The 71,318-nt window shown below is 42.8% G+C and overlaps 4 protein-coding genes across 5 annotated transcripts in view; 1 reads left to right on the forward strand and 3 right to left on the reverse strand.

Moving 5' to 3' along the window:
* Positions 1–2,666: 2,666 nt before the first annotated feature.
* Positions 2,667–24,515, reverse strand: mfn2 (mitofusin 2). Its single transcript, XM_034695834.1, has 18 exons — positions 24,175–24,515; positions 16,634–16,815; positions 16,096–16,231; positions 15,727–15,889; positions 15,515–15,639; positions 13,915–14,023; positions 13,633–13,740; positions 12,786–12,939; positions 11,508–11,575; positions 11,215–11,336; positions 11,002–11,128; positions 10,786–10,890; positions 7,458–7,560; positions 7,001–7,221; positions 4,303–4,458; positions 3,828–4,024; positions 3,518–3,652; positions 2,667–2,989 (listed from the first exon to the last, which is right to left on the reverse strand). The coding sequence occupies exons 2-18, from the start codon at positions 16,809–16,811 to the stop codon at positions 2,920–2,922; spliced, it is 2,277 nt and encodes a 758-aa protein (XP_034551725.1). The 5' UTR covers positions 16,812–16,815; positions 24,175–24,515; the 3' UTR covers positions 2,667–2,919.
* Positions 24,516–27,584: 3,069 nt separating this feature from the next.
* Positions 27,585–49,822, reverse strand: LOC117821552 (zinc finger protein PLAGL2-like). Its single transcript, XM_034695925.1, has 3 exons — positions 49,806–49,822; positions 42,069–42,278; positions 27,585–34,755 (listed from the first exon to the last, which is right to left on the reverse strand). The coding sequence occupies exon 3, from the start codon at positions 34,306–34,308 to the stop codon at positions 33,013–33,015; it is 1,296 nt and encodes a 431-aa protein (XP_034551816.1). The 5' UTR covers positions 34,309–34,755; positions 42,069–42,278; positions 49,806–49,822; the 3' UTR covers positions 27,585–33,012.
* asxl1 (ASXL transcriptional regulator 1) lies at positions 47,411–59,927 on the forward strand. The gene is made up of 11 exons (XM_034695924.1): positions 47,411–47,785; positions 50,176–50,259; positions 52,709–52,828; positions 53,018–53,213; positions 53,483–53,652; positions 53,774–53,858; positions 53,936–54,102; positions 55,354–55,450; positions 55,544–55,649; positions 55,749–56,793; positions 56,882–59,927. Exons 1-11 carry the CDS (start codon positions 47,729–47,731, stop codon positions 59,486–59,488), a joined length of 4,734 nt encoding a protein of 1,577 aa, XP_034551815.1. The 5' UTR covers positions 47,411–47,728; the 3' UTR covers positions 59,489–59,927.
* Positions 59,928–63,192: 3,265 nt separating this feature from the next.
* The window catches only part of myt1a (myelin transcription factor 1a), a 24,031-nt gene continuing 15,905 nt past the window's right edge, over positions 63,193–71,318 (reverse strand). Inside the window, exons 16-23 of one of the 2 annotated variants that reach the window (XM_034696097.1) lie at positions 68,039–68,107; positions 67,727–67,789; positions 67,560–67,643; positions 66,353–66,574; positions 66,150–66,241; positions 65,888–65,991; positions 65,634–65,777; positions 63,193–64,312 (exon numbers count right to left, since the gene is read on the reverse strand). In XM_034696097.1, coding sequence (XP_034551988.1) covers positions 64,169–64,312; positions 65,634–65,777; positions 65,888–65,991; positions 66,150–66,241; positions 66,353–66,574; positions 67,560–67,643; positions 67,727–67,789; positions 68,039–68,107 — 922 coding nt within the window. In that variant the 3' untranslated portion in view covers positions 63,193–64,168. The remainder of the gene's footprint in view (positions 64,313–65,633; positions 65,778–65,887; positions 65,992–66,149; positions 66,242–66,352; positions 66,575–67,559; positions 67,644–67,726; positions 67,790–68,038; positions 68,108–71,318) is intronic. The other variant, XM_034696098.1, reaches the window with a different exon arrangement.

Raw genomic sequence — 71,318 nt, forward strand, 5'->3', positions numbered from 1 at the left:
TACATACATACATATGTTTCAAAATGTCTACAGGACAATAAACTACAACAGCCACTGCATGCAGGTACTTTCACCTTCCTGAAGCCTAACACAGCTCCTCTGTCGATTAACATGTTAGGGGGAAAAAACACCCTCAATCAATGAAAAAAATAACAACAATCAAAAAGAAAGCAGCAAATTGATAAAGTGCAAGTCTCCACTCTGAAAGAAGTGTTGTACGGCAGCCGTCCTGCTCACTTGGCAACACACAGTGTATGGCTCTAATTTACAACATGGCCGAATCAACCACAGCATTCTCATACAGGTATAAACCCAGGCACGTCCGCTCAGTGTGGTTTCATCTCCTTTCTTATGGTTTCCAATCCAAAGGCAAATTATTAAATTACATTATGTACACATTTTAGAAACCAAATGTACAACGTCGTTTGAAATCAGGGCTCTTACCTGGAGTTTGCCCCCCCGTCACATGCCCAGTAACAGATTATAATCCAGATTCCTACTTTGGAAGTCAAAGCGAGCAGGTACAACGCTCTGCAGTAACAGAGCTCAGCGTACAGACTGTACGCATTCAGTGCAAGACAAAAGTGTGAAACTCATTAAGATACGCTAGAGGGCGCTATCGATAGTGCTGACGTCTCAAGTTAAAAACGTTCTCTAAAATCTGTTCTGCAGATATGTTTAGAAGACTTTTAAAGCAATCTGAAGAAACTGTGAGGATTTGATAACGCAAAAAGTCTGGAGCTGAATTCAAGAACAACAACACCCTTATCTCGTTTAGTATTGAAAAAACGATTTCATACATCTGATTAAAAAAGATGCCACATCAGTTTGTGTTCACGTGAATACTTCACATTAACAAATGAGAAGAGTCCCTTCTTTATTCATATTTCTCTATATTTGTTAAATTTGGTTATTATTAGTGCCAAGATAAATGCTCAGTTTAACATTTTAGGGCGTAAACATAAACGTTAGTGCTCTCTTGTGGTAGAGACTGCTTATAAATTCATTCAATCCTCTCTTTGGCATTCCTCTGATTTTAAAAGTTAACATTAAGTTTGCTTCAAGGGACGCTTTGAATGCTACTGCAAAACTTTCAGGGTGTCATTGAAGTTTGAAGTCATGAACAATGGTCAAAATATAGTGCTTGAATAAAGTCTGCATCATGAAAACATTTGCATATGGTCCTGATCCTCCGCACATCTGAATAAAATAACGTAGTAAGTTAAAACTCACCCTCGTGATAATCCACGTGATTCATTTTGTCAACAAATCTAAAGTGCAGATCCAAACCAACAGTGAGTGTATCTACTAAAGAGATCATCTGCATCTCAGCCTGATATATCTTGTTCCTCTGAAGCAGTGAGCCCTACTGGAAGCTCTCTCTCCTCCTGTTCAAAGTTACGTTTTGAAAACTACATCACCCACATTGTGAGCCCGGTGTTCCCCATACATGTTAACTTTTTCACTGCAGGCCGCCCAGTGAAATTATCTCTGGTGACCCTTTCAGTCTGAGAGAAAAGATCTCTCCTGGCTCTACCTGTCTGCCTCATGACGGTCTACTCACATTCCTTAACGCTCTGCAGAGAAAAACACACACAGAGAGATACAGTGATTAAGGTGTGATCTAATTTAGACTCTCTGAGGTCCTATTTTTGTAAAGCTTGGAAGTGTGAGCCTTTAACACACACAGCTCAACTCCTATGTGAAAAAAAGTGTTTGAATGTTGAATTGTGTCTTTTTGGGCAGCTAAACAAACTGCAAATCAAAAGAAGGTCCATAGAGTAATCATATGAAGGTAGAGGAACACAAAACCAGAGAAGTGGAGCAAACTAGAGCAAGTTTTGAACATCCTTGCATAAGTTTGACAAAGTGGTGATTTAAGAAAGAGCGTGATAAAAAATTGAGGATCAAATATTTTCAACCTACAAACACACCCCCAGTAACAACAAAGGCACATGACTATTTCTTCCTCCGTGAGAAATAAAACTGCTGGTTTGGCTTTGCAAGATGGACTTTGTTGACCAACATAAATGTGGACTAACACAAGCCACGCTCGAATCTTTGATAATCAAACATCTTCTGCTGCACGGTTCGGTAATGCACAAACTGATTCAGTTACTTCACTGTCCTGCAAAAATAAGAATGCATGTTTGCTCTCAGAGGGAACAACACAGGAAAAGCACTCAACAGATGAAGACTTCAGGCTTACGTACGCACAGGTGCACAGGTAATAGTTTAGATACTTCAAACAGGACTCGCGTTTCAGCTTTCCTCAATGCTTCATTTTCAGACAGAACACTACCTCTACTGAATATTCTTCAACAAAAAGAGGAATACATCCTTTTTGCATTTCTTCAGTTTTCCTCCATAATAAGTCACTTTCTTCAGTTCCCTCATGCTGACTGCCTTTCATTAAAGCATGGCACATGTCCAGTGTTCAAAGTGTATGTACAAAATAAAACTTACACAAGGTCAGAGTGGCAGAGTGAACTGGAATATAAAGTTTCCCACAGAAGCTTGTAGAAGTCACACAGTGTTTGTAAGAAGGAGAGCTCGGGCTGTGTTTCTGTCCTGGAGTCAGATCAGCCGTCTACAGAGTTCACGTTCATGCTCACTTATGTATCATCAAAACTGCACATGAAGGTGCTTAATAGAGGAATAACTTATCAGGAAATCAGCGCTACAGTCTTTTTTTTTTTTTTTTTACAATTTGGCATCTATTTAGTTTCCGTTTTCGTGCAGCAGGTCATTCGCAGACCTCAGGACTCTGTTCCTGACTCGGGTGCACTTCGCCAAATAAAAAAACCAAGCATTCAAATTTGATAACCTAACTACTCTATGTCCCTTCTCTTGGTGACTTTGGGTACCACATGTCCTTCTGGAGGTGTTCAGTCTCTCAGTGGATTCTCTCACTCAGGTTTACTTGCTGTGATGAAGGTACTGCTGTGTGAACATGTTGAGCTCACTGTCCAGCCAGCCTGCCTTGTTCCTAAAGAGCACAAAAAACACATTCATGTTAATGTCATCTCATTTTAAAACATCAATATGTTACAGGGTTTTCCACACCTGACTTAGAAATATCTACTACTCACCAAGAGTTAGGGATATTTGGCTTTTGGATTAAACATCATAGTGCATCTAAAATAATTTGACCTTCTCTAAACGTTTGAATGCACATGTCCAACTGTTCAATATTTCAGTACTTATTGATTAACATGCTGTTCTCTAACACAGGGGTTCCAAAAGTGTGGGTCGGAACCACTGAGGCAACCCAGAGACAGAGCACATCAACACAACTCTGCTGGTTTAGAAAAGGAAACAACAGTTTACCTCTTTCAAGAACTAAGGCTGTTCTTTCTGTTGAATTCAAATCATGACAGTAACATTTATGTTTGTCTTTGCGTCTTCCTGCAGGACTAATCCTCAGACGTTTATCACACGATCTAAAGTAACATGTTCTTAACACACCCGTCCGTCTGTCTGTTTGTTTGTGTCCTGACTGTTGTAAGGTTCTTACCGCAGCAGCTTAGCTTTGCTCTGCAGGCTGTCCAGCAGTTCGATCTTGCTGTTCATGTCAGTGATCTCATCCTCCAGGTTCTGACGGGTGACGTCTACCTGCTGGCAGAGCTGAGCGAACACACCGGCCAACTCCCTGTGCACGAGAGACAGCAGGACAGAGAGAGGGTGAGGACGCGTTAGAAAAGCAACACTCTGACTGGTTTGTAATGTTTAATCAAAAGGTCTAACGACGTGCGTCATTCACTGTCTCAACTCTGAGTTGAACAATAACGACAGAGTGACAGTGTGGCTGTATGTGGTCTGCTTACTGCTGGACTTGGTGGCTGCAGTTTGACCCGGTGTAGCTGACGATGAGCTGCAGCTTCTCACTGGCGTAGTCCACAAACTGCCTCTTGAAGGCTCTCTCTTTGGCCTTGGTGGTCCAGGTGAGCCTCTCGTAGATGTAGAGGAGTCCGTACAGACCCACCGACAGGGCGATCAGACGCCAGCCCACTGCCTTCCAGACCTGCACACACAGACAGACAGACGTGGCTTTAGATCTGACTGAATCCTGCTATCCCCTGATGCCTGATTACAATCTGGCGCAGACTGTGATGCAGAATTATGAGGATGCAGATTTGTGATGATGACTATCTGATAGTAAAGTCGTGAAATCTACAATGCATGAAATATTTATATAGTTTGCAAAGCATGAAATAAAATGAAAGCTGTTCTTCTTCCTCATTGTTATTTCATCCTTATTTGAATGTGTGTGTTTGTGTGTCATAGTGTGCGTTTCCTCACCACACCACCAACCACGAGGACGCCCATGGAGGTACGAGAGGTAAGGGAGGCGAGGCCTGTCACCATTGAGACCATCAGTTCTTCCTGGGTCATGGAGCTCTGTGGGAATGGAGGCATGCTGGTGCTGACCGGAGTCAGAGCCATGGGCCGAGGGACCTGCAGGGAGCACAGAGACCAGCTCAGCGGGCTTCAGAGAGTCCTGATGATGCTAACAGGACATCAAGGTGGAGCTAGTCCACTATGTGTTTGAGGTGCAAGACAACAGCTGCTAATGAGAAATGCATCAAGTGAGTGTTTCACTGGATGATGAGAGCACAACTGAAGTTTGCAAACATATGAATAGAAGCTAAAGGAGTGGGAGCTTCAGGCTAATATTTTTGAAACTGAAAGTCTGACACCCTTTCGCATCTAAAGAAACTTCAGACACAGACTAATACTGTATATCTGCAGAGGCTGGGTCATCCTATAGGACTATAACAAGTATTTACCTGCTGGTATTGATTCACATCTTGACCCTGTTGGGGATGTACAGGAAGGCTGTCACTTTTTAATCTTTGCTTCCTTGTTTTGTTCAACTTCAACTGCTTCAGTGGCAGTGTACAGCTGCCACACTCACAGAGAGCAAACCTCTGAGTATCTGCTAAGATTAAGTTAAAACACGGTGACAGCAGCCCCCTTCACAGTCCCCACTATGGACTGTGTAAAAAGAGTGATGGCAAGTCAAGTGGCCCAAAGTGAAGCCAATCTTTTGGAGCTCCCCTCACGGACTCACTGCAGTAAAGGCGACAAAGTCAGCCTCCACCATGTTAACAGATGGGACATGGGTCAAACTAGAAAATCTAAATTGAAGCTGATGTCAAAGTGTTTAATTTTCTAAGAAGTTAATAATAAGGAGTTAAAGAAAACATAACAAACACTGACACAAGAGTAACTAAACTTGCATTACCGAGACTGTCTGCTTCAAATCTACACAATAATTTGTTCTGCTTTCAACTTGGTCCACTTGAAGAACTCTGAACTGTCTGAAAGTTAAATGTGTGTTTCGATCTGGTGACAGGGATATGTCATCAATTATTTGGCCCCACCAGCCAGGTCATTTCTGCACACATCTGCTCCTAATGTGAACGACAATGTTCATTTTTCTAAATCTGCTTTTTGTTCGAGTCAAGGCTTCATAAAGGTTTGTGCAGGAACACAATGAAACAAACAACAAACATCTTATTTTTTGTAGGGTCGTTAAAAGATGAATATAGAGTAATAATATCAGAAGGGAATAAACAAAGCTGTAAAAACTAATTCTAAAGATTCAAGACAATGTTTTCTTTTTTAAAGTTGTGTTTTTGCGCTTTTACACCTTTAAGATAGGAGAGGGACTAGAGCCCAAAAACTGTGAGAGAGAGTGGGGGAATGACATGTGGAAAAAAGGCCACAGGCTGGAATCCAACCCAGGCCACACGCTATCTGGGCGTGCGACTTAACCACTAGGATAAATCCACGCCTCAAGACAATATTTCTAAGGAAACAATAAATAGATTTTAAAATCCTGGATTAGGGATGTAAACAATTAATCGAGTATCGATTCATGGATTAAGAACTTACTCGAAACATGCTTTTTTGTTTTCAGTTTCCCATCACGTGGAACAAACATCATGTGCCAACAACGACACAGACACAAAAGTTGACAACTTTAAACAGGACATTTCCCCACCTTTGGATACAAAGCCAACAGACTGGTTGGAATTGCTAGTCAGTATGTTTGCAGACCAGCAACATCAGAGCCGTCTGAGCGTGTCTCTGCTGCTGGACTGATTATGACCCGGTTGCGCTCCCAGCTGACACCTGACCACATACACATGCTCATTTTTCTCAATAAGAACGAGTAGACAGAAAACTGAACACTGTGATTCTGAAATTATTGACTGTTCAGTTCTCTTGTTGCAGCAAATCCACAATTAGCGAACGAGTCTTCACTTTAAAAGACTATTTCACTGAGAATATTTTTGAGCTTAATCGTTCATATTCAGTATTAACACATGTAGCTGTATTCAATACCTTCAGTTAGATACATTTTGTTGCTCTGGAAAATTTGATTCATGGGAAAAACAACATATCTGGCATTGTTTTTGACGTGACAAATCTCAATGTTTTTTATTGATTAATTGATAATTGATCGTTAACGTTTCCCAATATTGATCACGGAAAATACTTAAAATGTACATCCCTATCCTGGATATTCAACATCAGCATGTATAGTTTCAATGCTCCATTACTAAAATAATCCATTAATAAATGTACTTATTTATTTCATTTTTGAGTGTTTTACTTGACAAACTGACTTTAAACTATTTTAAAGCAAAATGTAAAAGGTCAGGAGTAGAGTCCCCTAAAATGTTTCATCCTTCTCCAGAGGAAGAGAAGTGACTTCAGGAAGGTAAACTTCACAGGTTATAACTTCTAGTGGACGGACTCTTGAGTGCACACATTGGGGATTTATTGTCTTCCAGTGATCAGCAGGTGGCAGTAATGTGCCAAGAAAGAAAGGGAAGAAGAGGAGTGACTGCTGGTATACATGACTGTAAATGAGGTGAGCTTTAAACTTCAGCGAAAGAACAAGATCTGCTTAAATAGAACAAATAAAACAACATGAATCAGAATAACGTTCATGAAAGATTGACACAGTTATGATGATAGTTTTTACCTGGTCGTTGTAGCCCATGAGGGCCCGCTTGGTGTTCTTGGGCCCCAGGAAGCGGTTGACCAGCATGGTCCAGCCCAGAGAGAAGTGGAAGCTGATGTCCTCCTGGAAATCACTGCAGAGCTTATCGCAGGCCAGGTCGTAGCTGAGGCTGAAGCACTGACGAGGGACCAGCTTGTCCACCTGCTCTCTAACTGGGCTCGGCAGCAGAGGCTTTAGACCCTCTATATATACACACACACACACACACACACACACACACACACACACACACACACACACACACACACACACACACACACACACACACACACACACACACACACACACACACACACACACACACACACACACACACACACACACACACACACAGGAAGCTGGTCAGTAAGTGTGTCTGGACCAAGATTTTAAAGTCAGTCATAGTAAACCTCATATGTATAAACAAGGGAAGTGTTACCTATCATGTCAGTCTGTGTTCCCTGTAGGGCGCCAGTGATGGATGTGGAGCACCTCTCAGACATGTTCTTACCCAGACCCTCCTCGATGTATCGGTGCAGCTCCTAGAATCAAAAGAGGGGGAAAAACAACAACAGTTTCCTGACATGTCCATCCACAGCTGAAGTGACTGATTATAAAAACATCTCCTCATGGGATCAAAAAGAGCAGAAGCTGTTTGGCCGGCCTGGAGAAATGTACATAAAGTGTGAAGCCAGGCTACCGCTAACGGCCAAATTCCACCAGATCAGTGTCCAGTCCGCCTCCGATCTGTCACAGCACCGTAGTTGATAGGTTTCTATTCTAGTCAGTTTGTTAACTTCCACTGGATCCACTTCATTGCTTTCCGGCTGTGTCTCTGATCCGGCAGGTCAGAGAACTCCGGATCAGAGACACAAGACTTCAATTTTTGCCAGATGCCAGAGCCCGATGTACCAATCTCAACAGAGCGGGACAGGAAGTCAGGCACCAAAACAAAATTGAAACACCCAGTTATTTTCAGAATAAAACACTCTGTGTTATCACCAGATCGTTCTTCACGTAACTACAACAACAAACAAACTGTCATTATGAGCGGAGCCAGGTCTGGAGGCAACAGGTCAGAGGTTTTCAGAGGATGATAAAGACAACATGGATGAGGAGAGGAGGAGGATAATCCTTGATTAAGTCATTACTGCAGGAAACCTCGGTCACATGACTCCAGCTGTCTGGCGATCCTGCTCTGTGCTGCTTTCCAAAAACACAACCGGTAGGTGTTGACGGAGGAGAGAGAACGGAGCTGGACCGCAGCGGATCGGAAAGGGACCGGACATGGATCTGGTGGATGTCCCGTGTTACAGCACTTCTGCATCCTGAACCCAGTCTTAGCCCTTCTTAACTTGTAGGCATGAATCTCTCTAGATGTGGTGCTCTGCAGGGTTAAATTTTTTGGGCTTTTCATAGAGAAAGGAGCGATGTGTCCTGGCCGGTGCTTACACTCCTCACAGATGTGAATAGAAAGGATTAAGCAGGAGCAGCATTTCTGGCCTCAGTGCTCATCCAGTGAGGTTGAGGTTGAACGAGTACAACATTGCTCAGTCTGCATTGCTCTTACATAACACAGATTATGGGAGCTTTATACAGGTTCAGTGAGCCAGCAGGAGGCCGAGGATGAGCTCGCTGCACGTAGGAACCGACTCACTGACATGTAGGAAGCTTGGATGTGCTTCTGTTGGGAGCAGGAATATTTAAGGGACACACTCACAGCTTCTTGTTCACAGTCGGTCGGTGTTATACTTATGTCCCGCTTTATCTCAGAAAGCATCGTAGTTTATCTCAGAAGGTAATCAGAAAAATAAAAAAAAAGGAACTATCATGAGCGACACGGAGCCTATGTGGAGGATCGTCCTCGATATTTAGTGACAGATTAGTGTAAGCGCTCAGAGATGAGCCTGTGTGTTAGTGTTAGTGAAAGCTTTTTGTGATGCAAGACCAAATACAACAACTACTGCTGACACAGACCAGCTGATCACCAACAACAGCTGACTGCTGACATTCAAACATGATCTGCTCCTGTATGAGAGGGGAGTTTTAAGTGCTCCTTGTAATCTCTACTAACAGAGAAAGGAGCTCACAGAAACAGTTACAGGTATGATCCCCAAGAACACCAGGACCAAAGTTTGATTTTCCTTTTTGTTTGGGCCCTAAGACGCACATGATGCATGTCATTTTCATTGTGCACAGAGCTCTTATCTCCATGTCTTGTATGAAAGGTCCTGCACAAATAAGACCATGCAATATTTCGTCATACAGACTGTGACTGTACACCTTTGACACAAAGCCAAAAATGAGCAACGCCCAGATCTGCAGAATGCTGAAACACCCAGAATGCTTTGAGCTGGAACTGGTCCACAAGGCAATTTGTCAAGAGAACAGTACGAACAGTAACAGAGGCGGCTGTGTGCACACGTGTGAAAACAAAACATGTATGGACAGAAGGAGACTGCCCTGTGGAGCTCACAATGAGGACAAAGACTTCTATTCATGGGTTTCACGTGACCTAACAAGGCACTCACAGCGCCATCTTTAGGACCGACCCGGGACTCAACGCCAAAAAGTGCTACCCTTTTTTCCATGTATGACAAAGTATTAGCACCACCTAATAGGAAATTAACAGGACTTCAAGATTGAAGTTGTAAAATGAGGATAAAAATGTGTAAACTTGTGAGTGATAAAGTCAAATTTTACGTTCAGCCTGTGTTTTATCAAAGCAGCAACCTCAGGCTGCGAAAATTGAAGCCAATGCGGAGTTGCAGTTTCTCGAGTGTCCACTAGAGGCTGGCTCCAGAAGTACTGGAAACCACGTACACACAACTAATAAAAGGCAGATTTTTACAGCAAAAATGAACATGTTTTTTGGAGTGCCGTTGGCCTAGCGGTCTAAGTTTGCGCCCCATATACAGAGGCTATAGCCCTTGTCGCAGAGGTCGCAGGTTTGTTTCCAGCCTCGACCATTTACTGCATGTCGTCCCCCACTCTCTACTCCCCACATTTCCTCTCTCTCTTCAGCTGTCCTATAGATTAAAGGCAAAATGCCCAAAATATAGCTTCAACATAAATAAACATGTTTACAGCCTGGTACAAAAAACCATGTTCAGTCTGAATAGCTCATTTCTCGATCGGCACACACTGTACGGGGGGCGAATTTTTTTCTCAACGCAGCAATTTTGAAGATATTACGAATGCGAGTTTTCAATTATGAGGCAGCGCTGACTTGACTGACAGGCGGGAACACTGTAGCTGTTAGCGAGGAGGGTCAAAGCCTGCCTCTTTACCTAACACTAAGTTAGGTTGAGTTCAGCATTTCCAATATGGCTCCCGCCAACGATTGGCTTCAAAACAGCGCTTCAGAAACAGATGTGTGACATCACGGATACTACGTCCATTATTTATACTGTCTATGGTTTTGGAGCGTCATGTGATACGTTTCAGAAACAAGTGAATGCCCAATCTTTCAGCTCATCAGCACCGCGTTGTCATGAGTATCAGGATTCGAATTGGTGATCATTGTTCATTAGCCCACATAGATTAACCATGGTATGTAATTACGGCTTCTTTCATATTACAATTTCATGTATGACTTTATTCTCGGAACTTTACACGTTTATAATTGTGAATTTATGGTGTTTTTTGTGTATCCTTACTGTGACCGATTTGGCATTGATTTAAAAGAGCTGGTGGCGCTACGGTTCCAAAGATGGGGGTGACAACAAAAAAGTCACGTGACTGAAACCCATGAACTGAATACTTACGTTCTTATAGACCTTCAGCACCACTGCTGACGGATGGAAATCCATGCGGAAGTCGTCTACCAGCACATGGAGCTTCCTGATCTCCTCTGCCATGGCATTAGACACCTGAACATGAGCAGAGAGCAGCACTGTCAATCAGACACTTCAACACGAATCACTGCAGAGACTCAGGGAGACATTAAGCTGTTTGAATGAAATGACACCATGTGGGTTTACCTGTCTCTCCACCTCCTCTGTGATCTTCTTTATCTTGGTCTTACAGTCCAAGGTCAGCAAGTCCAACTGCTTGTCAATGAACTCCAACCTGTCCTGACGGTCCTCTTTGGTCTCCAGGCAGTAGACCCTATCCAACAAACACACAAAAGCACATTACTCACAAAGTTCTCTCCATCTCCAATCCCGCAGTCCTCCTTACAACACCCGACTCACCTCTGCTCCTGTGCAGCAATGTGAACTGAGTCCATGATGCGGCGCAGGGCCTCAGAGATCTGTTTGGCTCTCACTGTGTGCTGCTCAAACTTGGTCTTCACTGCTGACTGTGAGATGCACTCCTACAAAAAGAAGCAAAGATCAGCAATACAGACTTCACTGAGTACTAGGTGGACTACACCTGAGCCTGCCCAGGCAAAGTCTAGGTGATAAAATGATGGATATACAATCAAATCAGGACATTACAATAACTGTCACCCATTCACTTTTTGTTATATTTATATAAAACTCACCTCAAACCGCCTCTCAAAGTTCTGAAACTCAAACATCCTGGCTTGAAAACCTTCAGCGAGAGCTCCGCCTGCAAACAGGACAACAAAATGTAAGACTGCTGAAACCTGATGACTGTGATGGTCAACCAACGTGATTCAACACCTGTCACTAACAGCATCATTTATTGAACAGGATCACTTTTCACTAGGGATGGGACAAAATATGGACATGGCAATATATTGTCGTCCTGACCTGTGTGATAACGTATCAATATGAGGGGCTGAATATCGCTACTTTGATTGGATAAATACTGCGCTTGATTTCCCTGTGAATTTGACTCACAGTGTCACTACTTAATGACTCCATGCGTTGGCGCTAATAGCATGAATGAGGGGAACGTGAACAGCAGTTTAATGACCGCGGAAGAAGTTGACAGCAGCGAAACACCAGAAGAAGACAGCAGTGAAAAGGAGCTAGAAATGCACTAACCACTCTTAAAACAGAAAAGAGAACAAGCTGTTTCCACTCTGAGACCAGCTGAGACGAGAGGAAAGATGGAGGACGCACTCAAGTATGCAGAGAGATTCACTCACCTGCGATGGCGGACTTAACCTGGCACGGAGTCCTACGTGATAGTTACTGCTTGTTTACTGAAAACGCGTGGAAATGCTCCTATGTGTTATAAACAAGCAAGATGTATGAGAATTACAGCGGTGCTCACATGGCAGAAGTTTTACTGAAGACTTCAGAGGAATAGATGCTGACTGAAAAGATCCAGCTGTAGTTATTGACGTCACGGTGAATATGACTTCCTGTTACAGGTACAGTCACACAGGTTCACATTGAAACAGATCATTTAAAGTTTGAACATGTGAACACTTTACAGACACCAGCTGGTTGTGCTTGTTCATCAAAATGTATTCCATCTATAGATGTGACATTTTTAAAAATGTGTCATTTTTACACCAAAAGTTGCTTTAAAGCTGTGTGAATTTAATTTAAAGACTAAAAAAAGAACATTGTTTCATCTCAGAGAATAAATCCATTTATATTACACTGTGCTTTTAATGAGCAGTTTTTATTCTTCTCTTATTCTGGCTAATTGGATATCGTGATGTACCTTTACATCATTCTTTTGCAATATATCGATCATCGCAGTATCGCTTTATTGTGATATTATTGTTATCGCGGGCCATGTATTGCGTATCTTGAGTCACCCAACTATTCCCACCCTTAGTTTCACGTTCCAAAACTTCACCAGGACTGAACAACATAATGCATCTGGTCAGATTTCATACCTGCTTCAGGCATTCCTTGAGCCTTCTGCACACGAGCCTGGAGCACTTCTTTGGCAGAGACGAAAAAGATGCGGTCGCTGGCCTGGCCCCGGTCCACCACACCCAGCTCGTCCACCAGGAAGTTGGTGCAGCGGTCCATGTGCTGCCTGCGGACCTGGTGTAGCAGAAAGACCCTTTGTTGAGCATGAAGGTGGTGCGATGAGAATACAGATTCTCTTGACGACTATTACCTTAATGGTCAAAAACTCAGCAAAGTCTAAACTTGTAAACAATGGGGCACACAACTTTCTCTGTGAGACATTTGAAGTTAAAAATCTGATTTAGTGTAGTTCATGTGTTTCTATTAGCTTATAAAATCAACAACCTGTGAATGTCCCAACCACAGACATTTCATAACCTGAACAAATAAAATGTCACAGCATTATCAGCACAGCTCGATAACACTGAGGCTAACTGAGGAGACTTTGAAACAGGTTACATCAGTCAGGGAGTGGAGAGGCCTGTGAAGCAGGAGGTGATCCTCAGGTCACACCCAGCAGACTGGATTAAAGGAGGGTGGTGGTAATACAGCGTAAGCCATCACCAGCCTAATCTAAGGCCACCGCTGAGTCAGCAGCAGGTTAAAACTGTACTGAGCCTGAGGTCACACACACATGAGATGTCACTGTGCCAGTACTTTCCTTTATCAGGGAGTTTGGAGCGATTAGGCAGAGTACTTTGAACGGTAACACAGGCTTTACTGAGAGGGAATATACAGCTCTACGTGTGAGGATACAGAGGAATCAAGTAAGGACAAAACAAAAGATCATGTAGATATTTCCAGGAAATGAAAGCGACTCTGACAAACCTCCTCCATGTACTCCGGCTCCGAGGCTGACGCATCCCAGCGGTTGTTTAAGATGAAGATGTTTGGACTTGAGAGCCGCTCGTTGACTTTGTGGAAGAAGGACTTTTCCTGAGAGAAAACATTTAGAAGTTTAAAATGACATCACTGCAGCAAATATTTTAAACATCGACATTAACTACAACAGGCCTGCAGTTGTTGCCTCATTAATCAATCATGATGAACAACTGTAGCTGAATGACAGCTACACCACAGATATTTCATGGTATAACTGTCACATCTTACCGTCTGCATCAGCGTGGACTCAGAGTTCGCCACCAGAACAAACACATCAGCGTCCAGGCAAAACTTGTCGATCCAGCTGTCGAGCTCTGTGGTGACATCGATACCCGGGCTGGAGAAGAAACAGGGAGAGGGATGAAAAAGCTGCAAGTAAACAAGGCAACTCTTACTTCTTTCTACTATCAATAGATTCAGGGTCCACACTTATAAGAATCAATACGCCTCTGTCTCTTATGGGCAAGGTAGTAAGTAACCTCAGAGATCCAAACCAGATTAAAAACCAGATCTTAAGAAGATTACATTCAATGTATTTGTGAACTGAATTAACGGGAGGTTCATCAACATAAAAATATCTTACCTGCACAAATTTAGAGAAATGGTTAGAAGACAAACAAGATTTGTTTTGATTTTCAGCTGCTGAGAAGCTCGAATTTACAGTCATTTCAAAAAGGGAGGGTGAGCAGATTAAAGAAATAATAATAATAAAAAAGAAATGATAATAATGATCATTTAAAAATAATGTTAAAACAATTACATTTAAAGAATACAAATAATAATTAAAAATATTTTTAAAATAAAATAAAAAAAGCAGAATGATTAAAACATATACAATTAAAAATCATTAAATAGTTATAATTAAATAAAAATAAAATAAAAAAATAATAATGTTAGGAAATATATAAAATAATACAACGGCAAAAAAATATAACAAAAAGCGGAATGAATAAAAAATATACATAAATGTTTTTTAAAAAAAATACATATTAATAATAATAAAACATTAAAATTAAGAAATAAAAATACATTTTATTAAGAAATATATAAAATAATAAAATAACAAAAAGCAGAATGGATGTTAAGGATTTAAACATTATTGGGCATCAATTTGCTGGTCCACCATGATTGATTTCTTGAGCATAAGTTAAGTTTCTACTGAATCAGATTTCCTTCATTGGACATAGATTTAGAGTCAAAATTTGATCAGGTTAAAAGTACATCCTTGATACACAATGTGTTAAAACAGAAAATTCTACAGACATTTCTGTGTCAGATGGATCATGTTTGACGTGTCTTGCTTAAAATATATAAAACTGGGACGGGGGTTTGGACCAGGGGATGGTCATGCGACCTATATACGAAGGCTACAGGCCTAAGGAGGGCAGCCCCTTTCCTGCATGTCATTCCCCCCTCTCTCCCCCTGATTCCTGCTCTATCCACAGTCCTATGCTCTCTAAATAAAAGGCCTAAAAGCCTGAAAACATAACTTTAAAAAATAAATAAATAAATAAAAATGTAGATGCACTGACATACACTGACACTGATAATTGGTAAATGAATGTTAAAATTAGCAGCAAGTGATAGCCTTGATTCCATGCTGGTTTTACCCAGGCGTCACCCTGTCCTTAAACCAGACTGAGTGTATGCAGTGATTAAGAGTGTCTTCTGCTGTGTGTTGTACGTGTGTAAGGCCGAGTTCGGACACTGTCAGAGTTCATACGTGTAAACAGATTAAGAGTGTAAGAATACCACACAAACAACAGCTTAGTGATTACCAGGAGTGGGAATAAATTTGTTGATTTAATACAGTTAACTTGTGTCTGACCTGTCCACCAACACCAGATCATCCCGGAGGAGAGCACACTTGGCTTTAGGCCACATGACACACACCAAACTGCCGGCGTCCAGGTCCTCGTCCTGGTGGAGAGCGTGGGCCAGCTGGTTCACTGTCTGCAAACGGACGAAACATCAGAGCGAGCTGTGTTTACAGACCCCACACTTCTGGGTTTGTAGATATTAGAGACATGCTCTGCTGACCTTTATGCTCTTCCTCTCTTCAGATCCTTCAGTGAGGAGGAAGGACTCGTTGCCATCCGTGCCCTCCACCCTGAGGAAGCAGTTGGTGGTGTGTCCGATCCCGGAGGGTAGCACCTTGTCGCAGAGCATGGCATTGATCACGGAGCTCTTTCCGTTACTCGTCCTGCAGAACAGACAAGATGCATGTGAGGAACATTTTTATCCTTTAAGTCTCTGCAGCTTCACTTTGGGTTGATGTTTAATCCTCTAGTTTGTGACATGTATCATCAACAGCTACACAGAATAGCATTTAAGCTAGTTGCATTGATTTAATATAGACTTCACATCAATCCACAGATTCAATAACGTAAGAGGGAAAAATATAGATACCTTCCAAAGAAGACCACCTTCATGTGCCTGCGGGCCAGCACCTCTCCGATCCCTGCCACCTTGTTGAGGTAGCCTCGGACCTCCTGGACCTGCTCCTCCGTGGTGACCGGGTCCAGCTCATCATTTTTGTAGGTATCTACCAAGAGGAGATCAACAGAGAGAGGTCAATTAATCAGGCTGGCAGTAAAAATATCTTAGTATTTCTCATGTATTTCTTATATTTGTTAATGTCTGATGGATACTAACATCTCTAATCATTATAAAACTTTGAAATATATGAAGAAATGAGGATTTAGATCATGAATTTGTAGCAGTGTTGTCTGCAGGTGAAATAATCTGTGTGTACGTGCCCTCTCTTTGCTGCGTTGGAAGTGAAACTGAAATATAATAACTCTGACCTACTGAGTCTGCCACCATGACTTGTGCAAAGTGACCTTCAAAGTCCACATTTAGAGACCTGCATGTTGAGCTGCACAATAAACGTGTGGTGTGCATATCTCACAGTCAAGAGGGCAGGAGGAGACAGGTTGTACAATACCTTCCAGAAATAAAGCGCTCTCCTTGATGTAGGCCCCCAACTGTTCGAAGATCCCGTTGATCTTCTTCTTTGCTGTGACAAAGTGCTTGAGCGGTGACGCGTTCACTTCCGCCATCAGTCTCTTATCCTTCTTGCCGTGGACTGCGTTGGTGTTGGGTCGGGTGAAAACCAGAGACATGGCACTGAAAGGAAACAAAAGAACAACTGTGTGATCATCTACGGGTGTCTCTGGAAGTCACCAAAATAAAGCATCACACCAACCTGTGCAGAACAGGCAGGGTGAATACAGTGTACAAAAATGAAGATGACCTAGCGCTGGGTGACAATGAAAATGATGTTATCACGATGAAATATTTCATGTCAGTCGATATGGATAATTATCATGATAAATATCAAATCCTTTTTTCATTTAAATTTAAAGGCAGATTTTTGCTCCTGAGTGAAAGTTGAAGACGGATTGTTAGTTTGTATCTGGGTTTAGTTTCTGATAAGCTTCTTGAATCAATCATTTCTGACAGTACTAACAGGAAGCAGGTGTTTAATGTAAGATGAGATTTTTGTGAAGTTTCAGTTTATATATTCTTATTTTTCTCAGGTTGAGCTTATTTGCATAATTTGATTACATTTACAACAAAGATATCTTAAAGTGTATTCTGTGTATCAGTTTAGTAGAGTATTGTAGCGTCCGTCCCAGACGCTGTAGAAAATCCTGAACCAATTCGTAGTCACTCCTTTTAAACCCTGGTCACTGTCAGCCGTGACCACGCCAGTTACAACAGTTACAACAAGCAACAAAACAACCAACTCTCAATCCATGAAAAAACTCCCAACTCTTTTCTCCCGCTCGCACACTCACTCTCCTCATTCCGCCCCCTTCACTAACTTCACACTGTAGGAATTCACAGCATCTACACTGAACACAACACTAACAGTAGAGCTGTTACAGTATTGTTTGAGTTGTGCACTTCCATTTAAGGTTACTAAGGGTTACGGGCGGAGTGATGTTGTTTCCCACAGTGCAGTGAATGCATCACGGTTATTCAGTGTTCAATTGTCCAACGGTCGCGTTGGACATTTAATGTGTTAGAAATGTATAGCAGAAGTTGCTTCTTTCTCTTCTTTTACCTACATCCTGAACGTTTATTAAATGAAGTGTTTCAAGTTAATAGTGTCGAGTCATCACAGTGTCAGACTAACCACTCTGCTTTGAGTTTGTAGGTAATGAGTTTTCTTCAGTGTCGCTGTCGCTCGTTTCAGCTGTGTTTACATTCTGCTCCGAACATCTTTAAGCCCCGCCTACCTCTAACCCTGCGACATCATTGGCTGTTCGATGCAGTCTTCTTCGTCTGTCTAATCTTGGCTGGCAACTAGCGTTCAAGGCACGTTAGCACCCACCTCCATTCCAGTGTGTGGAGGGTGTAATTACAGGTATATTTTGTAAGAAATTATATCACGATAATTATCGTTATCGAATTATCGCCCAGCCCTGAGACGACCCAAGACTTATTGTAAATGTCAGATTAGATTTGGCCCCTGGCTCAAATGTATTGACTTAATCTTCATGTTAAACTAACACAGGATTACAGGAAGCGAAACCTGTTGTAATGTTAATATGTGACCCTGAGCTGCCGTGAGACACACTTCAGGCCTTTAGCCAGCTGACGTTTCCAGCTCTAACGCCAAAAATGAATGCAGAATAAAGAGAATCCAGCACTAACATGTGAGCTAGCTCAGCCTTTGACAATAAAGCATTTATTTCCCTGTTGTTTAAGTTTTTTAATAAGTGGGTTTTTTAAAGATAATAACAGCCACTAGATTTTGATCTACCTGGAAATCTGAATCAGAATCAGAATCAGAATCAGAATCAGCTTTATTCGCCAAGTATGCTTGAACACACAAGGAATTTGACTTTGGTAAACTGTGCTCTCTTTGTACAAGGCATAAGAATAGGAATAAGAATAAGAACTACAATAAAAAATAAAATGAAAATATAATAACAATAACCTTAGCTATAAATACAAAGAAACAACAAATAGCTTGACTAATATGTACAGGCTAAAATAATATGATAAAGTGCAGTGGTGAGTTGCAGAGGTAGTTTTACATTATAAAATAGAAGTTAAATAATACAAAAAATAGAAATATGGAATTCTGCTTGAGAATTGTTGCATTGTATATCTACATGTATATTTACAGAGAGTATTTATCTGACAGGTATGACACTGTTATGGTTTAGTGTTCATCAGAGTGACAGCCTGGGGGAAGAAACTGTTCTTATGGCGGGTTGTTTTGGCGCACAGTGATCTGTAGCGCCTGCCGGAGGGGAGGAGTTTGAAGAATTTGTGTCCAGGGTGTGAGGGGTCAGCGGTAATGCTCCCTGCCCGTTTCCTGGCCCGGGACCGGTACAAGTCCTGGATGGGGGGCAGGTCGACACCGATGATTTTCTCTGCAGTCCTTATAGTCCGCTGCAGTCTGTGTTTGTCTAGTTTGGTTGCAGAGCCAAACCAGACAGTGATGGAGGTACACAGAACAGACTGGATGATGGAGGTGTAGAACATGATCAGCAGCTCCTGGGGCAGGTTGAACTTCCTGAGCTGACGCAGGAAGTACATCCTCTGCTGGGCCTTTTTTCTGATTGTGTCTATGTGGGAGGTCCACCTCAGGTCCCGGGAAATAGTGGATCCCAGGAACCTGAAAGAGTCCACAGTAGACACAGTGCTGTTCAGGATGGTGAGGGGGGGGAGTGGGGGGGGGCTTCTCCTGAAGTCCACTGTCATCTCTACCGTCTTGAGCGGGTTCAGCTCCAGATGGTTCTGACTACACCAGAGGGCCAGCTGTTCCACCTCCTGTCTGTAAGCAGACTCGTCTCCGTCCTGGATGAGACCGATGACGGTGGTGTCATCTGCAAACTTCAGGAGTTTCACCGAGGGGTCTCCTGAGGTGCAGTCATTGGTGTAGAGGGAGAAGAGCAGTGGGGAGAGAACACATCCCTGTGGGGCGCCAGTGCTGATGGTCCGGGTGCTGGATTTGATGCTCCCCAGCCTCACCTGCTGTCTCCTGTCCGTCAGGAAGTTGGTGATCCACTGACAGATGGAGGCCGGCACTGTGAGCTGGGTGAGTTTCTGGTGCAGGATGTCTGGTATGATGGTATTGAACGCAGAGCTGAAGTCCACAAACAGGATCCTAGCGTAGGTCCTGGGGGAGTCCAGGTGATGCAGGATGTAGTTCAGACCCATATTGACTGCATCCTCCACCGACCTGTTTGCCCGATAGGCAAACTGCAGGGGGTCCAGCAGGGGGCCTGTGATGTCTTTCAGGTGGCTCAACACTAGTCTCTCGAAGGACTTCATGACCACAGACGTCAGGGCGACGGGCCTGTAGTCATTGAGTCCTGTGATGGTGGGTTTCTTTGGGACTGGGATGATGGTGGAGCTTTTGAAGCATGAGGGCACTTCACACAGCTCCAGCGATGTGTTGAAGATCTTTGTGAAGATGGGGGCCAGCTGCTCAGCACAGACTCTCAGGCAGGAGGGGGACACGCCGTCTGGTCCTGGAGCCTTCTTGGTCTTTTGTCTCTGGAAGAGCTGGATTACCTCATCTTCACAGATCGTCAGCGCAGGTGGGGGGTCAGAGGGGGGTGGGGAGGGGCTTGTGGGGGGGCCAGGTAAATCAGAGTGTTCGGGTGTGGGGTGTGAAAACCTGCAGTAGAAGCTGTTCAGGTCGTCAGCTAGTCTTTTGTTACCTTCAGGGTGGGGGGAGGGTCTCCTGTAGCTTGTAACTTCACGCAGGCCTCTCCAAACTTCTGAGGGGTCGTTGGCAGAGAAGCTCTGTTTTAACTTCTCAGTGTAGCTCCTCTTAGCTACCTTGATCCCCCTCGTCAGTTTGTTTCTGGCCTGCTTGAACAGGTCCCGGTCCCCACTCCTGTAGGCCTCTTCTTTGGCCTGACGCAGCTTCCTCAGTTGAGGTGTGAACCAGGGCTTATTGTTGTTGTATGTGCAGAAGGTCCTGGTCTGCACACACATGTCCTCACAGAAGTTGATGTATGAAGTCACAGTGTCAGTGAGTTCATTGAGGTTTCCTGATGCAGCTTCAAAAACACTCCAATCAGTGCAATCAAAGCAGGCTTGTAACTCCTGCTTTGACTCCTCCGTCCACTTCTTCACAGTCCTAACTACAGGCTTAGCTGTTTTTAACTTCTGCCTGTAGGTCGGGATGAGATGAATCAGACAGTGATCAGATAGTCCTAAAGCTGCACGGGGGACAGAGCGATATGAGTCCTTTATTACTGTGTAGCAGTGGTCCAGAGTGTTAGACTCCCTGGTGGGACACTTAATATGTTGTCTGTATTTAGGTAGTTCGTGGGTTAAATTTGCTCTGTTAAAATCCCCGAGAATGATGAGCAGAGAGTCAGGATGTTTTTTCTCCACGTCTGTAATCTGGTCAGCCAGGTGCTGTAACGCCTCCGTTACGCAGGCCTGAGGTGGGATGTAGACGCCGACCAGAATAAAGGAGGAGAACTCCCGCGGCGAATAGAAGGGTTTGCAGTTTATGAAAAGAGTCTCCAGATTTGGACTGCATGACTTCTTCAACACTGTGGTATCTGTACACCAACCTTCGTTTATGTAGAAACAGATTCCGCCTCCTCTCGCCTTCCCAGAGAGTTCCTTTACGCGGTCCGCTCTGTGGAGCTGAAAGTCCGGTAAGTGCAGCGAGCTGTCTGGGATGTGTTCACTGAGCCAGGTTTCAGTGAAACACAGGGCGGCGGATCTGCAAAAGTCCGAGTTTCTTGAGTTGAGGAGCAGCAGTTCATCCATCTTGTTTGCCAGGGAGCGGACATTCGCCAGGTGAATGGACGGGAGCGCACTGCGTAACCCCCGCTGTCTCAGTCTGACGAGCACGCCTGCTCGCTTGCCCCGGCGCCGGCGTCTCCGGCAAAGACCATAGAGAGCTGCGGCTCCACCAGCAAGAATCTCTGTGTAACTTAAAGGTTCAATGAAGACCGGTGTAAAAAGTTCGGCAGAGGACTGTCCAATGTTAACAAGTTCTTCTCTGGTAAAAGAAACCAGAGAAGCGGAGCATAAAGATACAAGAAAAGAGAAAAACGCAACAAGTACGAGAGAGCGCAGTACCAGGGCGACCGTCCGTGGCGCCATCTTGGATGGATGAACCAAAGTGCTGGAAGCTTGGAGGGAGAACACTTCCTAAACATTTCTCTGGAGACAAAGTATGAGACTGTGCTCGTATTTATGATAATAATTTTGCTGGCTTTGAGAGGTTTGTCAGTTTTTCACCTTCACTGTAAATGTCTTAAAGTCAATGAAAAGCTCTCTGAGTTCTTAAAAAGCAGCTCCCATTGTCAAGAGTTTAAATCCAAGGGAAGCCCATTGATGCTAAAAGGATGCTCAGATTATTAGTCTTTACACATGTGTTTATGACATAACAGAGAGTAGTGTCTTCACTCCTGCTTATACCTGACCTGACTTAAAACTCTTAGCCTGACTGATCCCACCCGGGGTGAAACGTCCTGCTGAGTGAATTAAGCAGAGATAAATGTGTCTTCACTACTGTTTCAAGAAAGGGCTTACACATTCTTGGAAAGTCTCATCAAGTAAAAGGCTCATGACCCGGGCTTTACACTATTTCTCCCTGTCTGGCCTCATCAAAAGTTTGTCCCCCCTGGGCTATAATGTTTTATAAAAGCAAGGTACAGATACAAGTGATCAGTGAGAAACCTGCAAGAAATGGACCATACTTTCACTCTCAAAGGCGGAGGCGGACTGCGTGGCTTTTGTCACCATGCTTGCCAGGCGCTTACTGTTACTGAGATGGAAAGATGCACACCCACCGCCCTTTGCACACTGGATACGGGAAAGTCTCTATTTTTTGAAATTAGAGAAAATGAAGTATTCCATGAGAGGCTCCAAAAAGACTTTTCATAAAATATGGAATCCCTTTCTGAATTACATTAAAGAAAAAATTTACCTGCCTGCAGTTTCAAGTGATTAACTTCTTCTCTCTTAATTCAGAAATACTGTAACTTTACAGTATTGTACTGTAAACTGTAACTCACTCCTCACAGGACTCCAGGCACCTAAAATAACATTGAAATAAATTCAGGCTGAGGGCGCAGAAAACACAAAACCCTATTCTCAATTTCTGTTCAGGATTTTGGGACAGAGAGCATAAAAAGCCCTGAGAGTGGAATAAGCACTTTTCAGTGTGATAAAAACACAGAGATACTAGTGTATCAGACTATGGGTTGTCAGATAAATGGCCATCCAACCCGGGAGTACAACTCACAACGGTTTTGGTAATGAACCTCAAGGATTCATGGTGAGCTGTATCAATCATATAAAGACACTGAGCAGAGACATGCATGTACAAGAGATCACCCTAATCCAGAACAGTTGTGTATTTTGAGGCGGCAGTAGGTCAGTCCATGGGGACTTTGCTTGGGAACCGGAGAATCACTGGTTCAAGTCCCAGTATGAACAAAGCAGCAAGTGGACTGGTGGCTGGAGAAGTGCTGGTCACTGCTGAGGTGCCCTGCTCCTAAACTGCTCCGGCGGCCTCCTCATTTTGACATCTCTCCTAAGTGCATGTCCATGGCATGTTTGTGCACCATTGTACATATCAAACTATGTGTTTAGCACGATCAAAAAAGAACACGAGTGACAAAACTGAATAAATGAAGTACGGTAAAGCCTAATGCACAAAACCTCTCAGTCTGAATGACTCCAAGAGGAAAGTAATCACTCCCCTCAAAGCTCAGTCACTTCAGGTCTGGTTTGGACCCCATTATCTATATTAAGGAAGAGGACCTTGGAGGGATCCAGGTCTTAAATCAGGTGTTGAAAGTTGTGCAGTCTTGTTTGCATCAGCTTACACTGATCTCTAATCGCACATCATCCAAGTATAGTGTGCAATAAAGCATAAACGCATGGCCCAATGCTAACAGCATAACTGCAGCAGCATTATTATGATGTAATGCAAACTTTCTTATCACAGTGTCGACATTACTATAAACATAAAGGCTGATTAGTGTCCACAGCAAGAGTGTACATGTAAAACTGCACAGGTATGGATCAGACTGGTTGAGGATGAGCCATTACTCAGCTGTGACCTTTCACACAGTTTGAAGGTAACACAGTAGGCATGGTTTAAATATCTGATCCTACTCTTCTACATATTAATGAATCCAAGAAAGTGACACAGAGCCAACCTCAAAGAGCTCACGGACACACCCGAATGTAATATGTTGAGTTATATTAGCTCACAACAACAACACAAGCTAGCCTTTGTTAATCAAGCTGTCAAACGCGACTCCGATTCCTCACATTAACCAGTCAATGTCAGCCAGATTATCTTCTTTTGCTGCTCTACAGTTATTAACATTAGCTGTCACTGTCATTACAACACACTATCCGAGCTAACTTAGGAGCTAATGATCAACACACTGAGTATGTGGTTAGCAGGCTGAGTTAGCTTAGCAGGACCAGTGGCCTGCTGAGTGACAGATGGTCAGCTGGTTCGGGACTTACCGTGGATGGGGGTCGTTCCTCAAAAATAATCCTCTCGCATCCTGGCCACTCGGCTTTTCTAAATGTCTTCAAAGCTCACTAATGTCACTAATGTTACTAATGACTGTCAGTAATCAGCGTTAGCTCGCTATGCTAAGTAAAGGGGGCGTAACTATGTGTTGAGAGTGTACGCAGACGTTACATTAAGCTCGTTTTCCCTGTTAAGTTCTGATCAAAATCCACATAAACGCCCTTAAATGTGGTCCAGGCTTTCGTTTCAGCGCTGTTGTGTTCCCCGCTGCGCCCGAGAGAGACGTCTCGACCTTTCAAAGTAAAAGTATCGCGGCAACACTGCTGCTGCTGCTATTGCGCCTGCGTACTGCCTTACCTCACACGCCAGGAGCCACGTGATGGTGTGGTTACGTCCGGTTACGTCACGCTTGTCATGTACTTTTTAATTCCCCGTGCTAAATGAAAGGGCTTAATGCTGCCACCTACCGGCGAACACGAGTACACACATCCGGATGTTTCCAAGCCAATCATAGACTGAAAATCTACTTTATCTATATAGCACATTTTTAAAAAACAATCAAGTTTAGCAAAGTGCTGCACAGTGAGGTAAAAACAATTAAAACACACAGAACGCTGTCAGAAAATAAAATATAATTAAAAAGAAGAATGATAATAAAAACACATAAAACACTTTATAAAAATAGGTTAAAAACACAAAAAATAAAATAAATAATAAAGAAAAACCCTGTAAGAACAAAAAAAAAAAAATCAAATTAAGGAACAGAAAGAGACAGAGACCACACAACTCAAATGCTGGGTTAAAAGCCAAAGTAATGAGAAATAGGTACTATGGGTTGTTTAGGTCATTTTGTTGTGTGTCTGATGTACCTTTCATGTTGTTGTGTTTTTAAGTTGTGCTGTACCACAAATTGCCTCTTAGAGGACATTAACGTTTTTTAATCTAATCTAATGTAATGAAAGAGTAAAATTATGTTTTACGGTGGGATTTAAAGGTTGTTAATGTTTGGGAAAATCTAATATGGGGGGGCAGCTTTTATTTTAAGGTTTTATCTTTTATTTGTTTGTCATGTATTGTAATGTTTCTTTTATATGCTCGACGTCATTGTAAATGAGGGTTTCATTCTCAATGATTTTCGAGTTTAAATAAAGATAATTATATAATTATAGCTCGTTCCACAGTTTGGGGGCCACTGCCGAGAAGGAATGGCCACCCCTGGTTTTCAGCCTGGTCTTAGGGACCATAAGAAGCTGCTGACCAGTAGACCTCAAAGACCTTGTGCGAGTGTAGCTTTGCAGGAGATTGGATATGTACTGTGTTGCTACTCCATTTAAAGATTTAAAAACAAGCAATAAAATCTTAAAATGAATCCTAAACTGAACAAGGAGCCAGCGGAGGGAGCTCACTTTATTTGCCTGTTTCTGACTTTATTTGCCTGTTTCTGAGGCGTGAAGATAAGGAATTTTAAAGCAGTAGTTATAACATTATTTATTTATCATTAAATTTCCAATAATATTTATACCATTTTGTAATATTCGTACATACCTCGATTCTGTATTTTTGTTGAATGTAATTCATCTATTTTATTTTATTCTTTATTTATACTCTTTTTTTTTTTTTTTTACTCGTTGTCTTGCTGTACTAGTATGCCACAACAATAACATTTCCCACCAGGGATCAATAAAGTATACCTTATCTTATATAATATGATATATTCTGATGCAGTAGGGCCTACTGAGTAGGCTATAATTTGATATTTAAAAAAATCACACATAACACAGCCTTATAAATGTGCATACATAAAGATGTAAGGTGAGTGCAGATGATGCTCAGTCTGCAGGTTATGCATGTGCAGATTTATTATAAAGTCTCACTAAGGCAGGTAAGAGAGACCTCCTGAATCCTTCTTCTGAATTTCAGATTATTTCTTAACTTGGTCTTAAAAATATGACCCATCAACTCCCCTAACTTTGTTGTCCTTGGTAGTATACCAAACGCAGATCTAACAGTGCTGATTTATAGAGAATAATCATATTTGCACATCAAACATTTATACTCTGGTTTATTATAGAGCACGAGAGCTTATTTTACAGTTCTTATGGTCTTAGTTCTCCAATGTCTCAGCCATCATCGGGTGTGTGTCTGAGGTGGACGAACTGGAGTAAAAGGAGGTCATCATGGACTTTGTTGACTAGTGTGAGCTAAACCACCTTCAGCTCAACACCAGCGAGACCAAGGAGATGGTGATCAACTTCCGAAGAAAGGCTCCCCAGACTGCACCGGTGAACAACCAGGGATTGGACATGGAGAGGGTGGGGACCAACAGATACCTGGGTGTTCACTTCAACAACAAACTGGACTGGTCACACAACACAGACATCCTGTACAAGAAGGGTCAAAGTCGTCTGCACCTGCTGAGAAGACTGAGGTCCTTCGGAGTGTGCAGGACTCTGTAAAGGACAGTTCATCATGAACTGTCCTGTGGTAGTGTCTGCACTTTTCTATGCAGTGGTCTGCTGGGGAGCAGGGAGCACAGAGAGGGACAGAAAACGACTGAGCAGACTGGTCAGGAGGGCCAGTTCTGTCCTGGGCTGTCCTTTGGACTCCATAGAGGAGGTGGGTGAGAGGAGGATGTTAGCCAAGCTGACATCCATCATGGACCAATTATCTATCCATCATCCCTCTCACCCCCTGCATGAAACCATGGGGTCCCTGAGCAGCTCCTTCAGCAGCGGACTGATAATAATTTTTAATTTTGTGTATTTTTGTGTTATTTTATTTTAGTATCAACTGTTGTCTTTATGTGTGTCAATTTAGTATTTTTAAATTATTTTTTTATTCAAGAACAGAATTTGGGTGGAGGCTTCAAATAAGCTATAGTTTTCTGCCTCTTCCTGAACTGTATATTATTTAGCTTTGCTCTTTTTGGTGTGTATTTTTTTAATTGTGCAAATAAATAAACATAAACACAAACTGAGACACCCACCCTGCAAGGAGCGCTACCGCAGGTCCTTCATCCCATCTGAAATCAGAATGTTTAACAGCAGCACTCTGTTATAACAAGTTTATAACTGTGAAGACACCTGATGCCATATGTTAATAATTACTATGCATTAATGCCGTACTGTTATCTATGCATGTTTTATTTTCACCTTTAATATAACACTAAGTGTATTGTCAATTCCAGTCAATTATTGTAAGCTGCTGTAACAGAAGAATTTCCCCCAATGGGAGAGCAATAAGGTGTCTTATCTTATTGTTTGTCCCATATCTGAAACAGGCCTCTTTGTGTTTTAAACTATGCACACATGTTCAAATTCATCATCTGGCCTTGAGTTTTACTTTCCCCACAATCACCTGACACCAAACTTCACATTTCAAGTAAAACACAGACGCACAGTAAATCTAAAGATTTCTTTATTTTGTATTACTTTATGTTCAGACAATCAGAAAATGACAACTCCTTTTCTTTCAACTGTCTTCTAACCTATTAAGTGATAATACAAACACCTAATGCAAACTTATCTAAATTAAAAGGTGGCGAAGCCTGCATCGTAGTGGTTCTCAGAGCCGACCCTAATGCAGGCAACACAGTACTGACCGATTATTTAGTGAAATGAATCCTGATATCGTCTGTGCCTCTGCGTTCAGCCGGGAATGCTTCGAGATATGTTTAGTAATGAGCAAACTGCCCCACTCTCAACAACGCTCACTGAATCCTCGGCCTGGATACAACCTAAGAAGGGGGTCAATCACTGGGTTTGTCGAAAGCTGAGCGAATACACTTTTCTCTTCACTTAAATGAGATTTATCTCGTCAAGAACTGCAATCAACTCCACACAAACAGCAGAAAAGAGATTCAGATTACTGATTTGAGATTGGCCATCATTTAGGTTTGGGTTGAACTTTCATCGAGTGCGCCAAACCTGACATGTCATAGCTGCACCTGGTCTTATCATGCATGTCTATGTGAACATTTGCAGAGCGGTGAGTGTTGCCAAAACACTTCTATCCACTCCCCTTTACTTTTAAAACATCAACAGGAGGTATGAATTTACACAAATCGAAAGAAAAAGTATGGATAGCGAGGGTATAGAAACGTTGTCACTGCAAAACTGAACAACCTAAGGAAGCCAAAGAAAGAGGAGGACATTTAGGAGGTGTGGAACCAAAAGTGTCGTGACATATCATAATCATTGTAGTATTCCTGCAGATTCTCCGGAAGTTCATCTAATTCGCCTCAAACCTGAGAGCAATCAGACAGAGGGGCTTCAAAACGAGAAAGTATTCACCTCACAGTCTTGAGAAGTGTCCTATCACAGATTATTCTCAGATCCTGATGATGTTTCAGGAATCATCCTGAAAAGATTCATTTTTAAGTTTTGTGATTGTCACCTTTCCTGTTTGAATATCCTCAAATAGGCTGACCAATCTCAATTTACAAACTCTCACCTGCTCTGTTCTAAGCTTCTAAGTGTAGCTCAAACAGGGCTCAGCTCTAAGGTCGTAGCTCTATAACATCACACCTAAGGGTCCGCCCAGCTGGTGCACTCAGCCCCAGGTTAATATCGAAGTGTCGTCTCCACATTCCTGCACACAACTGGGGAATTCTTCCCGAGAGAGAGGCCCAGATTCATAAACAGTTAGCATTCCAGACTGAAGAGGCAGAGGCACAGTATTACAACATAACAAATGCAGTGTAACTGGTACTTGTTGCGCTAGACACATCATCCTGCCATGAGCTAATCTCAGTAAAAAACTATGGAGCTACAAAGTACATGTGCTTCCTCTGACAAAAATAAAACTCTACACAGACATTTTCTCTGCAGTTAGACGGACAGTCGCCTGTCACTTCTCTGAGGTAGTAAATAAGTAGAAATATCATTAAAGGCAAGTATAGAGAACAATGTTTGACTCTGGAATACACCACCGAGACTCGTGTGTACCCGGTCCCTTCACAAGTTGAATGTTGGAACACATCCCCGTGTTCAAGCGTGGTGAAACTGCCGATTGTTACAGGTTAAATCTATCTTAATGATTTTGCAGAAAGATATATGACAAGGTAGAGGTAGAAAGTTTGACTGAATTATAATGTCAATGTCTGCTGCTAGATAAAGAGTTTAGATTCATAAAATCTACCTTTTATAGTTTCAATCTAATGGCACAAGTAGGAGCCAAAAAAACTAAAAGCAAAAACAAATAAAAAGGGAAACCCACAGTTCTGTGTGTTTGAGGTACAGATCATCCTTTTCTAGAAAATGTTATAAGTGCTTAAACCCAGTCAGGAGTTAGACACTCTTAGAGAGGCACAACAGTAGCATTTTAAGACATTGGTGCAACACTTGGAGGCTACCCTAGTGAGAGAAGTCCTTCAACAAACAGTTCATGGAATTAAGGCAGAAGAGAGAGAATCATCGGACTCTCGTTTTCTAGATATCTCCTTTCCAATATCAAATCAATCACTCGCATTATCCAGCTGTAGGGCTCCTCCATCTCCACTTCACGTGACCAATTTCTTAAGTGGAGTGTCCGTTAATCAAAGGCTGCTGGGTAAGATCCAATTCTCATTTCATGCTGCAGAGTGACTCTGTTGAAGGAACCTTGATCCAACAGGTCCTCAACGTCTTCTCGTCGCTGGCTTTGAACAGAGGAGGCCAGGAGGAGAGGGAAGGGAGGTGAAAAGGGGGAAGGGGGCTGGGTCGGGGGGTCACTTATTTTTTTTTTAGTCCTAATTACATCAGAAACTCTTGACATCCAACACCACCAGAGCCTTAAAGGGATGGTGTCAATACCAACAGCGGCATTAAAAGATAAGAAAGCGGGGAGAAGTGCTCTGCAAGGCCTTTGGAGAATTTACGGTGCTTTCTATTTAGTAGGAAGAAGAAAAAAAAAATCAGATATTCACAGCAAGCAGGTCACAGTTAGAAAATGCTCAGATATAGCAGTCCAGTTTGAGGAGAACAAAAACAGTAACAGGGAGAAATGATCTGTAAGCCGAAATCAAGATCCTGAAGGGGCTCCAGGTCACAACATGCAGCTCGGGTTGCCACCTGATGTCATGAAGATGTGGAGATAAAGGGGACAGGGGGTGACCTCTGTTGCACATGCAGATACAAATATGTCCACTCCACACAGAGCGGGTGAACAGCTTGTATTTGATTTATCTCACAAGAGGAGAGAACGGTTCGAGGTGAGTCTGCTCTCATCGCTAGAGATCATATACAGATGCAGAAGCTGTACGAGTTACTTTGTTTACTTCTTGAGACATCAGAATCATGCAGCAAGTGCAAACCGAGAAGAGCGACATGTATCAGGATTATCATTATCATATTGAACCTGTGACATTTTGCAGAGTGCATGCACAAAAACAGCGTTAGTTACGCGCATGAATTTAGTTATCTCACATGAGAATTTCAGCCCCGGTTTAGCACTGAGAAGCAAGGCCAATTTCTGGACCTCCACAGATGATCCCACCTGTGTTTTTTAAGTGAACAGGACTAGGTAGCCTAGGTTGTGAATATGCAAAACCAAGCAGGGAGGAAAGGGTTGGAATCCTTACCTTGTTAAAGAGACACTTGATTTTTCTTAAATGCCTGTTATGATCAAATTAAGTGTACTTTGTATGTATGGAAAGATATTCAGTAGATATTAAAGTTGATTAAAAAAATGTTGCATGATTATTTGTGCGGATACAAGCTTATTTACTGCTGTGATCTTTTTCACGTTAACACTGCTTCAGGTTGGAAAGCATTGTCAAGGCTGGGTTATACTTCTCCATTGACCCTACGCAGCAGTGTTCTACATGGACGTGAGCTCTACATACTTCTGTGTCAATGTATCCGTGTCATGCAGCAATACTCTTGAGGGCAGAGTGGTCTGTCTGATAGTCGGGTTGGCTGTTTCTGGCCCCGTAACGATCTCTGTCTACTTTTTCACAGTGATTCAGAGCGTGTTATGTTAATCTACAGCTGATACATGTTGCTGGATATCATACAGACATGATTACATGAAGAATAGAGAGGAGGAGATGAAATACACGGACGATGAGCGGGGATCCTGGAAGTGCTGTAAATGTGGGAAATACAATGCTGCCGAGCGGACCAAGCACAGGGCTTGCGGTCCGGGTCGATTCGACGTGTAGTTACATTTTGGAGGAGGTACGCATCAGCTACGTGCGTGGGCCTCTGCGTGGGTATGGGAGCTACACAGACCTCGAGCATAAGCTACGCCCAAGTATAAACCAGGCTTTAGAATTTTCTTGTCACACATTGTTAGGAGTTCTGATCTGAGTGTTTCAAAGCGCAATCTGAAGGACTTTGATGTACACCTCTACTAGATCTGCTTAAAACTGGACCCTCTACTCTGTGCAGCAGGGTGCAAAGTGGAACGACAAGGACAAAAGAGGGGACATAGGAGTGGGGCAAGAGTGTGACAGTTACTGCAAAAGAAAAGAACATGTGCATGTATTTGAAGGGGCAGGTGGCAACCCTGAGATCAGTGACCTGGTTTTCACAAAATGTTAGCATCTGAACATTTCTATTTGACCTTTTAACAAAGTGGAAATCAAAGAAATACTAAAAATCAGCTGCTCTACTGCTCTCTGTGGTCCAGCTCAGACAGAAACATTGAAAGCATCACAGGTAGGGATGAACGGATGAACGCAGGATTTTAAGCTTGTTCCTCTGACCGACACAAACATCAACGCAGTGTCTCATAAACTGAGCCACAGAGATCTTGGGTGTGTCTTCTCTGCACGTTTACCTGTCTGAACGGTCTCACACATTCTAGCCCTCAAACATTTCCCTATAAAGAGCAGTGGAGCAGCATGTTGGCTGCAAAGCCTCATGTGATGTGGCATTCCCTGCCATATCAGAAATGAAACATAAGTGCCTTTAATCTAGTAATGCTACGTAATACAGCAATAAAAGAGGATAAAAGAAGCATTAGAGCTCGTCACCGACTTAATATCCTCGGGGGATTCAAATAGAGATTTCTGGCACCATCGCTGTGCCATGAGGTGACATCAGAGTTTCACATTCTGATGTTACTTAAATGCTTTTTAGTTCACAACAATTTGAATAAAGGGGTTTACAGTATCCTTTACAGTATCTTTAAGATTTAGTAAATGCAGCCTAGCTTCAGTGGTCTTAACTGTAACTGTTAAAGACCACGGAAGAGACTCAAATAGTCCAAACTCTAACAAGGCCTGGTCCTGAACTCTTCAGAAAAGGGTTAAATTTACAAAACTTCAGGGTAGAAAATTGCAAAAACTGCATGCTCTCACATGAGCTGATGCACGGCTGGATGCAACTGAGATTGCATTTCAATCTTGTACTCAATGTAAGTGACATCTTCATTCTCTCCGTAAGGCTGTTTGTGGTCGAATATTTCCCATTTAGAAAAAGGAAGGCGAAATTTTAAAAAGGTGATACAAAAGTGGATACAAAATCCCCTAACACTGTGGAATGTCCATGGTGTCCTAAAGCTGGATGACTCTCAGCGTTGTGCAGCATCTGTGATCAATTTTAAGTGCATCCACTGAAGGTAACAGGTCTAACAAAGAGAGGTGCTACTCTATTTTGGTTGTAGTGAGATTATCTACATTTTCCCAAAGGTTCAAGCTTCCTTTTTTAAATAATGAGGTAATACTGATGAGGTGATTTGTTGTGTTTAACAAAACAAAAACAACTAAGATTAGCATCATTAGCACTGACAGGCTAAAGTTACACACTTGCTTTACAAATAAAAATGCCGTCCTCATGTTTTACCCTTTTTCTTGAAAAATCCATGAGCTCACTTGAAGGCAACTTTAACGGGGACAGAGCTGCTTACTGCTGAAAGGTCTGGTAGTAGTGAGGTAGGGAGCTTGAAGTGCTCATAGCAGAACTGCTGTATGCCTGAGGTAGCTGGCTGTGGTTGTGGGCTCCGGGGCCCTGGGGTACGTGAGCCTGGGGAGGCTGGAAGAAGGAGAAAGGCCCTGGAGCCTGAGAGGACAGCCCCGTGGAGGAGGATGGCGAGGAAGTGGCGGTGGTGGTAGGCGGGTAGCTCATCACAAGCCCTCCCATCCCCATGTGAGGGCTGTAGGGCGGCAGGCTGAAAGGAAGAAACCCCAGGAGAGGCCCGAGGTCCATGTTAGTGGTGCAGGACAGCTCGGTGGAGGAGATAGCTGGACTCCTGGACAGCAGGTGGGGATCGCCGCCAGCACCCACCCCTTCACCCAGAACCTCCCTCTGAGGGGAGGCAGAAGTAGAGGTAGAGGAATTGGCCACGCTCAGGTGAGGTGGGGGGGCGCTCTGCAGGTCCAGCAGGAAGCTGTCCACGTCGGCGCGAGGATATGAGGTAGATCCGTGCTGGTACCTGGCCATGTTGCCGTAAGGCTGCTGCTGCGGAGCCACCGGGGGCTGCAGGTGGTGATGATGAGGGTGAGAGGACTGTGGGGACATGTGGCGACTCACACCCATGCTGGAGGACAAGGAGCCCTGCATGAGGCTGTGGGGGTGGCCCAACCCGGGGACAGGACTGGCTATGGGGTAGGAGTTGTACATGTCCCTGGAGTAATTCTCCATGTGCTCCTTGGAGACAGAGCCCATGTCAGAGGTCACGGGGCTTGGCTCCTCCTTCACCGGGCACTGAGCGGCAGTGGTGGGTGTGGCCACCGGAGTGCTTGGTGCACAGGATGGTATCAAACCCGACTCCTGAGCGTGACTCTTCTTCAAGTGGCGGGTGAGGTGGTCTCTGCGGCCGAAGCGTTGTGCACATCGCGGGCAAAGGAAGTCACGGCGCCCGGTGTGCACCACCGCGTGACGCCTAACATCCTTGCGTGTGTAGAAACGGCGTTCGCATCGCTCACAGGAGTACTTCCTCTCTCTTACTGGCACAGCAGCGTTGGTGGTTCCCTCTGAAGGTGGAGGCCGGTCAATATGGCTGCCCAAGTGCTCCAGGAGGGAGGGCGCCCCCTCTGGGCAGGGCAGGTTTGCTGAAGCGCTGTGGGCCGCCACCAGGTGGCGCCGATAACCCAGCTGGGTGTTGTACTGCTTCCCACACTCCTGGCAGTGGAAGAGCTGCCTGCCAGCCGGGTGGCTCTCCTGCAGCTGGCTCTTCAGATGGTCCTGCTGGTGGAACATGGTCTAACAGAAGGAACAGTACTGGCTCTGCTGGTGCACGGGGACTCTGGCCAAGAGCCGGAGCAGACACAGACAAGACTCATGAGGATTCTCCAGAGAGCTGACCATCAGCCTGCAGACCTCTGGTCGTTTTGTTAACTTAGAGTGCTAGAATTAATGCTAAGTGCTGTTTGTTGACTGTTTGATGGTCTCCTGCTGCAATGACTAGTGGTCTGTCCTGCCTTACTGGGGCGAGCCTGTGTCCAGCACTTGGTCTCTGTGACAGCAGCTGCCATAGCAACCCCAAAAGGGCTGCGGTGATGAGGAGCTTTGGAAGCAGTGACTGGGTCTGTGTGTTCCCTGAGAAGAGCTCTTGTGTTGGCCCGCAGTCTATTTTAGTATTCAGCAGCCCTGAACGCCTCAGAAACAGCAGCTGAATCACAGAGGCAGATCAACATCTTTACAGACCTGCAAACAGGAAGAGAAACTGTGTCACTGTGTGCAAATGATGATACCTTCAGTCTCAGATATACAGCACAGTACGAAGCATGCAGGGTGAGCAGAGTTCAAAGTTAAGACACCAGGAGAGAGAAACATTACTTCACCTCACAGATCTGAGGATGCAAAGACTTTCACTTTTTGTGGTTGAGGAAACTTGTGAAATATTTTCTTTACATTCTAGAAGCAAAGGTGTAAATGATACACTGCTACGTCAGCCTCTGGTGTTAGAAAAAAAACATTACATTTCCACCAAGTCCAGTTGCCTTTTTGGATCAAGCTTTAAATGACCATGACCTGGATGACTGAGAACCTTCACAGACGTAATAAAAACATATCTGGGAGTTTAGGAAAAATAAAAGCTCCTTTTTGGATATCTAACCATGACTGAAATGTTAATCATATGGTCTTTACTGACTCCTAAAGTTGTTTATTAAATTGGAGGCTTTTAAAACTAGGATAAAGGATCATCTCATCAGCTGTTGCACACATTTTACTGCTTAAAGCTGATAATTCATTGATCGATGTAATAGTTATTTGTTATTGTGCATTGTTTTGTCTTGTTCTCTGTGAAACTTTTTATGTTGCTGTCTTGGCCCGGACTCCTTTGTAAAATAGACTTTGTATCTCAACAGGAATATTTCTGGTAAAATAACAATTGAGTAATTTGTTTCCTGGCTTTTTTCAATTGACCAAGCAATTGATCAATTCAATAGTTGACATGCATTTTGTGCAGTTGGTTAGCCAGAAGATGATATTTGTAGTTTTTAGGGATGTGCATTTTAAGCAAAATCACAATTGAATAGTCTGCTAACTCTTTGCCAATTATTTGAACAGTTTCGACCCCCCCCCCCCCCCCCCCTCCCGCAGACATGAGGAGATAGAGACTCTTTTAATGACTGTGCTAAGTTGTTGTAGATATGTTAGTTAAATATGATATACGTGCTGGTGCTGCAGAAGTCTTCACGTTTTTCTCCAGTTCTCAATCTCAGAGCCTCACCTATTTTACCTGCAACTTGCACTTATTCTTTCTACTGTTATCTGGAATAGTATTATGTTATTATGGACGTTTTCGTTATTGAACATCTTTCAGAGGCCCGACAACCACTGTCAGGTGATTGTACAGCATTTAAACCAGGGGCGAGTTAAAAAAAAAGTAGAAAACACATTTTAAAGATGAGATAAATGAAGTATTCGGTTCTTTATTCTATTATTTGAATATTCAAAAGTCATGACTCAACTCAAAGTTTATTGGCATTAATCTGGCTAGCTTGTGTAGGGATGTCCCAATCAGCTTTTTTGGCTCCTGACCCCGATCTGATTTTTCTATTTTTAATTTTTGCAGATACCGAGTTCCGATCCGATACTTGTGTTTGATCCGGTAGTTGAGATCAGGATCGGGAGATCCCTAGTCCCTAGTGTACAAATCATCCCTTAGGCAGTATTATCCTTGAGTATTTTGTTGCTCGAAAGTGCATTGGCATGTTGCCCAATGCAAATATATGAGAAAGGTAGGTTCCTAATTAATATTGGAATCAGATTTGATACCTTCCACCTCCCTTTAATCCTAATGAATAATTTTTATACATGCTCATGGATTGGATGTTTAAGAATCTGGTACAGCACAAAATCTTTTAACACAGCAATGTTAATTTAAATCAGCTGGGACTGAAGCTGTCTCCCTTACTTCAACCATCCTTTCCAAAGGCTTTCATCCAACACATGATACAGATTTTGGTTTGAGGGTCTAATGAGCATTTCAGAGAGCTGCATCAAAGTCAGTAAAAAAGAAAAAAGTGCTGACTTGTGCACAAAAAGGACGATTGTGACGCCACTGGATTCACCACAACATTCTTCTTGCGGTTCAGTGTCTTTGCCGAGGAGACTTTGGTGTGTGAGATGTGCAGGAGATAATCATTGAGCGAGGGCCAACTCTACTACTGAGCCCACTAGGTCTGTCAATGAATACTCTAAATTCAAATATATATATCAATATTAAAAAAAACGGAGATTCGATTGTGAAAATTAATATTCGACTGTAGAAAAAAAACACATCAGCGGCTGTTTTGCGAGTGGGCGCATTGCATGACAGGTCAGGGACAGGTCACAGGAGTCGCACATGCACAGAGTGAAGCAGACGGCAGAGAGAAATCTTTCCGTCCCCGGATCCTCAGTGCACTCTGAACGCGTCTTTTCCTCCGTTGGGAGTATAGTGAATAAAAAGAGATCGGGCCTCTTCACATGTAGACTGTCTTGTGTTTTTGGCAAATAACCTGTCAGGCCTTAGACCCTAGATTGACAGTGTACAGAAAGAGCCCGACAATCAGTGACACTGGGATAAAATGCAGTTTTTCCTATTTTCTTTTATACTAGCGCCAAGAATGTAAGTGGACTACTTTTTCGTTTTTAACTTTAACTTCAATTAATGTGAATAATATTTGCTTCAATCACTGAATGAAGCCTGCCTATATTAGGGACAAGAGTGGGGACCTTTAGTTGCTCGTACAAGTCTTGTTCAGCACTCACTCAGCGCATTGTGCACAGAGAGGGGAGGGGGGCGAGTGAGCGGTCTAAGGTCTTGAAAGTGTGACGGTAGGTCATTTACTTGTTTTGTAATGTGTAGGTATGTTTTAGCCATGGTAAATCTGAAATAAAAATACACATACAAGTAGTTATGTCTCCTTGTATTAGTTTGTCCACCTAACATAATGCGCAAATACAGATATACGAATGGTTTGAACCTATGGGTCTTTTTGTGCCCATTTGAATGTCATTTTGGAGCAATTTTGACAGCCATAGAGCCCACAGCTGCCCCACGTATGAGTCAGTCTGAGCGCTTGTATCAACAACCACACAGCCACAGAACATTCATTATCAAAGACGCCTCCCATCGTTTTTAACAAACCCACTGGAGGAAATACTGAATTAGTAGGGATGTCGCGATCAGCTTTCTTGGCCCCAGGTCCAATTTTTTAATATTGAATATTTGCTGATGCCGAGTTCCGATCTGATACTTGCGTTTGCCTAGATAATAATTGCACGAGATAAGAGAGTTGACCTGCACGCTGTTTTTTTTTCTTTAAACAGAAATAAGTAATTAAAAAAAGAGCTAAAATATTTCTTGTGTTTACTCAATTCAACTTAATGCAGCTAGCGTTGTTGTAAAACTCATAATCTGTTTTACAAGCTCTGCTGTATGAGACCCTACAAACTGGTGTGCATGCGTTATAGCACGCTTAAATCTGAGGCTGCTCTGAATGTAACTCTCACAAGACACTGCGTGATTCAGAGCTACAGTGTCAGGCTGCAGGAAGTAGAACGAAAATGTTGGGAGTGACAACAAGATCGAAACAGAAAATGTTGGGAGTGACAACAAGATCGAAACATGCCCGGTTCCATGCCACAAGCGACGGAGTGACATGCCGGTAAAGAGAAAGGTGGCAGCAGATATATTTTCGCCTTGTTGAACCGTATGTCCCTTGAGAGTTACCGTAGGGTGCGTATAGCAGATGTTTTTTCTGTAATGTGTCTGGCGGTGCAAATGTGAGTTCCACAATAAAATTAAACTCATGGCTTGAGTTCTACATCAATGTAGAATGTTTTCATTATGTTAACACCGCTAAGCAAACTCAGGATGCTCAATTACTCTTGCGCCTTTATCCTTCAGCTGCAAATTGCGTTCAGTGACAGTGAACGTAAATGATCGACTGAGATGATCAGCTTAAATGTCGATCGACGATCAATTACAAGAAGTCCAGATCGGCTGGGATCCGATAGTTGAGACCAGGATTGGGACATCCCTGTTAATTAGTTTCAGACCATTTCAAGCAGCAGCTTGATACAGATGGTGTTGTGAGTTTTTAAGGCTGCACTTTCTGCAAACTGAACCTGACGCCAAGTTCATTCTGTATTTTAGCACACGGCTGCACTCTCGTGATTTCAGGCTGCAGAAGTCGATTTGATTTGACAAACAAAACACAAATGAAGATAATAAATAAATTACATTGTCTATTTTGAACTACTCATGGGTTTGCATCAAGTATTTAAACCCGTCAGGAGTGAGACCAGCTTTTACATCAATAATTAACACTCTGAACAGGACCATTCGTCAGAGAGTTAGAAACACCTTCATCCTTCTCATCTAAGATCATTGTGACAGAAATATTATCAAGGTTAAAAGTGAGACCCCATTTTCATTGACTTAAATGGGTATGGTTGTGTTTCACATGTTGGGATCAACAAACGTTTTTATTCACATCTGCAAAATAAGATTTAAAGGCCGGGGTACATCTGGTCTGCTTATCATTTTCAGATAGTCCAAAATGCCTTTCACTAGGTGACACAAGTGTGCACAAATTATTCCAAATGTGTAATCTGTGCACTAGCTATGGATGACCAGCTAGCCTGACAACTTAAGGACTGATACAAATACAGATGTCAGGACAGACCAGAAATATGCTGCATCAGAGTTTGTATCTCCCTAGCCGTTCTAGACTTCTTGTAATTGATCAGTGATCGGCATTTGAGCTAATCATCTCACCCGATCACTTACGTCCACTGTCACTGAACACAATTTGCAGCTAAAGGCGAGAGTGTAACTGAGCATTAGTTTGCTTAACTGTGTATTCATAATGAGTAAATAACAAATGGGACATTGATGTAGAACTCAAGCCATGATTAGATTTTATTGTAGAACTCACGTGTGCACTGCCAGACATTACAGAAACAGCATCTGCTCTACGCACCCTACGGTAACTCTACAGGGACATATGGTTCAAAAAGGCAAAAACATAAACCAAACACAGGACAGTCTGTTACATTAGTAACTTCATTGCGAGCGCCAGCTGCCGGTCTCTATACTGGCATGTTGCTCCGTAGCTAGTGGCGTGATTCAATCCCGCTGTCACTCCCAATATTTGCGTTCCCGGTCTCGCACCCGGATGCTGCCAATGTGAATCACACACTGTCGAGAGTCACGTTCAGAGCAGCCTCAGATTTACGCGTGCTATAACACATGCACACCAGTTTGGTGGGTCTCATACAGCAGAGCTTGTAAAACAGATTATGAGTTTTACAGTAATGCTAGCTGTATTAAGTTGAATTGAATAAACACAAGAAATATTTTTGTTTTTTTATTACTTATTTCTGTTAAATGAATAAAACAGCGTGCCGCTCAACTCTCTTATCTCTTGTGCAACTATTATCGAAACACAAGCATCGGATCGGGACTGGCATCGACACATATTCAATATTAAAATATCAGATTGGGATCAGGGGCAAAAAAGCTGATTGGGACACTCCTGGTGAGAACACAGTACTTTTCTCAATCTATAAAACCTAACAAGCCAAGCTGCCTGTGCTCACACTGTAAAGCTAATTCTGTCTATTTTTTGTGTTTTTTTAGTGTGTTTTTTTTTGTGCAACTCAACAGGTAACCAGTGTTAAATAGAGATGTCAAGAAAATAACTAGAGGTACATTTTGATGTGAAAACAGAGTAATTAAAGGCATGGATGCATGTAAGCTAACCATAGACTGTATAAAATATGGACGTAGTATCCGTGACGTCACCCATCTGTTCCTGAGAGCTTTTTTGAAGCAAATCGACGGCAGCAGCCATATTGGTAATGCGGAACTCAACCAGGCAGAGTGTGACGTAGTGTGAGCCTCTTAGCCAATGGCTGTGTGTTCCCGACCGGGTGTCACGTCAGTCATGTCCTTATTTGGGCAAAACTCGTAATCCTAATATCTTCTGAACTGTCACATTAGAAAAAAATTCACTCCCCGTACAGTGTGTGCCATTAGAGAGATTAGCTTCATAGGGCCAAGCCGTTTTTTGAACCAGGCTGTAAACATGTTTATTAATGCTGCAAAGATCGTCTTTTTCCCATTCATATCTATGTAGTTTCCGGTGTTTCTGCAGCCAGCCTCAAGCGGATTCTCGATGTACTGCAGTTTATAGCACTTCCGCATTGGCTTCATCGTTTGAGACCGGAGTTTGCCGCTTGAAGCTAACACTGCTCTGCTCTAAAAATACTTCTACACTGATGTTTCCTTGTTTTACTTTTAAGACTTAATATTGATTTTTGTTTCAATTCTATTGTGTGTGTGTATATTAATATATTCAACCTTTATAGAATAATTACTGCTCTTCCAATCTAGATAATGTAATTTTCCTGATTATAACTTCATTATAATTACATTTATTTTGCAGCCAATCTTAAAAAAGGCTTTGAATCTGATGTGGTTGGGTATTTCAAAATAAGCAGATTTTATTTCATGTCATTACATTTACAATATTGGCAGTGAAAATGCTAATGAAGGTCTAAATGAGTTTACATGAGGTGATAGGAGGTGAAAATGGCATAATTTGTGTCACTAATAAATGTATATTTTACATTTGGAAACAAGATGAAGTCAGGAGCACCTCTGCAGAGCTTTAATACTTCACTATGAGGTTTTTTAACGCATGTTTTATATCTATAAACAAACATCTGCACCCTAGAAGGTGCATTTAGCCTGATTTGGCTTCACTTGTGTTTAATTTGTTGTGCAAAAAATGTTTTTTTCTGTTATAATTTTCATGCTTCAGTAAATCGTTTCCTTTTACATTTGTCTTCCCAACTATCTGGTGTTTTTTGTTGTTATTCTAGATGATGTAAAAGCAGTGAAAACGCTTTGGTGGGTCTGCATGCTGAGCTAACATGAGGACTGAGGTGATGGGAGCTGGTAGTGCCATCTTGTGGGTCCCCAACATGGGGCTGCCATAAAGCTTTCATCCCCTCACTTTTTCTGCTTCAACTCGGCCAATAAAGTTGAGCTAAGTGTGAAAAAGCCTCCTAAGCTGGGTATAGATGAAGTTTGAGAACATTTGCGTTCAAACGGAGGAGAGCTTGAGCAAAGAGACGATGTGTAAAGTAGTGGGGATTGCTGCAGGGACGGGGTCATTACCACACCGGGGCTAATTTGGACTGCTAGCCCAGGCTGCGTTCACTAAATTCGGCGGCGGAGGCCAAAGTTGGTTCACTCGGTGGAGGTTTGTAGTCGAATAAACTGGTTAGATATCGAGTAAAGCCTCCAGCTGGTGTTAGAAAAGCTGTTGTCTGAGTTAAAGAGTTGACTCTCGCAGCATGGTGGTTAAAAAACAAAAGATGAGCGCTTCACTAAGTTGTATCGGAGTTGGTGTTGCGGGGAGCTAACTCTCTGACTCCTCGGTGTTTTTAACCGAGCGAAGATAACCCGCAGCTCGACTCAACGCACACAAACTCAACGTTCACTCGCTTACCGACTGTGCCTCCGTCCACATCTCCGTCCACCCTCCATTCCGCCTCCACATCGACATTTTGGAACAAGTTTTTAAAGATGTTTCTCGGAGTCCGGGCCTGGACTGCTGGGCGCCGCGCTGGAAGCCATGCATTCTGGGAGAGTGACGTCACGCCCCGGGCTCAGAGGAACTCCAGCAGGAGCTCGAGCTCCAAGAGGAATAACATGCTGACTGTGGAGTGGGAATATCATCTGGTGATGCATCCTTTAAAACATCCAGTGGTGAACAAAGTACGCAGCTTCAGTTCTTAAGTCAAAGCATGGATACTCCAGGTCAAATAATTCTCCAATACAAGTGAAAGTTGTTCCATCAAATTATTACTTGAGTTAAAGTATTTAAAGTACCTGGTTCTAAAAATACTTAAAGCTGCTGTGAGGAACTTTTGTTTTGTATCGGTTCTGGCTCCCCCTTGTAGACAAAGTAATACCTCTCATCCCGTCCTTTACATGCAAATGTCGTGTTTTCAAGAAAAACCTCATCCTGTTGTCTTTTAATAGTCAACTTTATCAGGCAATGTGATTATTTTCCATGAAAACAGTCGAATAAAGGTTGTTTCTGAAGCAAGATGTCCATCATCTGGTCTGACACCTACCCCCTCAGGGCGGTTTCAGGCATTAAAAATTACAACAGAGAAGGTGTCAGTGTTGTCGCTGATGGTCTTGTTTGCTATTGAAGGTCATAAAGAGGCATCAGTATCATTTTCAGTCTGTTTCTCAGCCAGTTCAAAACTCCTCACAGAGCCTTTAAGTATTTAAAGTACTTCTTGAAAAATCTCAAAATGTTTTATTTTCACAATACATAAGTGCAGTCAAGAATACATAGAAGTAAATTCTGTTACATTCTGTTTATTTAGAAACAATTTCTTGAAATCTCTAAAATGGAATAAAAACAGCAGCTAAGTTCCTCCAAGCACAGACACCTCAGTTTGAAATATTCATCTGGAATGAAACAAATGTTACATAGCTCAACACGCTTTCTCAGGTTAGACAGCGAATTTTTGTATGTTTTGGCAGAGTGGGAAACAGGGTGAACATTTCAAACGATACATATAATTCTTCATTTCAAAAACCTCTAACACGGGCTGAAGATATGGCCATGGGTGCTCAGGTGGAGAATCATAGCCATCATTACCACCTCTAAATGAACTGCCTGATCTGAGTGATGCTCTGTGTTTGCTCCACGTTCAACCGTAGAGATGCTCTATATACAGGTACGACTAAACCACTGAGACAAACAGAACTACACAAACACATTTTACTGTCTTAGGGATCAGATTTCAGAAAAGAGAAGGAAATTTATGAGCTGACTTCAAAGCGAAAGTAGTGAGTAACTAGAGCATTGATAGCAATGTAGTGGAGTAAAAAGTACAATAATTGTCTTCTGAATGTAGTGGAGTAAATGTAATAAGTTTACCCAAAAAATAATACTCAAGTAAAGTACAGATACTCAAAAACTGTACTTAAAAGTATATTTACTCTAATACTGTCCACCACTGAAAACATCTGATCACAAATGTGTAGAAGCCGGTTTCTGCTTCAAAATAACAAAAACATAAAATAAGAGAGAACTTCGCTTGATATAAAACACATGTTGTCAGTTAAGAGACAGTAAGTCATTTCAATTAAATAGAAAAACGATATGAGGTAGAATAAAACGCAATAAAAACTGACATTATGCCATGATAAGGCATCATTACTAGAAAAGAGTCAAATTTATTAGATAAAAAATCCAAGGTATGAGTTGGTACTGCAACACTATGGGATAAAAAGTTAGAATCATGACATAATAAGTCAAAAGTTTGTGAAAAAGTCATTATTTAGAAGGTAAAAGTCAAAATTATAGAGTGAACAAACAGTCAGTCAGAATATTGAAAGAGATGAGCGATATTTTTAGATATTAAGTCAAAGTTAACGCATAAAAAGCTGACATAATGACTATAGTAAGGCATCATTATGAGAAAAGAGTAAAATGTATTAGTTACAAAATCAAAGGTTTGAGTTGGTACTGCAACACTATGGGATAAAAAGTTATAATCATGAGATATTAAGTCAAAAGTATGTGAAAGAAAGTCAAATTGGGAAGTAAAATTAATATATATGAGATCAAATGTATAAATTATGAGCAAGTAGATCATTATCAGGAAGAAGGTGAAACTGTGAGAAAAAAAGTCAAATTTATGCAATAGTAAGTCATTATTTAGATGATAAAAGTCAAATGATAGAGTTAAAAAAAAACAGTCAGAATAAACATCGAAATTTTCAGAAATTAAATCGAAATTAGCGGATTAAAGACAAAATTAGGGGACTATAAGCTAGAACTATGAGAAAGAGTTGAAAATGTAAGAAAAAAGTCAAAGTTATAGGAAGTCAAAATGATTGGGTAAAAAGTCATAGCCATGATAGAAGAAGTAAAGATATGTGAAACAATGTTGGATTTTTGAGATAAAGTCATACTTATGAGATCAAAAGTGGAAATAATGAGCAAGTACATAATTCTTTTCAGAAAATAAGGCGACATTTTTTAGAAGAAAAGTCGAATTTATGCAACTGTAATCATTAAGAGAATAAAATTCAAAATGATCTATTAAAAAAATTCAAATTAAAAGATGAATGGATGAAATGATAAATCAGAATTAGGAAGAATAAGGAAGTCTAAAAAGTAGATATTGTGAAACCTCATATTTACCATATCATAATTTACCCTTACGTTATTTCTCCTTTTTCTTCTTGTACTGAATGTCTGAACCTTAATGCTGTGCTTCTCTGTTCACCGTTATTTTATATAAACTGATTTGACTGCTGACAATTGTTGAGCGTGTAACTTCCTTTAAGATGTAACCTTTGAGTTTGTTGAATGTACACACACTGTGGGGCTGATTACATGACAGCTCATCATCCCTGATTGACCTCACCTGCGGAGGTGTGTCTTCCTGCCTGGACTCATGTTTGTTCCTCAGTTTGACTTCATGAAATTTGACCAAGATTTTGTGTCCAATGCAGGATAGAGTGATATTTTTCTCTTATATTAACCTTATCACAAAAAATACCTGTGCATTGAGTTACAAATCCATATTTAACAACAAATTCACAACTTCATTATTTTCCAGTGTTTGTTGAAACACAGCATCACCAAAAGCCACGTGAAAGGCAGGTAGACAGTATGCCAAAACACATGAAAGCTAAAGATTCAAGGTTATTCCATCAGATAAATATTTCTGAACTCTTCTCAATTTAAAACATTGGTACTCTTTTAAAAAAAATAATTATTGAATTTATTTTTGGGAGAATTATTTGCCATACTGCCTCTGTTTGAAGTCTTAGCCAGCTGTCAGTTTTTGCAAATAAGGCAAAACAATTTAATTTATAACACATTGCTTTACAGAAACAAAAGAAAACCACAGGAAGACAGATTCAAATATTAAAAATATAGATAAAAGAACAAGTATAACTAAATTGGACTAAAAGAGAATGATCTGTAATGAACTTGAAGCTGGTGCAGAGACTTAAAAACCTAGGTGATTTTTTGAGTCCCGGCTAGAGTTCTAGCTTCATCTTTTTAGGGAGACTGGTAAAAGCTCCAGTGAGGAACTCCAAACACAGACAAGCCTCATTTGGTCTTTTTGAGACACTAACAAAAGACAAATATGCAAATATTTTATGAAGAGGTCCAGAGACATGTTGTATGCAATAAAATGAAAATGTTATTTTCACTTGAACAATAACCTTTGAACAGTAAAACCAGAGGAAAAATATTTTGCAGTAAAAGCTCATGCACACCTTCATAATAATTGTGTGAAAAGGTGCGCATAGGGGAAAATATACCATGATTACACTTAACTTTGTATGTTCAGTTTTATATCGAGATTAGTATTCAAAATATGAAACATGCACAGATGTTAGCAGGTTAGCAGTTAATTATTACAAATAGGCATCATGTCTATATAATGAAGAAAGAAAAACATACTAAAGAAAATAAATACAAAATAAATAAACATAAATTATATATATACACAAAATAGCAATAATAAAATAGTGCAGATTGCATGGTTACATATCCAAATAAATTTGAACACAGTTCCATCTTTGCATTAAAAAGTCCATCTCAGGTTGTAGATTTGCAGTCATCTGTTCCATTGTGTAGACCCGCTTTAATCACTGTTTCCACTGAGCAGTTGTTGGCTTTGTGTCCTTCAAGTTAGTAATATTAATTTTTTTGGCAATCAACAAAAGTACCCGCATTATGTACCTTTGATCAAATAAACCTTTGGGATTTAGTATACTTTTCAAAGAGTCAAAATCATGCACACCGAGTTGTATATTCAATAAAGAATAATATAAAACTGTTAGCGTGTGCATATACTAACAGACTTCTTTGTTCAGTTTGAAAATAAACATTTGATTCTATGCATTTTTTAAATTCTTTGTTCAACCTGACTTTTCTTTTGGCAAAGTAGGATTTGTTTTAAATGGTGAGCTTTTATTCTCTCTATTACTCTCGGTGCTGAATATCTCAAAGGCCTCTGTGTACAATCTCTGTGGTAAAGAGACTCGTATGTACGTCGCTTTGGATAAAAGCGTCTGCTAAATGACATTGTAACATTGTAAACACCAAGTTTTCCTCCATTATCTCAATGCAGCTTAAACTACTGCAAGAATTACTTTCATTTTCAATTTACTGATTATTTTGTGTGGTAGCTCTGAAGTGCAAAATCGGAAAAAAACAACAACAGGAAGGTAGTAGCTGCTGTGACGTTGTATTTTATGATTTGTCATTGTGTTTTTTGTTGTTGTGTTTTCTTTATATCTTTGTGTCTTGCACTTTAGGGCCACCGTAGTTTGGGGATTTTTAAATTTTATTTTAATCAACCATTTGGTCTTGAAAAAACAGAAAACAACACGAATGCATGAAAATGTCTCAAACATAAATATTTATATCAGTTCTTCGTGTTAAAAATATATATTGTGTGATTTAATATTTTACAGTGATCATAATTGCATGGTATCAATATTTTAATTGTTTTTGTTGTGTTTATTCAGATATGAGCACAGAAAATATAGATCTGTGTATAATTCATTGCATCAGGATGAATTAGACATTGTGCCCTGATGCACTCTGTTGTAATAAATCGTTGCTGTGTCCCTGATTTATTATTTGATTGTTCAGGAGGAAGGAGGCTAAATCACAGCTGTGCTATTCTGACATCAACATTATTATTTGTATGCAGCATCTGTTAAAATGAGTTACATTTGCATGCAGAGGGCTGGCCGTTGTTTTGTTGCATTCCTGCAGAGAGTTTGACCTTTGACCTGGTTGTTGCATTCCATAGAGGCTTGTCCTGCAGCAGCTCCACACACAGCCAGCCCTGCGCTCGCTCTGCTTCTGTGCTACAGAGAGACGATATGTGCTGAGCCCGTTCAGAGAAAGGCACTGCACTCCAGTAGAGACAGCTATTAAGAGACTCGCAGACGCCATTAGCACCGTCCCAAGCTGAAGGAACAGCTTGTTTTGGCTTAACAGAGAGAACCTGGAGCGCAGTTAGCCATTTTGCTAAGCAGCTAAATCGCCATCGTTTTGCTTTGTAGACACACAGCAGGCTAGCCGCAGACACCAGCGCAGAGGAAATGAAGGACAAACAAAAGAGAAAGAAGGAGCGGACCTGGGCTGAGGCGGCTCGCATGGTAAACACTATCATTCTTGCATTAAATAGCTGCATGTAAATTAACTTGTGTGTGAAAGAGTGTGAAGCGATGGATCCAGATGTGTTGTTGTGTTTGGATATTCTCCTCACGACCACAGCCTGGGCTCTGCTGTGATAGCAGCTAGCTAACATACACACCGAGCTGTATGTGTTTTTTTGAAGTCAAACACACACAGCTGGTGCACATTCTGCATCCCCTGCACGCCTTTCTGTCTGCTGAATGAAAGCGCAACGCATCGCAGCATGCTAACACTGGTTAGCACGTTAGCACCCACCTCTCCTATTTTAAGCCCTTTGTTTGCTAGGCAGCAAGCCTGCTAGCCCAATGCTAATTCTCCTTCGAGCAGAAGAAGCAGTCTGATAGAAAAGCCAGCGCCAATATAGTCATATGCTCTTAATGTGAACAAACCAAACAATACAACGATGTTTTGTTGTTCTCGTTATGTGAAGGAAACGTCTCTCTTTTTGTAATGGGAGCTAATGTTGTTGACCATAATGCTAGGTAGCGTTAGCACAGCTGAAGCTAACTCAGCTGTCTGTGTGAAAGCTTCAGCTACATCAAAGCAGTCCTGCTAACGGACTCCTCACCCTGCTCTGTTCATAGTAACCAGGAGAAATACACCACATCACATTTACAGTTTCTGATGACAAGGTCCTGATCCAGAACCACTTCACCTAGACCCTGAGATCTAGACTAAATCAGTCTACAGTGGCTTCAGACTCTTTTTCAACACCGATTCAGATTTATAAGATCTTTATTCTATTTGTGAAAATGCAAAAAGTGGCAATTTATCTCCTCTTTTTATTGTCTTGTCTACAATGGACCAAGTCCTGTTCAAAACCACAACACTCAAGCTTTTCAGATTTGGTCTAATTTATCCCAGAGAGACCACAGACTCTTTAAAACACAGCTTAAGATTTGTGAAACCTTCATTCTGTTTTTGAAAATGATAAAAATGGCCATTTCTCTGCCTTCTTTTTCAAATAGACTACTTCGGACCAGGTCCTGATCCAGAACCACAATACCCAAGCTTCTCAGATCTAGACTAAATGATTCTACAGAGGCTACATACTCTTTAAAACACAGCTTCAGAATTGTCTAATCTTTATTCTATTTGTGAAAATGCAACTAAAAAAAAGCAGCGACTGCACTGCCTTTTTTCATTATTGACTACAGTGGACTAGGTCTTGATCCAGAACCACAACACCCACGCTTCTCAGATCTGGTCTTAATTATTCCAGAGAGGCTACAGACTCCTTTAAAAACAGGTTCAGATTTACTGAAATGAAAAGAATCACATTTTTACAGCTTATTTTCAGACTACACCACATTGGACCAGGTCCGGATTCAGAACCACTCTTCCTTGAAACTAAAGGTCTCGACTTATTTAGTCTGAAGAGGCTTCTGGGTCTTTAAAACATAGTTTGAGATTTGTGAAAAATCTTGTCTACAATGGACCAGGTCCTGATCCAGAACCACAGATAAGTAATCCTATAAAGGCTGCAGACTGTTTTGAACACAGTTTCAGATTTGTTCAACCCTTCTACATTTTTTTTCTCACGAGTAGAATAAAAACTTAGAATATATAAACCATAAATATGAAAAGAAGCTCGTCATAGTTTCTTACCTTTTTTTCCAAAACCCAAAGACTCAAAACTATCTCAGTGAAAAAATCAGAGCATGCAGCAAATTGTCACAATTCAGAACCTCAAACCAATGCGTGCTTGACATTTCTGCTTGAAAAATGAGACTCACTATTGACCGATTTGTCGATTTATTTTTCTTTCATTTGATTAACTGACTAGCTATTTTGCATGGCAGCGCATTTCAGCAAGAAGTGCTTCATTCAAGACATTAAACACGAAACAGAGGGCAAAATGATCATTAAAACAAGCCATGAATAATCTGAATTACAGAGGGTTTCATTGGTCAGTCGAGTAAAAGTTGCATTGCAGTGTTTTAGTATTAAAATAGGTATTAAAATAATTTGCCGACTCACAGGTTGTGCACTTGAACCACCAGGTAGCTCAGGATCTCTCCTGTTCTCCAGCTGCTAATCCACTGAAATAACACCATCATCTGCAAACACACAATACTGCAAATTTGAGATTATATGCACATTGTGGGGCCAAATCAGCTGCAAGAATTTCTGAGAATTTATGTCATCTTTTTTATATTTCATGACAGATAGCAGGACAAAATGTAGTCGGCCAAACATGATCATTTAATTCCACAAATAGTGATCTACCGGTCTCCCCCTCTGAGGCACTTCCTCTTCAGGTCGGGCCGTCTTTGTCTTGTCCTTGGAGTTTTCTGGAGCACACGACTTTCTCGGCCTCTGTGTTAAAAACAGTGTTCATTTCTTTCAGGTGTTGGAGAACTTCTCCGATGCACCCATGACTCCCAAACAAATCCTCCACGTCATCCAGACCAAGGGGCTGAAGGAGATGCGGTAAGAAGCACATGTTTATTTCTCTGTTGAACCTGATTGCAGTTTCTGAGCTTTACCTGTGGACATGATTCGTTGTTCATTCAATCCTGACTGTTTCATCACATTGATTAGGACCAAACCTGTAGTTACCATTTTCATTGATAAACTGCAGACGCGTTGCTCGATGTTGTTCTAACTGAGTTTCTAATTTCCTTTCACATGACGTTCTCTCTTCACGGACCACCTGCCCTGCTTCTAAACTAAACAGGAGGTAGGTTGAAGTGACTTTGACTCTCTTTACCTGTCATCTGTCTCCTTATTTCATACTCGCTCATAAGCCATGAGACTATAAGCTTACTCTTGGTGCAAAATGATGGCATGGTCAGGATAAACACAATACACGCAATATTATAGGAAACTGCAGTGTAGTTGGGGTTTGGCTTTAAATGACTTCCAATCAAGACTAATCTTTTCGTGCAGGCGTAGGTGTGAGGTGAACAGTGGACCGTAAGTTACACAGAGGCTTGACTAGCTTACTTCGGCAGTATGAAGCAGAAAATCGAAACTGTCTTTTTGTGATTTACGTGCCATAAAGGGGTCTTGAGTTTTCTAAAATGACAGCTTTGTGTTGAAGATTTGTAAAAACTGCAAGCTTTGTGATGTCTGTCCACAAGAGGAGAAGAAAACAACTTTCAAATGTTAGTTTGTTGAATGGAGGTTGTTTCTGATGCATTTAAGGTAGTCAGGAATTCTGAACACTGATTGGCTTATGCAACACAGCCTTGAGCAAATTTGATGTTCAAGATGAAACGTGTGATCTAGAACAAATTATCGCAAATTAAGGACATCCTGATCCTGATCTCAACCATCAGATCGGAGCTGATCTGGATATTTTTTAATTGATCGGCGATCGGCATTTGAGCCGATCATTTACGTCCGCTGTCACTGAACACAATTTTCAGCTGAAGGCTAACACAGGAGTGTAACTGAGCTTTCTGAGTTCACTTAACTGTGTATATATAATAAGAAGATAATAAACGGGACATTGATGTAGAACTCAAGCAATGGTTCGATTTTATTGATGAACTCACATAAACAAAACACAGGACAGTCTGTCGCATTAGCATAAGCAACCTTGTGGCTAGCGAACGCTGCCATTCTCTATATCCATGTCACTCCACAGCTAGTGGCATGGCATGTTTTGTTCTCGCTGTCACTCCCAATATTTACATCCTTCGTCTTGCAGCTGGATGCTGCCGTTGTGAATAACGCAGTCTCGTGAGAGTTGCGTTCAGGGCAGCCTCGGATTTAAGCGTGCTGTAATGCATGCACACCAGTTTTGTGGGTCTCATACAGCAGAGCTTGTAAAACAGATAATGAGTTTTTCAACAAAGCAAGCTGGATTAATTTGAATTGAATAAACATAAGACATATTCTGTTTCTTTTTATTACTTGTTTTTGCGGGGGAAAAAAACAGCGTGCAGCTCAACACTCTTATATCTTGTGCAACTATTATCTAGGCAAACACAAGTATCGGATCGGGACTCAGTTTACGCAAATATTCATATTGTAAAAATCGGATCTGATCTCCTCATAAGATTACCAGCTATAGGAGCTGGGACTCGTGCCTGCTTTTGCTGTCCATACAGCTCGTTTCATTTGCATACACTGAATTTTGCTGATGTATGATTGGTCAGCACTGGTCAGTGCTCTATCACAACACTTCCTGTACAGAAGGTTCCGATCCCAGAGCTCAGGTTCTAATTTTTATGTAGAATCTGTAAATAGTGGAAGGATGAGTCTCACGATGCATGATATTGGGTTCCCAATGCGACATACTCAAACTCTCTAAACCAATTATTAGACAAGAAGAAAGTGAAATATATGCTCTCTTATGTTTGCTTTATAAAATGAATGGACACCTTTTTATTTAGAAGTTTATACCACTGAAAAATATCACTGCACTTTGATTTGTAATCAAGAATATTGAAAATATTTTTTTCTCTTATTTAATTCAGGGTTTTTAAAAGGGTATCAAGTCAAATACATTTACAGTAAAAGTAAGGACAGTCTCTTCGAATAAACAAAGCTGCAGCCTTCAGCAGAGTCAGCAGCGCACCTACATTTTAACTGATTCATCCCCCACAGGATGGAGGTGTATTTATGTCCACTCTCACAACAGGTGAGCCACATGTAGGCCACACAGAACAATTTAAACATCAGTATAAGAAGGTCCATGTTTTTTAATGTGACGGATTGCACCTCAACTAAAGCATTAACAGAGGAGAGAGAGTCGCTCTCTGTTACCTGCAGGGACGGTGGGGAGACACTTGTAAAGCGTATACAAGTAGAAGAGATTGTTTGCAGATAGAAGATAGCCTGGTCTCAATTCTACAGGTGTAACAGACAGAATTGCATCACACTAGAGAAGTGGAATGCACATGGTAGTAAAACTGTGTGTATTTGTTTGCAGTGGCACCGCTCCTCTAGCCTGCCTGGTCACCATGCTGCACTCCCAGGTGAGAGGAGACCGAGTCAAAAACAGCATCTTCTTCAAGCTGCCTGGACGTATGAGCCTGTTTACTCTCAAGGTACTCAAACATGACCATCTTCACACACTTCAACACTCTAATGATCAATAAAAAACAATATAGGAATAAAAGCTGTAGATATGATGCACAACTGCAGAATCAAGTGATGTGCATCCCACCTGCAGATAGCACTAATTGCTCTGCAGAAGACAAGAGTTGTGTTAACTCTGTGCTCTTCACGCTCTGTAGAAGAATGCCCCCCAGTGGTCAAAGACAACATCAGAGACGGATACAACAACAGAGGCCACTGGAAGCACCGCTCATTCCTCCAGCGGCAGCAATCCTGCGGCGGGCTCGGCTGTAGGATCATCTGGACCCACTGAAGCAACCGAGCAGGAGAGCTGCGACTCCACCGAGACCAATGCTGCGAGCGGAGACAATGATGGTAAGACTACACAACGCATCAACACTATGCCACTGTAACATGAAAGGCTGGATAGTGTAGAGCCTTTGAGTTAACGAGAGTGACCCTTGGGTTTGTGCGTTCCAACTTTATGGAGGCAAGAGCTCCTTCACGATCGCAGCTTTGAATAAATTATGCAACTGTTGCTGCTGCAGCGTTTGCTTGATTCAAATATGAGACACAGAGGAAAGCGTCAGGAAAGTTTAGATGCTTGCAGAGTTGTAAACGTATTTATTCTCCCTGCCTTGAAGCTTCCGTGGACGAAAGCTCGTCCAGCGCCTCCTGCTCCGCCGAGCCACCGCCTGTCATCAACCAGCCACAGACCCGCCTCAGCAGGTCAGCAGGACAGCAGGGACGTACAGAAGCACAGCAGGCCCAACATGCTCCACACGCTCAGACCAGACTGAGCCGCTCAAGACAGGTCAGCACCCTGCAGGAGGCCACTGAGTACTCCATGTTTACAATGGAAAAATAACCATAGTGAAGTAATCAAGGGGTTGAGAGCATCACTGCAGACTTTTCCTCTATTTGTGTTCCTACAGTCAGGGAGGCAGAGGAAGAAAGCCGTCATGATGCCTCGTGTTGTCCTCACTCCTCTTAAAGTGAACGGAGAGCACGTCCCCTCAGGTAACAATCACTCTCTTGTCCAGCAACACAACAAAAGAAAGCCAGAACGCTTCAGATCAAACATATTTCTGTTTCAGGTCCCATGAAAAGGAGTCGAGGAGGAGTGGACGTCGACTTTGAAACACCGGGCTCCATCCTGGTCAACACCAACATCAGAGCTCTCATCAATGTGCGGACCTTCTCAGCCTTCCCCGCACACTCGCAGCAGCAACTTCTGCAGCTGCTTCCGGAGGTGGACCGACTGGTATGCTACTCCATCTCTAGCTCTTATGCTTACCTTTCATATAACTTTCCAAAGCAGAATCAGAAATATGAAAATTCCACTAACAGTCCACTACTCTGATTCTGATGGTGGAAAAACATGCAGTCAGAATCTTAGACTGAAGGTGCATTTCAACCAAGAGTTCTAGGGGCTTTTAACCCCTAGAACTACTTTTCCCAGAACTAAAAGGTTCCTGTGCCCCCATTGTTGTCTGTGTTTCAACCTCAGGCCAGTGACATATGGAGAAAAAAAATTAATTGCACTACACCACCAGACCAGTAGAGGGCAGTAAAAGGAAGACTAATGCAAATTAAACAAAGATGACACTGTAGAAGCAGATGGACAGGCATGTATCATAATGAGCAACACAACAGTTAGCCTGTTAGTATGTAGGAGACTCAGCTGGCGATGTTTTAGATGGTGCTATATTTCATCACAGATGGATTCACTGAATCAACGCGTGAGAGGAGATAAGCAAGTAGTAAAACGGATTCTACACGGCTTTTTAAGTGAAGCGTATAAAAAAGATTTTATAGCTGTTGCAGAGATTAACTGGTGTTTTGGTTCAAACTGCGACCCTATTAACTGCCGACGTTCAGCCAGATACGTCCCTCACAAACGTCTTTGATGATCATTAGATATCTGTTGAGGATATTTTGACATTTGAATAAAAACTAAACTAGTATTAGTATAATAAACTAGTCAAAAAAAAAGTGAAAGAAAGAGAAATCAAGTGAATCACAGATGCGTGTGATGTTATTGTGGACGGCAGGCGGAATAAAAACAATTCAGTTAATCTACCAATCAGAAAACGTTCATCATTGCAGGCCCTGCCCCCCAAAGTCCCAGGACCTTTGAAAAGTACTATCCTCCAAGCAGGTACTTTTCAGGGGGAGGTTAAGTACCCCTGAACTAAATTTAGACACTGGTTCCTCTTGTCGAAAAGCACGTGGTTCGGGGGTTCAAGTCCCTAGTTCCATGGTTAAGTTCCTGCGGTCGAAAAATACTGTGACAATATGACATTATGAACACCAGAGCAACCAATATAGCTTCTGCTATCTCAGTTTTTCTCAACATGGTCAGAAAGCATTTTGTATTTTTAAAAACAAACGTTTTCAAAGCTCGGCTGAGTCATGCTCTGTAATTTGTGGTCAGCTGTTTATGCCTGAGCTGTGCTTCTGATGTTTCCATTGTTTCATTGCGATCTAAAAAGAGCTTCCTCTCTCCTTGCAGGTTGGATCTGACGGTATGGCCCGGTTGAGCAGCTCAGCTCTCAACAACGAGTTCTTCACCCACGCCTCGCAGAGCTGGAAAGAGAGGCTGGCTGAGGGTAAGACGCTGAAGCTGCCATGGTTTACTGGCACACAAGAGTGCTGTTGCACATAGAGCTCCTCTTTTAAATGATCTCATCTTTTTGGTTTAGGGGAGTTCACCCATGAGATGCAGGTTCGATTCAGACAAGAGATGGAGAAAGAGAAGAAGGTTGAAGCATGGAAGGAGAAGTTCTTTGAGGAGTATCACGGGCAAAAGTAAGAAGCATCTTATTCTGTCCAAGTTTAACATCCACTCAAGTATGAGCTCACCTGTGTTTTCCATAACATGCTAAACCGTTATATGTCTGCCTGCAGGTCCGGCCTGACGAAGGAAGAGTCACTCAAGCTGACCGCAAGCGAAGCCAGTGAAGTTGCAGCGACTGTGCTGGAAAGTGACGTTGCTGTGGTTGCAACACCGAAGAGACGCAGCGTAGGTCGAAGGAGGAGAGACGGGCGGATGAGGAGACGCACACGGGCTGATCTGCGGCGCAGGGCTCGCCGGACCCTCTGCAAGACCACACCTCCGGCCCTGCCAGCCCCAGAGACACCAGAGGCCAGCGCCGCTCTGGACATCTCTGCCGTCTCCATCGGCTCTCCCATGTCCGACAACACAGTGGTGCAAGGGGAGGTCGAGCTGCAGACCGAGTGTGGGGTGGAGCTCCCGGCAGAGAGCCCATCCAACGAGCCAAAGCCTTCTCCAACTCAAGAGCCGGTCGAGTTACCGGCTCCGGCTCCCACTCCCACTCCCACTCCCACTCCCACTCCAACTCCAACTCCAACTCCAACTCCAACACCAACACCAACTCCAACACCAACTCCAACACCGACTCCAAGCCCCAGCCCGAGCCCTGCCTCCACCAGTGCCAACGAAGAACAAGAAGTCACCGCCCGCCTGCTCCCAGAGGAGGCTGCACCCGCTCTTGCTTCCACCTCCTCCCCCTCCTCCTCCTCTTCGTCTTCTTCATCTGCCTCCTCACCAGCCTCCTCCCCCTCCTCCCCTTCAGACAGACAAGGAGCCTTTGCAGCAGGCTTGGACTCTTCTTCGTCCTCCTCGGCGTCATCGAGTGCTGCAGTTGCAGCCGATCCCCTGGATGACACCGCCTCCGTGGTCACCTCCGTCACAGGAGGCACCGCCACCAGCAGCCGTGAGAGCAGCCCCTCAGCCAGCCCAGCCACCACCCCCGTCCCCAGCTCCCAGCCCAAGGAGAAGAGGAGGCCCGAGGAGGCTCAGGCCTTTTCCAGCTTTCCCGAAAAGAGGCCGCGGCTGGATGATCGTCAGTCCTTTCGTACCACAATTGACGGTGTCCGCACAGAGAAGCCGCAGCCGACAACCGAAGAGCCTAAGGTGCCGCCAATCCGGGTAAGACTTAATTTTGTAAACTTTATGCTCTCTGCTTTTTAAAAGATGAGTTGTTCAAAGTTTCACTCTTTCCTTGTTTCCGCTCCAGATTCAACTGTCCAGAATCAAACCTCCCTGGGTCAAAGGCCACCCCACCTACCAGATCTGCCCAAGGATCGTGCCCCCCGGCGAGGGCTCGCGGCGGTCGGGGACGGGGGGCGCGCGCACCTTGGCGGACATCAAAGCCCGCGCCCAGCAAGCCCGCGCCCAGCGGGAGGCCGCTGCTGCTGTTGCAGCCACTGGCGACGGGACAGGGACGGACGGGGTCCGGCTGCGGCCTGCTGCTGGGCTACCGGATAGCAGCAATGGACGACGAGCGCGAGAGCATCCAGGACCTATCGAGCCCGGAGGAGGAGGAGGAGGAGGAGGAGACGGAGGAGGAGGAGGAGGAGGAGGAGGAGGAAGAAGGGGAGGTGGTGGGATGGAGGAGCAGGGATCGTCTACGAGCGCTAATCCGTCTGGAGCACAACTACAGCTTCACAATGTAGAACCTGGGCCCCAGCCTTCTCCGTCTCTGTCCACCACCTCCACCTCCACCTCCACGTCCCTGGAGCCCCCGCAGACCCCGAGTCCTCCTCTAGAGGACACCGCTGGAGGAGCAGATACAGGAGAGGAGACAGAGACAACATCCACCAGTGTACAGAGCTCCTCCAACGGACTGGAGAAGGCAGCTGAGTCGTCCTCTCCAGAGTCTGATGCTGTTTCAAAGTCCCCTGCTGCCCTGTCAGCTAGACAGAGCCGGGTTCCTGAGTCTGCAGCTGTTCCCTCAGAGAGAGCAGACCAGGGTTGTGAAAAACCCCTTCTGGTCCCGACCTCCATCCCAGATTCCCTCCCCAGGTTCGGTGCTCAGGGTGTGGATGTTATTCAGACTCTTGCCAGCTCCTGTCATCCCAAAGAGAAGCTGAAGGGCAAGGAGTCTGGTCTGGGTGGAGTCATCCAGCACGGTTCTCATCATGTGGATACCCATGACGTGTTTTCTCACTCAGCGACAGAGAGAAAGCTAACGAATGCATCCTCACCCCGACACATGGACTCTTCTGAGAAAGACTATGAGGCTGGGAATCACAGCGACTCCACAGAAACCGCTTCAGACTGTGAGAACGAGAGCCAGGAAGATGATCAGCACCCAGACCAGGACTGGTGCCCCCAACTGAGCAAGCCCAGAAACGGTCAACTGGTCATCTGCAGCCCTCCTCCTCCGCCTCAGAACCAGCAGCCGGTCATCCATGCCCACGTATCCAGCCGCCAAGGCCAGACCGTCATCCAGCCCTGCTTCCCAAATGGTCTACCCCACCCCCAGCACAGCCGCCCCCACTCCCAGGACCACCAGGCTCTTTCGACCAGGGACTCCAACGTTGTGGTCAAAATGGAGCCTGGAGAAGACTGCAGAGTGTCCCGACAGATCTCTGCTGAAGACGAGTGTCCTGGAGGTTTAAAGCTCTCTCTCTCTCACCACAGTTCTTCTGCAACCTCCAAGAGACTGCCAATCTCAGCCAGACCAGTATCCAGTGTGGAGGCCAACAACCCCTTGGTCACTCAGCTGTTACAGGGCAGCCTGTCCCTGGAGAAAGTTCTGCCTGCTCACTCTGCTAACAGGTTAGAGATCAGCCGGCTGCCGGGACCCCAACCCAGACCACCAATAGCAAGGACCCCGGGGTCACGAGGCAGGCCGGAGATCTTAGCCCAGTCCCTGAGCCCTGATCTAACTGTGAACAACAACAAGTCTCCACCAGGCCGCCTGGTCTCCTGTCTGATGGAGACGCCCGCGGTGTCTCAGTATCAATCCCAGCAGGCTCCAGGAGCAGTCCCAGTCATCACCTCGGTGCCCCCCTCCTCCTCCTCCTCCTCGAATTCAATCTACAGAAGTAAACTAGACCTCAGCTCTCACACCGCCCTGGAGTCTGCAGTCATCAAAGACTCTCACGGTCCTCAGCCCTCGCAGGGAGACCGGCCACAGAACTCCCACCGCACCCTGCAGAACGGCCCCTCTCCTGCCCATGCAGACCCGTGTCCCACAGAGGTGGTGCCGACTATCAAGATCAACTGGCGCCCCCCTCAGTCTCAGCTCTCCCACCTTCACCAACAGCAGCTGTCTCCGGCGTCCTCTGTAAAGAACGAAGCGGGCACTCGGCCATCCTGCCAGGCTCTCTCCAAATCCTCCCCCATCAAACCCCTCAGTGTTACCAAAAAGGAGCCCATCATGGACGGCTACCTGAGCGGTGGGGCGATGGAGGGACTCCTCAACATGGAGATGACTTTAGCCAGGATGGCGAAGAAGGAACACATCAAAGGTCCCTACTCCACCTCCTCCTCCTCGTCCTCCCCATCACCCTCCTCTTCTCTTCCCTTCCAGCTGTACGGGAAGCTCCCGAAACAAGGCGGAGGAGTCAGCTACACGGCCAATGTGTCGGTGATGGACAACGGTGGTTTTACCCGCAGCATGGCGGACGGTGTTCTCCAGCTTCGCCCTCGCTTGGCCGCCACCCAGGCCACCCTCAGCATCCAGGCCTTTACTGACAGTACGGCCGAGGAGGTGGCGCTCAAGTGCTCGTGCCGCCTTAAAGCCATGATCATGTGCCAAGGCTGCGGTGCCTTCTGCCATGACGATTGCATCGGGCCCTCCAAACTGTGCGTGTCGTGTCTGGTGGTCAGATAGTATGTCGGCGTGCCTGTGCGCTGTAGGACTGAGACCTGTACAGCATCAGCATCAGGACTGAGGGGCTCCATGTACAGAACATAGAACGAGCCTGACAGGCAGGATTTGCCTTGTATGATATATTTGGTCTGTATTTTTTGTTGTTGCAGATTTTCAGATTTTTTTTAGCTGTATTGATATATTATTATTATTATTGTTATTATTATTATTATTATTGTTGTCGTTATAATTATTGTGAATTCGGGGCATGATTGATTGTAAATTGTGCCTTTTTTTTTTCTCTCCTCAAAAAACATTTACCTCATCTTATCTCGCTCCACCTGTCATCATTTGGTGGCCATCATTGTTTTGGTCCCTTGTTTCCTCAGTGAACAAGGACGTATTGTTGTCTCTTTGCGCAAAGAAGTATTTTTTTAACCATTAAAATGAGTAAATGACATCCTTTCACTGGTTTGTGTTTCACTCAGGACTTTGTCGTGCACGCCAGCGTCTAACGTCTGAGTAGCAACATGAGATGGAAAAACCACAGACTGTATTTAATAGACGTAGTATCTGTGACTTCACCCATCTGTTTCTAAAGCGCTGTTTTGAAGCCAGTTATCAGCCATATTGGATATGCTGAACTCAACCAAACTTCTGTCACGCTCGTGTGAGGTAAAGAGGAGGGCTTTGAGCCTCCTAGCCAACAGCTACAGTGTTCCCGCCTGTCAATGAAGTCAGCTGTGTGTCGATAGAGAAATGAACTATCCAGACTACACTCGTTTTTGTACCCAGCTGTAAACGTGTATTTCTGCTGTACAGATCGTCTTTTTAGAATTGTGTGTATGTGGTTTCCGGTACTTTCGGAGCCAGCCTCAAGCGGATACTCGATGAACCGCAGTTTTTAACACTTCCGCATTGGCTTCAATTCTCGCAGCTGGAGGTTGCTGCTCAGTTCCCCCCTGTCGGTCAAGTCAGTCATGTTCTTAAATGGACGAAACTTGTTATCTTAATATTTTCTGAACTGTCGCGTTATAAAAAAAATTTGCCCTCTGTACAGTGTGTGCCAATCAAGAAATTAGCTCTTCAGACCGAAGCCGTTTTTGAACCAGGCTGTAAACATGTTTATTTCTGCTGCAAAGATAGTCTTTTTTTAATTGGTGTGTATGTGGTTACGGGGGTTACTGCAGCCAGCCTCTAGTGGACGCTCGATGAACTGCAGTTTATAACACTACCGCATGGGCTTCATATTTTGAGACCGGAGGATGCCGCTTGGGAAAAACAGAGTCAGAGTATGAATGCTGACAGCAGCCTGATTGCAGACGTGTCAATTGAGCTTAGTTAAAACTAAAATTAAAACCCACAGCACTTCTGATATTAATATCTAGTCTTACACAGATTTCATCCACATTTTTATGTAGAATCTGTAAAAAGAGATCAAGAGTTTACAGTTAATGGTATTCCTACTATCAACATCCATCCTTGGTGGAAGGATTGCAGGTGGACGGCCTTAAGTTGAGGTGTAAACACTTTAAGATCTCATTACTCATGTTACATGTGGAGGTAGTCCTGGCCCACATTGAGGATACTCTCCCTTTATCTCCTGCTGTGATCATGTGAAGTAACAGACCCCTCTTATATGTGACCGATCAAATTCTCTGTAGTCGATCTCATCTTTCCAACAAGTAAAGATGTTGATGCATTAGAGCCAGAGGTGCACGGAAATATAGATGCATTTAAATGATCACTGCAGGACGAACCTAAACCGACGATAGAGGAGGGAAAAACGATGTAAGTTGTATTTAGATCCACGAGCAGAGTAGGTACCAGGAATGATTTTACAATAAAGAACACATTTAGGCCTGACAATAAGTACAAGGAATCAGACATAAGTGCAGGTTTGTTGCTAGATTAACCAGGATTTGGTGACTCTTAAACATGATGAAGTTTGCAGTAACTTTCAATTGATCAGGCAGAGTTTCAGAATTGTACTCCTGTTACAAAAAAGCTGTATGAGCTCAAGATGTTTTGCAGAATGAAACTTTGCAATCACCACTTGAAGCTGCTCTGGTAGTAGTTAAAATAATCTAAAACTAAATATAATCTCACAAAAATAATCTAACTTCTGCATTTCTAACCTCTGATGGGAGAGACTTACTCTGCATCCTGACATCATCTAGTGTTCAGCTAAATGTTAGATTTTGGTCTTTAAATCATCAGCCCAGTCAGAGCTCAGAGATCTATTTATTGATAAAGGTTGCTACATCATAACCAAAGTCAGCTATTGAGCCAGAGGACTAAACCACCTGGATATTTTTAACTGGTGCAGAAGTAAGCAATGCAAGACTTGTAGTATTTATTATTTCTACAATTTAGTAGCTTCTTAAGATGAAACTTAAGAATGCAACAGCACCCCTGAAACTAAGAACATAATAGACACAGATCATAGGCTATGAAACAGATGCTGCTGCAGAAATATGCTGTGGATGATGGGAGGAGAGCTGCGCAATGAGAAGGTTTCAGAGTTTAGTAACAACTGTAGTGAATTTATGGGACATAAATGTCATTTTTTTTCACTGTAGACAGGGACTCCAGTCTGATGTGCAGTCCTTTAAATCAACCAATCACAACAAATGTTGTCTGAAGACTCTTTCCAAATGGTCTAGACCGTACTCTATATTATATTATTAACAAAGACCCAACATCAAGACCCGATAAGATCCAGTCCCTTCTTACAGATAGGTCTCAGTCTGATCTCATCTTAATCCACCATGAGCAGAGCACTTTGCATCATTTAGCAAGTTACAGCGGCAAGGACAAACTGCCTTTAACAGGCAGAAACCTCCAGCAGGACCAGACTCATGTTAGACAGACATCTGCTGAGACTGAGTTGGAGAGAGGGATAGAGGAGATGAAAAGAGAGAGAGATGATAATTGTGAGATGGATAGTAGTAGTAGCAGCTGGAGTCTGGTACGTCCACAGCAGGAGGCCGTCTACGGCAGAAATCCAGAGGAACCTACGAGACAAGGGAGCTCAGGGACTCCAGAAAGGTCTATGGTTAGTAACTTTAATGGGACAGGAAGAGTTAAAGTAAGTGACAGGCAGAGAGAGGAGAGAGAGGGAAAGAAAGGATCCCAGTGTGCCAGTTCCCCTGGCAGTCTAAGCCTATAGCAGTATAACTAAGAGCTGGTCCAAGCCTGATCCAGCTCTAACTATAGGCTTTATCAAAAAGGAAAGTTTGAAGCCTACTCTTAAAAGTAGGGAGGGTGTCTGGCTCCTGACCCTGACTGATGGATGATCCCAAAGGAGAGGTGCTTGATAGCTAAAGGCTCAACTTCCCATACTATTTTTAGAGACTTTAGGTATGAAGAGCAGAGCTGCATATTGGGAGCGTAGTGTTCTAGAGGGGTAATAGGGCACTATGAGCGCTTTAAGATATGAAAAATCAAAGATGAACCAAAGAGCTCGGAACACCAGGCTTCAAGTTTTTTATTAAGTTATCACTTACCAGGTCACATGCTCCTCTCTGCTGCTCGTACAGTGTGTGTGTGTGAGTACAGTTTTCACCCTCTCGGTTATGAGTCTGAACCATTTGTTATTTTATATTTTTATTGTTGTTATTTATTTTTTACACCAGACGTAAACAACTCTAAGTGTTTGTGCACAGCCACAAATAAAATGCATTAAAGGATGATTGAAGGAATCAAAAAATGAGTGAGTCCAGTCCACGTTTACTGCGGGTTAACCTTTATTCAAGAGCAACTTAAAGACTAATCCATACACAGCCATCATTAACACATAGACAATACAAAATAAATATTCACCATCACTTTGTTCTTCATCACCAAATAAATACCAAATATGTGCAGCTCATAATTCCCAGTGTATTGCAATGTACTCAAAATAGTTTGTGAAAATAAAAAGGAAAAATCATATAAACATAAGAACCAAAAAAAACAACAAAAATCTTAGAAAATTATTAAAAAACTTTCAGTTACAAAATATTTGCACTTAAAAAGATTCCAGTATTTTAAATAAATAATAAGATATATAAAAGAATTCATAGTTGATATCTTAAAATATTTCCTCTTTGTTCAACAATGCAGAGGAAATGATTCCTGTCTCTTGGTTTTAAAATCTTCTCAGGTAGCGATTTGAAATAAATAAACGTTAATAAATAGATAATGAATAATAAATAGGCCAACAAATCAAAATAAATACAGCAGACATGAATGAATAAGTTATTAAACCAACATCTGCAAAGGACTTAAATAGTTACACAGCAATATTAAGAATGAATCTACAAACTAGTCCTGGAGGTGCAACATCACTATGCTCATATAGAATACTATCGACATTATTGAGTGGAGATGGGAAATGTTCACTAACTAAAGGATCTGCTCCGCTAACGCTGCATACTGCACTCCTGATTTTGTTCTGTTTTAACCCTCGCTCACAGTAACAGTTTGATTCCGGTGTGCCACCACACGCTTTACACCCACACCCTCATCTAGTCACGCATACCGTCATAAAAGCAACATGCAAACAGCAAACAAACGCAAAGAACGGATGGGAAAGATCCAAATGAGAAGAATTAATTACATACAGTATCTAAAGGGGTTGGAAAGAAAAGGTTGGTCACTGTGAAGCCCTGCCTTCCCCCCGCACGCTCCTCCTCCTCTTCCTCCTCCTCTTCCTCATCACACCTCAATGCCTTTCACCGCCTGGTTGATGGACTCCAGCAGAGCCCGGTTCTCAGGGTTCTGGTAGCAGTCTTTATTGGTAAACATGTGGGTCAGGGTCTCTACGTAGCCGTCAAAGTTCTGCTCGGACAGCGGCTCCTGCTGAATACAAACACGTCAGAAAGTTACAAGTTTAGGTCATACATAGGGATGCATGATAGTGGATTTTTGGGAATGTCTGATACGTCGATATCTCCACTCATTTTTGCCCTTAGTGATACCAATATCGATACTCAGTACATTTAAATGATGTTGAAAAAGTTGATTAATTGCCTTAGTCTGACTACAACTGGACTGGAAAACATGTAAACGTGTCAGTCCTATTGAAACCTACAAATTCAAATTTCTGGTAGGCAGACTAACACCTCGATAATGTGGTGGGGGATCAATTTACTCTTGCATGTATACACCTCAAACACGCCCCCAAACTGGCCTCAGCATTTTGTGCATGCTCCACAGGAAGATGACAACATAAATGTGTAGAAGGAAGCTGGATAGTAAACGTTATCTTTGTTATGTTATCTACCACCTAAACAGAGATGAGCTCAAAGGGAGCTCAGAGTTTGATATCAGAGAGATAAGCCTTTATATACGACTTCAAAATACTGCTAAGTGTTATATGAAGCTGTGTATCGTCTGCAAAACAACGAATGTTAGAGATAAATCTGACCCAAAGGAGGCATTGTAAGAAAAAGACAAGGACCTAGAACTGATCCCTGTGGAACACCACACATGTCAAAACTAGAGTTCAAAAATGTTTTTAAGCACCCTGTCTTTTATTTACCTGAATTAACTAAGAAATGCCGACATTTCTTAGTTCATTATATCCCCTGGAGTAAGGCCATACCTTTGTTTCAGGTAGGTCTCAGTTTCACTGTAAAAAGTAAAGTACTTAGAGGCTTCACTGTCGTTTTTCTGGTTTTAAACTTGCGATTAACAGGTCTTAAATTGTCTGCTAAAAAAATCAAGCTTTTTCAGGTCTGTCCTCAAGAGGAAACAAAACTATTTTTACAAGCAGAGTTTGTTTGTTGAATGGAGGTCTATGAAAGAGGATTAGAGACACTGATGTTTTTTTTAGGTCTGACTTTCTTCAAGAGTGTTCAGTTATTTCTCAGAACTCTGAGATCAAAAACAGAATTCTGGAATTCTGTCTTTGATCTCAGAATTCTGGAACACTTGCTGTTGCTCTCCATACAGACTGTTTTTCCTGCAGACACAGAAGCCTGCTACTACTACTCAGACTACAGACAGAGACCAGAACACTTCTCAGACTAAAATCCAGACCCTGAGATACAGATTCAACATGTTCATGCATATCTTCATAATATCTTCCACTTGTCTTCTAACAGTTGAGACAGCTCAAGGCTTTGGTGATGAGATGCTAGGAAGCAGAAAGAAACTCATCCTTGCTGTTTATCCTCACCATTGTTGGCAGGCGGATGTTGGTCAGGCTGCGGATCAGCACCTGACTCAGGCCGGATAGCTCCACAAACAAGGCCTCATTTCTCTCTTCGATCTGTTTGTTCTCCTCCTCCATGTTCTTCAGGTTCTTCTCCATGGATGAGATCTGAAGCAGACAGAGCACAGACCTCTTATAGACTCTTATCTCTGCACTCAGTCTTTGCCTATGACCAATATCAAACCAACAGCCTCCAGCAGCAGTAAAGCAGAGCTCACCTGAGTGTGCAGGCTCATCATGTCGGCCTCCATCTCTGAGTTGGACTCATTCAGATCGTTGATCTCCTTGTTGAGCTGCTTGATGTCCTCGTCATTGTCCAGAACTGAGCAAGAACAGCAACACAGTGTTAGCACACAGCATATAGACAACTTCTTTATCTTAGATCATCACTCATATCTGTAGACTTAAAGTGAGGCGGCAACAACAACTTGATTTAACTGTGGAGAGATACATTGAAAGTCCTTCTGTTCGGTCTCTTACCATCACTGGCTCTGAACTTTGCAGTGATATACTCGTCTCCAGGGAACTTGGTTCTCTTCTTGTTGGCTGTAGCTCGTGGACAACCTGAGAGACTGAGAGGAGTGGGCTGATCAGAATCATGGTTCATAGAGTCCTGAAAGACTGTTAAAACTCTATAAAATCTGAGTTTGCGTCTACATTGCTCTGTCAGATGTTCAGGATACCTGCGATGTGTAAGGAAGCTTCCATTTGCATGTCCTGAACCGTCACAGCCTGGCGTTGGGCATGTCGGACCCTCGGTCTTGAAGGCCTTCCAGGAGAATGGAGTGCCGTTAAGAAGACCTTCTTTCTGCCGACGTGCTGCAAGCGGACAGCCATAGGCACTGCGGTGGGTGGCGTACTTCCCACTGATGTGGCCAAGACTGTCACAGCCCGGAACTGGACACCTGAAGACAAAAATGGAGGATAGAGACTTTAAACACAAATCCAGACTAGGAGAGACCAATGTCACATCATGGAATGTCTCTGGTGAGTAAAAGGAACATTTATCTCAGTCTTATATTGTCACGGATGATGAGGTGTCTTCCTGCAAAGTTGAAATAATGTCCAGTCATGCAAATACCAATAAGTATCAAAATTGGAAGCACTTCTAATATCTGAGATGCATAAATGTGTTTGGTTAAATTCATGACAACATGCCTATTCTGTTTGAAAGCAAATAAAGGACAGAGGGCTAAAAAACCTTTTTCAAAATCCAAGATAAGTTCAATTAGGACAACTTTGATACAGTTTGGTGTAGCGTTCCTCAGGGATCAGTTTTTGGTCCTTATCTTTTCCTTACATTGCTTCCTTTGGGTCTGATTTATCTGTAACGTTCGCTGTTTTGCAGATAATGCACAGCTTTATATTACACTTAGGAGTATTTTGAAGTTGTATATCATGGATTGTCTCTCTGTTATTTAATGCTGGCTGAATGACATCCACTCTGAGCGCCCTTTATGTGGCTCCTCAAAGCTGACCAATGAGTGACTTGAGGAGGACTGGAGCGACTTGTTCCTCAGTGTTACAAATTCTGGCCAAAATGTAGGTGTGATCTCAGACTCTGAGCTTTGCTCACCAAGTTAGCACAATCAGGCTTTCTGCTACCCCCAAAATGCCATGGTCTTCTTCCTGCATCATAGATTTACTTAGGAACCTAGTTCCTGTCCTTATCATAAATGGCCTGCTTTTGCTCTCCATACAGACAACTTTTTTGCATGCGCCAAAGCCTGCTGACACCTGATTGGTCAGTATTACTTAGATGTACCAGAAACCATAACCTGAAGTTTTTTTCCTGTAAAGCTCTTTGGTACTGCTCTTAAAAAGGTGCTAAACAACCAGAGATAACATTCATTATTGCATTCTATAATTGGGTTGATAAAAGCTCCTCACCTCAGCAGCTCTGAGTCCTCCTTGTCGTCCTTGGTGGGCGTCACTTTCACTCCACTTTTCTTGGCTCGAGGGCATCCAGACAGGCTGGAAGAGAGGAACAACAAAGTCAGTATGAATCACTTGACGGTGTAACGAGCAGGTAGGTCAGACAGGTGGAGAGCTCCTACCTTCTGTGTGAAGCGTAGTTTCCTGTGATGTGGCCTGATCCATCACAACCTGGAGTCGGACACCTGAGGCACACACACATGCTATTTCAACCTATACAAGTTTATTATAACCAGACTACAGACAGACATCTGATTAATACCTCTCTACATAATCAGGACTCATTGTTTGGGGTTTAGAATTTGAAAAAGTGATTTAATTTTTACTGTTTTGTTAATATTTGTGTTAAAAAGAGAGCAGGGACAGAGCCGTAGCTGCAGACTGAGTGCTCAGTGAACATGTTGGAGGTGAGAGACAGGAGAAAGCAGACATACTTTAGTTCAGCTGTGTGGGCAGCCATGAGGGTCCGAAGTGATTTATCAGCAAGAGGACAGCCTGACAGACTGGAAGATAGGTCAGAGAGAGAACGTCAGAAAACCAGACTGAGAACAGGATGTCCGAGCATGAGTGAAGGAGAGAGCCGGGACCTGAACCTGGACTACAGAGAGCCAGGACAGGACCGGACAGCACACACACACAGGGAGAACAGGAGCTAGCTTATTATCTGAAGTTTAGAGGAGTGGAAAAGTTGGATAGGACAAATAATGAACAAAGAATGTGTGAGAGTAGAAGTAGAATAATTAACTCTGATGAAATTTGAACAATAAATCACTACAGGAGAAGGGCTTATCAAACAGATCTCAAACCTATAGACTGAAATAGATTTTGATTATTGCTCATAGACTGTCAAAGTAGATGTAGACACCACATTTAAAGCATTATTTTTAACTTGGCCGGTTTGTTATTGTTTATTTTTTGGAGCCAGAGATGAAAAAACTTGGACAATACATGGAGCCGTGATTCATAGCTGTGACCACCTGGCTTTATGGCTACATGTAGTATCACAGTGAAACCTCCAGGGGGCACTGAAAGCTTCTGTCTTCTGATAAAAGAAATCTCAGCAAAACAGCTGACCTTATCTTTCATATTTGGGGACATTTGCTGGAGCAGTAGAGGCAACTTATATATCAATGATGCCAATTTAATGTAAAATCAATGGGCTGAGTGGAAACTTAGGGGGGCAAGCAGCAACCAATGTAGAGTGCAAAACAACTGCAGTACCTCAAGTGCCCACGAGAGGCTGTATCCTTTAGAGCCGATATTGAAAAGTGAATTTTTACAGCCTGGTGCCAAAAAAATATTCAGGCTGAAAGAACCATTTCTTATGGAAGCATGTTGCATTCACATGAGAACAAAAGCTCTGCTCTTTTTTCTGAATCAACAAGATACCGCTATTGTAAAATCCCAACAGCACCTCAAGGCCAAACGTTAAGGTAGCCTATGCATGCCCCGGTTGTTCAGTTTATCAACTTTGCGAAGTGTCTGATGACTTTGCAGTTGTTTAGACGTAAGGCTCGTTCTGATCTGCTGCACATTGCAATATTTTTCCATCATCCGCTGAGCAGATATGCTTCATGGATATAAGACGATGTATCTGAAATGCATTCAAGCTGGCTACGTTGTGTCCATAGACTGCTTAAATAATGGACGTAGTATCTGTGACATCAACCATCTGTTCCTGAGTGCTGTTTTGAAGCCAATGATCAGCGGGAGCCATTTTGGAAATGCTGAACTCAACCAAAATTAGTGTGAGGTAAAGAGGCAGGCTTTGAGCCTCCTAGCCAACAGATATAGCATTCCCGCCTGTCAGTCAAGTCAGTCATGTCCTTAAATGGGCAAAACTAGTAATCTTAATATGTTCTGAACTGCTGCGTTAGAAAAAAATTCATCCCCTGTACAGTGTGTGCCGATAGAGAAATGAGCTACGTAGAGCCAAGACATTTTTTGAACCAGGCTGTAAACATGTTAATTAATGCTGCAAAGATCATCTTCTTTGAATGGGTGTGTATGTGGTTTACGTCGTTTCTGCAACCAGCCTCAAGCGGATACTCGATGAATTGCAGTGTATAACACTTCTGCATGGGCTTCATGTTTTGAGACTGGAGTCTGCCGCTTGGTTGTGACTCAAGAGACAATCAGACAATTGCTGAAAAGACTGGATCCCCAAGGAGTGCAACTGAGGCGCTGGTTATGTCGTTAATTCATGAAAACAAAGCAGATTTTTTTTTTTTCTTATGTGAATGCTATACGCTTCCGCATCTCGATTGAATTTTATTTGTTATAACTTACATATTTTAAAGATGTTATGTCAAAGCCAAGAGGCTAAAAGCTTGCCTCAGCTACACCTCTTTGTCTGTTTCTAGGCTGACTAGAAGAGTCAACATTTCCAATATGGCGACCACCTTCTTTAGGCTTTACAATGCCTGCAGGAACCAATAGGTGGCATCACTGAGACTACATAAAGTCTATTCCCGAAACCAGGAATAACACTGCCAGCTTGAAATGAGATGAGCAGTTCCTATTGGACTACACATGGCACCATTTTTGTGCTCAATAATTTGATTATTTTGCTGCAGAAGACGAAGAAAAACCAGCGAAACAATTGATCTGTGCCATGTCCATTGCCGCAGTTTTTTGTGCTAGGAGTGCCCATGACTTCATTTTCAGAGCGCTTCTCACCAGCATTTACTGTTGCTAGGTTACGAAAGTAGTTCTGCAGTACTTCCGCTTCCCTAAGTAGTACCGTAGAGAGAAGACTGTTGGGTCTGTTTTTAATGCTCTGTATGCTTCATACTTGCTTTCATTCAACAGCATTTTAAAAAGAAACTATAAAAACTATTGATAGAAATCGTGTCAGAGCATTAGCAGCTGCTCTAAACTTGGAAATTGTACCTCGAAAAAAACAAGTGTGATAACTTTTCTCCTCCGTACAGACCACCACCATTGTTGTTGACAAAGCTGATATCAGAAGCCCCGCCCGTTCTTGATTCTGATTGGTTGGTGATCAAGAAGTGACATTGATGAGTGCGGCGGTGTTCCAAAAGTGTTGGTTTTCAAGCTAAGACAAAAATCTGCAGAGGCTGAGCGCTGGAAACGCTGATTCACATCGGGTTTGAATAGAAATTAGGCACTGCTAGCACAAAAAAATGGCTGCAGTGGACACGGCACCTTAAGTCAGTATCAGGGTAAGATTCTCAGCTGTGCGCCCCCTGCTGACAGTTAGAGAGAATGTCGGTTTCAGACCTGGAGGCTACATCTACTTCTCAAAAACAGTCTGTGATCCTAACCGCAATGCTTCCTACAGCAGCAGGACTCGGGGTATGAATCATATGCAAGAAATAATATTTGACTAACATGAAATAGTAGCATGCAGACCTCTGTGCAGGTAGTGTGTCGACAGAGGGGTTCAGAGGCTCTCATCTTTATGCTCTTATCCACCAGTTTTCTAACTTCCAACATATTGGACTCAACACATCTGCACATTTTGCATACTTGTGGCTTGTTTAAGCGGAGAAATTTGCCGTTTTTGATCCAAGACTTACATGAATAACAGATTCATTAGAGAGGGGCAGGAGGGTATGAGTTAACAGAGGTGAGACTCTGTGAGGCCTGATGTGATTCACGCCACAGTTTAACAGGCTGGAATCAGATTTGTGAGTCTTTTCAGGAGGTAGAGCACACTTTTGTCTTATTGTTGGTAAACACAAAATATCA

This window comes from Notolabrus celidotus, chromosome 11 (genome assembly GCF_009762535.1).
Source record: "Notolabrus celidotus isolate fNotCel1 chromosome 11, fNotCel1.pri, whole genome shotgun sequence".
Lineage (NCBI taxonomy): Eukaryota > Metazoa > Chordata > Actinopteri > Labriformes > Labridae > Notolabrus > Notolabrus celidotus.

Excerpts from the sequence above, each read along its gene's own strand:
- mfn2 (XM_034695834.1), bottom strand. The coding sequence starts at position 16,811 with ATGTCTCTGGTTTTCACCCGACCCAACACCAACGCAGTCCACGGCAAG. Across the intron at positions 11,576-12,785 it reads TCAAGGAATGCCTGAAGCAG|GCGGAGCTCTCGCTGAAGGT; the intron begins GTATGAAATCTG and ends TCCTGTTTGCAG. Across the intron at positions 4,025-4,302 it reads TCCTCGTGGTTGGTGGTGTG|GTCTGGAAGGCAGTGGGCTG; the intron begins GTGAGGAAACGC and ends CTGTGTGTGCAG.
- asxl1 (XM_034695924.1), top strand. The coding sequence starts at position 47,729 with ATGAAGGACAAACAAAAGAGAAAGAAGGAGCGGACCTGGGCTGAGGCG. Across the intron at positions 52,829-53,017 it reads TGAGCCTGTTTACTCTCAAG|AAGAATGCCCCCCAGTGGTC; the intron begins GTACTCAAACAT and ends CACGCTCTGTAG. Across the intron at positions 54,103-55,353 it reads TTCCGGAGGTGGACCGACTG|GTTGGATCTGACGGTATGGC; the intron begins GTATGCTACTCC and ends CTCTCCTTGCAG.
- LOC117821552 (XM_034695925.1), bottom strand. The coding sequence starts at position 34,308 with ATGTTCCACCAGCAGGACCATCTGAAGAGCCAGCTGCAGGAGAGCCAC.